Source organism: Scyliorhinus torazame, chromosome 5 (genome assembly GCF_047496885.1).
Source record: "Scyliorhinus torazame isolate Kashiwa2021f chromosome 5, sScyTor2.1, whole genome shotgun sequence".
Taxonomy (NCBI): Eukaryota; Metazoa; Chordata; class Chondrichthyes; order Carcharhiniformes; family Scyliorhinidae; genus Scyliorhinus; species Scyliorhinus torazame.
The window spans coordinates 302,740,564-302,812,652 of NC_092711.1; the positions used below are offsets into that span (position 1 = coordinate 302,740,564).

Consider the following 72,089-nt stretch of genomic DNA (forward strand, 5'->3'; position numbering starts at 1 on the left):
CCGCTGACAGCACAGTTCAGGACCATGTTCATGATGTCCCGGCTGGTGCCGGGCCAGTAGACAGCTTGCCGGGCTCTGCGTCTGCACATCTCGGCGCCCAGGTGTCCCTCATGAATCTGGCGCAGCACCAAGCTCTGGAAGCTGAGCGGAACGACAGTCCTGTACAGCTTGAGGAGGATACCATCAATCACCGTCAGGTTGTCCTTCACATTGTAAAATTGTGGGCACTGCCCTTTCTGCCAGCCATTGGTGAGGTTGTGGATGACGCGCTGCAAGAGGAGGTCTTGGCTGTCTCATCACGGATAAGAACTACCTTCTCATCTGTCGCCAGGAGAGTGCAAGCACCCAGCTGCACCTGTGATCCGATGTGCTGAATGATCTGCAGCGGCTCACTGGGCGAGGTGACGGAGCGAGACAATGCATCAGCGATGATGAGCTCCTTGCCGGGTGTATACACCAAGTTGAAGTCATACCTCTTAAGTTTAAGCAGGATTCTCTGCAACCTGGCGTCATGTCGTTCAGGTCCTTGTGGATGATGTGGACCAGAGGCCTATGATCCGTCTCGACAGTGAATGTCGGCAGGCCGTAGACATCATGAAATTTGAGGATGCCGGTGAGAAGACCCAAGCATTCCTTCTCAATCTGTGCATATCTGGTTTCAGTGGGCGTCATCGCCCTTGATGCGTAGGCTACTGGTGCCCAGGATGATGTGTCATCTCGTTGAAGCAACACCGCACCGATGTCATCCTGACATCTGTGGATATCAGTCTCCCGGTCTGGGTCGAAGAATGCCAGGACTGGTGCAGTGGTGAGCTTGGCTTTCAGCTCTAGCCACTCTGTCTGGTGTGCCACGTTCCACTCAAAGGCAGTTGACTTTTTCACCAGGTTGCGTAGGGCCGTGGTGTGTGTGGCCATGTTTGGAATGAACTTGCCCAGAAAATTGACCATACCCAAGCAGCGCAGCACCGCCTTTTTGTTCTCGGGGACCTTCATCGCCTCGTGGCCTTGATTTTGTCTGTGACCGGGCGCACACCATGCTGTGAGATCTGGCCGCCTAGGAACTTGAGTGTCGATGTGCCAAAACAACATTTGGACCTGTTTAACTTTAGGCCATTGGCATGTACACGGCGGAATACCTTCTGGAGACGGGACACATGTTCTTCAGGGGTCGTGGACCATATGATGATGTCGTCCACATACACACGAACCCCTTCAATGCCTTCCATCATCTGCTCCATGACGCAATGGAATATCTCTGATGCCGAGATGATGCCAAATGGCATGCGATTGTAGCAGTATCTGCCAAAAGGCGTGTTGAAGGTGCAGAGCCTTCTGCTGGACTCTTTCAGCTGGATTTGCCAAAATCCCTGTGGTGCATCCAATTTGGTGATGTGCCATTTCACTCGTGAGTTCCTCCCGCTTCGGGATGGGGTAATGTTCCCGCATGATATTCTTATTGAGATCCTTGGGATCAATGCAGATGCGCAGGTTCCCCGAAGGCTACTTTACGCACACCATCGAGCTGACCCAGTCAGTCGGTTCGGTGACCTTGGATATGATGCCTTTTTGCTGAAGATCCTTGAGCTGTGCCTTCAGGCGCTCTCTCAGTGGAGCAGGGACCCATCATGGTGCGTGGACCACTGGCTTGGCATCAGGTCGTAGCAGAATCTTGTAGCGATACGGCAGCGTGCCCATCCCGTTGAACACATCTGGATACTGGGCGAGGATGTCGTCGATGCCGGCCTGAAGATCCACATGAGTGGATGTTGTGGTGTCAACCCTTTGAATGAGGTTCAGCTGCTTGCAGGCATGCGAACCTAGTAGGGATGCCCTGTCCGGCTTAACAATTTCAAAGCGTAACCGTGCTTGTGTGTGTCGGTTGGATACGTGCAGATGACAGAATCCCAGTACCGTGATGGCATTCCCGTTGTAATCCAGGAGTTTACAGGCAGCTGGAAGGACCGTGGGGGGCTTCTTAATGCGTCTGAAAATGGGGCAGCACGGTAGCATAGTGGATAGCACAATTGCTTCACAGCTCCAGGGTCCCAGGTTCGATTCCTGGCTTGGTTCACTGTCTGTGCGGAGTCTGCACGTCCTCCCCATGTGTGCGTGGGTTTCCTCCGGGTGCTCCGGTTTCCTCCCACAGTCCAAAGATGTGCAGGTTAGGTGGATTGGCCATGTTAAATTGTCCTTAGTGTCCAAAATTGCCCTTAGTGTTGGGTGTGGTTACTGGGTTAAGGGGTTATGGGGATAGGGTGGAGGTGTGGGCTTCGGTAGGGTGCTCTTTCCAAGAGCTGGTGCAGACTCGATGGGCCGAATGGCCTCGTTCTGCACTGTAAATTCTATGAAATTCTATGAAAAAGTCTGCCTGTGAGAGGAGGTTGGCAGAGACACCTGTGTCCAGCTTGAACTGGATGCGGCAGTGGTTGACCTTCATCACTGCTCGCCATTCGTCGTCGGAATCCACAGCTAGGATTGATTGGACTAGCGATGTGTCCGGTGTGGCATATTCACACTGTGATAATGCCCACACGGTAGGCTTTTCCAGGCATTCATCATCTGGATCCGTTGCACTGCTGGGATCAGAATCCTGTAATAATAATAATAATCACTTATCGTCACAAGTAGGCTTCAATGAAGTTACTGTGAAAAGCCCCTAGTCGCCACATTCTGGCGCCTGTTCAGGGAGGCTGGAACGGGAATTGAACCCGCGCTGCTGGCCTTGTTCTGCATTACAAGCCAGCTGTATTAGCCCACTGTGCTAAACCAGCCCTAGTTAGACGTTGTTGCACACTCCAGATGCGCCGTTGTCAGAATTGGGAGCACTGGCTCCTGACTGGTGGTGCAGATCTGCACAGGGCTGCATAGTGGCCTGGCTTCCTGCAGTTTAAACACGTCTACCTCTTGCAGGGCAGTGCCACAGTTCGAACATGTCATGACGTCGGCGTCCCGACGCTCCGTGCGTCGTTGCACATGCGCAGTGCGGTTCTCCGACGTCTGCACCTGCGCAGTGCGGGTTTCGGCCGCTTCATTATCCCGTTTGCATCACGCATGCGGCGGGCCCCGGGAGGAGCGCGCGAAATGGCCACGTTCGTCAATGTTGAGGTGCTGCATCCGGAAGATGGCTTGCACACACTCCGCCTCGTGGGAGGCTAGTTTATCATTTTCTGCCATTTTGTACTGGGAATAGCAATTTTTAGCGTGCTCATGCACTATGCATGTTTCAATCGCGACTGGCAGGGTCATATGCTTGATCTTCAGTAACTGCTCTCTGAGGATCAGAGTGAACTCTAAAAACGATTTGGTCTCTGTTCATGGAGTCAGTGATATCACCGAAGTTGCAGGATTGCGCTAGCAGCCTACGGTTAGTTAAATATGAGTTGAAGGATTTGTCTTTACCTTGCAATCGCTGCTTGAATATGTAGCGCTGAAAGATTTTGTTGGTGTCCACCTCACAGTGGCTGTCAAACCTGTCCAGGATGGTCTGAAACTTTGTCTTGTCCTGGTCTTCGGCGAAGTGAAAGGAGTTGAATATTTCCAAGGCGTGATCACCCGCTGTGGTGGGGAAAAGAGCTATCTTCCGTGCATCAGACGCACCATTGAGGTCTGATGCTTCGATGTAAAGCTGAAATTTCTGCTTGAATGTCCGCCAGTTGGCACTGAGATTGCCGGAGGTCCTGAGCTGGTGAGGAGCCTGAATCTTTTCCATTGTGCCGGTATACATTCGCTGGTCGTCACGGATCTTGCTGAGTTGAACTAACTAGATTGAACAGACTCCTGGTATCATGTTGTGTTATGTAATTTGGAATAACACAAGCTGCCACTTGATGCAGTTTTGAGTAAAAGATGCTCCAGACTTTGAAGTGAGTTCAATGTGTTTTATTGAACTATTAGCACAGTGAGTTTGACTCTCTGCTAATCTAAATGTAGTAACTCAGTCTAACTGAACCAGCCTTGCTCTAAGCCATATGCTGGGGTGTGATGCTGAGGATACACCCTGTCTCACTTTGTAGATGTTGGTCTGTGGAAAGAGGCGGGGTGTGAGTGCCTCATCCCTTTTATAATGAGATACCACCCCTGAGTGTCCTGACTGCTCATTGGCCGTGTCCTATTCTATGTGTTCATTAGCTGCATGTTTGCATATCATGACAAGCTCCTTTGAGAGTATCTTGCAAACCCGTGACCACTACCATCTGGAAGGACAAAGCAGCAAATGCATGGCAACACCACCACCACTTGCAAGTTCCCATCTGAGCCACACACCATCCTGACTTGGAAATATGTTGCAGTTTCTGCATGGTCACTGGGTCAAAGTCCTGGAGCTCCCTCCCTAACAGTACTCTGGGTGTACCTACGCTACATGGACTGCAGTGGGGCAACAAGATGACGCACCACCTTGTTAAGGACAATTAATAATGGACAAATTGCCAGCGATGCTCACATCCCATGAACAGGTCAAAAATATATGGATGGCACAAAACGAAGTCAGTCATTGAAGGTGAATCATTTTAGTCCCAGGATATTGCTGCAGGAGTTCCTTAACACAGTCACCTTCAGCTGTTTAGTTAGTGACCTTCCTGCTATCAAGGTCAGGAACGGAGCTATACATTGTTTTGGGAATATTCAGCTCCATTTACAACCCTCCCAATAATGAAGCAGCTCATGTCAACGCCTCAGTAGGCAGCATGGTGGCGCAGTGGTTAGCACTGCTGCCTCACTGTGCCGAGGTCCCAGGTTCGATCCTGGCTCTGGGTCACTGACCGTGTGGAGTTTGCACATTCTCCCCGTGTTTGCGTGGGTTTTGCCCCCACAACCCAAAGATGTGCAGGGTTAGGTGGATTAGTCACGCTAAATTGCCCCTTAATTGGGGGGAAAAAAATGAATTGGGTACCCTAAATTTAAAAATAAAAAAAATGTCAATGCCTCAGTAGGCCGAGAATAACACGCGTTTAGCCAGACAAGACCCAACAACATGGCTACAAGGATAAAGCAGTTGACTCTGTGACACAATTGGTTAGCGCGTTCGGCTGTTAACCGAAAGCATTGAGATTCTGAAGATGAGCTGCCATCTTAAAACACTGAAGTGCGTATGATGTAGGTACATCCACTGTGCTGTTTGGGGGAGGGGCAGATCCAGGGTCGTGACCCAGTGACAGAAAAAACAGTGATATGATTCTAAGTCAGGACGGTGTGTAGTTTGGAGGGGAACTTGCAGGTGTTCATGTTCACGTGGAGCTGCTGCCCTAGTTCTTCTAGGTGACTGATGTCACAGGTTTAGAAGGTGCTGTTGAAGGAGCCTTTGAGTTTCTAGCGGGTGTTGTAGATAGTACATACTGCGGCTATTGTGTGTCACTGGTCGAGGAAGTGAATATTGAAGGTGGTGCATGGGGTGCTATTCAAGCAGATTGCTTTATTCTGGATGGTGTCGAGCTTCTTGAGTGTTGTTGGAGCTGCACTCAAGCAGGCAAGTAGAGACTATTCCATCACACTCTTGACTTGTGCCTTGTAGATGTTGGACAGACTTTGGGGTGTCAGGAGGTGAATAAGCTGCTGCAGAATTCCAGCCTCTGGTGTGCTACTGTTGCCACAGTATTTATATACAGTTCATTTTCTGGTCAAAGTAACCTCCAAGATGTTGATAGTATGGGATTCGGTGATGGTAGTGCCAATGAATGTCAAGGGGCGATGGTTAGATTTTGTCTTGTTGGAGATGGTTATCACTGGCATTTGTGTGCCACCAATGTTACTTGCTACTTATCAGCCCAAGCCTGAATATGGTCCAGGCCTTGCTGCATATGGACACGGACTGCTTCAGTATTAGACATTGCTGCAACAAAATTTAAGGAAATTGATATCAACATAAGGATCAACTTGATTTGCAACCCAAAAAACAATATTTACACACTGCAGCAACTCTGATTGTTTACTTCAATAGCATAATAAAATGCTGCGGATGCTGGAAATCTGAAATAAAAACAGCAAATGCTGGCTAAACTTAGCAGGTCTGGCAACAACTATGGAGAGAGAAACATTTTGAGTCCATGTTGTTTAACATCCCCAGACTGCAGTACAGGCCTTAGGCCACATCTGTTGTACTGTGTACAGATTTGGTCTCATTTGAAAAACGATACAACTGCATCAGAAGTAGCTCAAGTTAACTCAAATATTCTTGGGATGAAGGTACCATCTTATGGAAAAAGGTCAGTTCATACCTATGAATATAATTAGAAGACGACGGAGAGGTGATCTTATTGAAAAATAACATTCCGAGGGGATTTGGCAGGGTGAAGCTAAGAGGATGTTACCATTTGTGAGTGAGTCTAGAACTAGAGGAGGCATAATTCACCCATACCCACCATCACAGCTTCCGAAGTCAGATTGGCCTTCCTGAAAGTGAACCCTCGGAAGGCGACGGGCCCAGACGGGATCCCTGGTCGTGCACTCAGAGCCTGTGCGGACCAGCTGGCAGAGGTATTCACGGACATCTTTAACCTGTCCCTACTCCACTCCGAGGTCCCACCTGCTTCAAGAAGACCACCATCATACCGGTACCAAAGAAGAACCAGGCAACGTGCCTCAATGACTACCGACCAGTGGCCCTGACTTCAGTCGTAATGAAGTGCTTCGAGAGGTTGATCATGAAGCGCATCACCTCCATACTCCCAGAACGCCTTGATCCACTGCAATTCGCATACTGCTGCAACCGGTCCACATCAGACACCATTTCCCTGGCCCTACACTCATCCCTAGAGCATCTCGAAAACAAGGACTCCTACATTAGACTCCTATTTATTGACTACAGCTCCGCCTTCAACACCATAATCCCAGCCAAGCTCATATCAAAGCTCCAAAACCTAGGACTTGGCTCCCCACTCTGCAACTGGATCCTCGATTTTCTGACCAACAGACCACAATCAGTAAGAATGAACAACAACACCTCCTCCACAATAGTCCTCAACACCGGCGCCCCGCAAGGCTGTGTACTTAGTCCCCTACTCCACTCCCTGTACACACACGACTGCGTGGCAAAACTTGGTTCCAACTCCATCTACAAGTTTGCTGACGATACGACCATAGTGGGCCGGATCTCGAATAACGATGAGTCCAAATACAGGAGGGAGATAGAGAACCTATGGGAGTGGTGTAGCGACAACAATCTCTCCCTCATTGCCTGCAAAACTAAAGAGCTGGTAATTGACTTCAGGAAGCAAAGTACTGTACACACCCCTGTCAGCATCAACGGGGCCGAGGTGGAGATGGTTAGCAGTTTCAAATTCCTAGGGGTGCACATCTCCAAAAGTCTGTCCTGGTCCACCCACGTCGACGCTACCACCAAGAAAACACAACAGCGCCTATACTTCCTCAGGAAACTAAGGAAATTCGGCATGTCCACATTGACACTTACCAACTTTTACAGATGCACCATAGAAAGCATCCTATCAGGCTGCATCACAGCCTGGTATGGCAACTGCTCGGCCCAGGACCGCAAGAAACTTCAGAGAGTCGTGAACACCGCCCAGTCCATCACACAAACCTGCCTCCCATCCATTGACTCCATCTACACCTCCCGCTGCCTGGGGAAAGCGGGCAGTATAATCAAAGATCCCTCCCACCCGGCTTACTCACTCTTCCGACTTCTTCCATCGGGCAGGAGATACAGAAGTCTGAGAACACGCACGAACAGACTCAAAAACAGCTTCTTCCCCACTGTCACCAGACTCCTAAATGACCCTCTTATGGACTGATTTCATTAACCCTACACCCTGTATGCTTCACCTGAAGCCAGTGCTTATGTAGTTACATTGTATATGTTGTGTTGCCCTATTATGTATTTTCTTTATTCCCTTTTCTTCTCATGTACTTAACGATCTGTTGAGCTGCTCGCAGAAAAATACTTTTCACTGCACCTCGGTACACGTGACAATAAACAAATCCAATCCAATGTGAACGGTGGCGTTTTACGACAGAAAGAATGGAATAAAACGGCCACCGATCCTCCATTTGGCTGGAGGCTCGCATCAAGGCAGCGTAGAGCACCCAGCTCTAGCTGCCAATACGGCCCGGAGAATTGCTGGGTCCGTGGCCGCGCCGTGCAACATGGTGCCGGCTGCTCGCGGACCCAGTCTGCAAAATAGCCAGCTCACATTTTGGCCCGGACCACCACCCCAACAGAGCCCCCAGCCCCGGCAATGTCCCCCCCCTTGCCCGCGGATCGTCCCTCCCCCGACTGTGGAGCGCTGGACTGAGTTCCTGCCGCCACCCTGCGTTCCCAAAGGATGAGACCACACGCGAGCGACGCCGTCGGGGCAGATCATCGGGTGGGGGGTCGGGCATCAGGCAATGTCCTGAGGCCATCGGTTCGGTGCGCGGCATACTCGGAGAGTACGCTGCTTTGGAGGGGGTGGAGCATCGTGAACGCGATGCCGCCCTCGATTTGGTCGTTAACGGGGATTCTCTGACCGATCTGCGAAGGCGATTTTGGCATCATGAACCAGAGAATCCTGCCCAGGTTCTCCCTTTTAAGATCAAGATGAGACATTCTTTCTCTCAGAGGGTCTTTAGTCTCTTCCAGGGAGCAATGGAGCCTGGATCATTGAATATACACAAATCTAAGTTAGATAGAGTTGATTAACAAGTGAGTCTCAGGTTTTGGGAGACAGACAGAAAGGTGGTGAGATCAGCCATGATCTTATAAAATGGGGCAGATGCGAGGGGCCGAATTCCAACAGTGCAGAAGGAGGCATTCTGCCCATCGAGTCTGCACCAACCCTCTGAAAGAGCACCCTAAGTAGGCCCATACCCCTGCCCTATCCCCGTAATGCCCACCTAACCTGCACATCTTTGGACTATGGGAGGAAACCAGAGCACCCAGAGGAGACCCACGCAGACAGAGAGAGAAAGAGCAAACTCCACACAGTCGCCCAAAGCTGGAATGGAACCCGTGTCCTTGGTGCTGTGAGCCTGCAGTGCTAGCCACTGTTCCACCTGCTCGCAATTTTTAAGTTGCAAAATAATGGAAGATCCAATCCTACTTCAACACTTTCCAAGGGACCATGATCTACATCTTTGAACTGAAAAGGGAAACACAATTCTCTGATCTATCATTGCCCTTAACTCCAATTTATACTTGTCTACCTTCTGAAATCTAACCTCAATAATGAACTCTGGTTTGGAATTCTCTCCATAGAAATCTCTCCACTTTTCTATACTTGTTTAAAACCATAAGACATAGGAGTGGAAGTAAGGCCATTCAGCCCATCGAGTCCACTCCACCATTCAATCATGGCTGATTTCAACTCCATTTACCCGCTCTCTCTCCATAGCCCTTAATTCCTCGAGAATCAAGAATTTATCAACTTCTGTCTTAAAGACACTCAACGTGCCGGCCTCCACCGCCCTCTGGCAATGAATTCCACAGACCCACCACTCTCTGGCTGAAGAAATTTCTCCTCATCTCTGTTCTAAAGTGACTCCCTTTTATTCTAAGGCTGTGCCCCCGGGTCCTAGTCTCCCCTGCTAATGGAAACAACTTCCCTACGTCCACCCTATCTAAGCCATTCATTATCTTGTAAGTTTCTATTAGATCTCCCCTCAACCTCCTAAACTACAATGAATATAATCCCAGGATCCTCAGACGTTCATCGTATGTTAGGCCTACCATTCCTGGGATCATCCGTGTGAATCTCCGCTGGACCCGCTCCAGTGCCAGTATGTCCTTCCTGAGGTGTGGGGCCCAAAATTGCTCACAGTATTCTAAATGGGGCCTAACTAATGCTTTATAAAGCTTCAGAAGTACATCCCTGTTTTTATATTCCAAGCCTCTTGAGATAAATGACAACATTGCATTTGTTTTCTTAATTACGGACTCAACCTGCAAGTTTACCTTTAGAGAATCCTGGACTAGGACTCCCAAGTCCCTTTGCACTTCAGCATTATGAATTTTGTCACCGTTTAGAAAATAGTCTATGCCTCTATTCTTTTTTCCAAAGTGCAAGACCTCGCACTTGCCCACGTTGAATTTCATCAGCCATTTCTTGGACCACTCTCCTAAACTGTCTAAATCTTTCTGCAGCCTCCCCACCTCCTCCATACTACCTGCCCCTCCACCTATTTTTGTATCATCGGCAAACTTAGCCAGATTGCCCCCAGTCCCGTCATCTAGATCGTTAATATATAAAGAGAACAGCTGTGGCCCCAACACTGAACCCTGCGGGACACCACTCGTCACCGGTTGCCATTCTGAAAAAGAACCTTTTATCCCAACTCTCTGCCTGACAGCCAATCGTCAATCCATGTTAGTGTCTTGCCTCGAATACCATGGGCCCTTATTTTACTCAGCAGTCTCTCGTGAGGCACCTTATCAAAGGCCTTTTGGAAGTCAAGATAGATAACATCCATTGGCTCTCCTTGGTCTAACCTATTTGTTATCTCTTCGAAGAACTCTTAACAGGTTTGTCAGGCATGTCCTCCCCTTACTAAATCCATGCTGACTTGTCCTAATCCGACCCTGCACTTTCAAGAATTTAGAAATCTCATCCTTATCAATGGATTCTAGAATCTTGCCAACAACCGAGGTTAGGCTAATTGGCCTATAATTTTCCATCTTTTTCCTTGTTCCCTCCTTGAACAGGGGGGTTACAACAGTGATTTTCCAATCCTCTGGGACTTTCCCTGACTCTAGTGACTTTTGAAAGATCATAACTAACGCATCCACTATTTCTTCAGCTATCTCCTTTAGAACTCTAGGATGTAGCCCATCTGGGCCCGGAGATTTATCAATTTTTAGACCCCTTAGTTTTTCTAGCACTTTCTCCTTTGTGATGGCTACCATATTCAACTCTGCCCCCGACTCTCCGGAATTGTTGGGATATTACTCATGTCTTCTACTGTGAAGACTGACGCAAAGTACTTATTTAGTTCCTCAGCTATTTCCTTGTCTCCCATCACTAGATTACCAGCGTCATTTTGGAGCGGCCCAATGTCTACTTTTGCCTCCAGTTTGTTTTTAATGTATTTAAAGAAACTTTTACTCTCATTCCTAATGTTACTGGCTAGCCTAACTTCATAATTGATCCTCTCTTTCCTTATTTCTCTTTTTGTTATCTTCTGTTTGTTTTTGTAGCCTTCCCAATCTTCTGACTTCCCACTACTCTTTGCCACATTATAGGCTTTCTCTTTTGCTTTGATGCATTCCCTAACTTCCTTTGTCAGCCATGGCTGCCTAATCCCCCCCTCTGATAACCTTTCTTTTCTTTGGGATGAACCTCTGTACTGTGTCCTCAATTACGCCCAGAAACTCCTGCCACTGCTGTTCTACTGTCTTTCCCACTAGGCTCTGCTCTCAGTCGATTTTTGTCAGTTCCTCCCTCATGCCCCTGTAGTTACCTTTATTTAACTGTAACACCTTTACATCTGATTCTACCTTTCTTTCAAATTGGAGATTGAATTCTACCATATTATGATCACTGCCTCCCTAAGTGTTCCCTTACTTTAAGATCTTTAATCAAGTCTGGCTCATTACATAACACTAAGTCCAGAATGGCCTGTCCCCCCCCACCCACCCCCCACCCCCGTCGTGGGCTGCATCACAAGCTGTTCCAAAAAGCCCTCCTGTAAACTTTCAATGAATTCCCTTTCCTTGGGTCCACTGGCAGCATTATTTACCCAGTCCACCTGCATATTGAAGTCCCCCATGATCACTGTGACCTTGCCTTTCTGGCATGCACTTTCTATTTTGTGGTGCATTTTGTGCCCCTGGTCCTGACCACTGTTAGGAGGCCTGTACATAACTCCCATTATGGTTTTTTTGCCTGTGTGGTTCCTCAACTCTACCCACACAGACTCCACATCATCTGACCCTATGTCGTTTAGTGCTATTGATTTAATTTCATTCCTAATTAACAAGGCAACCCCGCCCCCTCTGCCCACCTCTCTGTCTTTTCGATAGGTTGCGAATCCCTGGATGTTTAAATGCCAGTCCTGAACCCCCTGCAACCACGTCTCTGTGATGCCTACCACATCATACCTGCCAATCTGGGTCACAAGCTCATCTACCTTGTTCCGTACACAGCACGCATTTAAATATAGCACCTTTAATTCTCTATTGACCGTCCCTTTTTTGTTTTCTTAGTGTGGTGGACCTTGGTTTACTAAGCCTTTCCATACACTGTGTCATATTTTGTGGGATGGGGACTATCATAACCTCTCCTGAGTACTGTCTTTTCGTGCTTTTTTGTATTCCTAAGCAGCTACGCTTCCCACTGATTACTTCACCTCTTGGTTCCCTGGGCCCCCCCCCCCCCCCCCCCCCCCCCAATCTCTAGTTTAAAGTCCTATTGACCACCCTATTTACTCTTTTCGCCAGAACACTGGTCCCAGCTCGGTTCAGGTGGAGACCATCCCAACGGTATAGGTCCCCCCTGACCCAAAACTGATGCCAGTGTCCCATGAAAAGGAACCCCTCTTCCCACACCACTCTTTCAGCCACGTGTTAACTTCCCTTATTCTTGCCTCCCTTGCCAATTTGCATGTGGCTCGGGCAGTAATCCGGAGATTATGACCCTTGAGGACCTGTTTTTTAATTTGAATCCTAGCTCTTTATAATCTCTAAACAGGTCCTCTTTTCTAGACTTGCCTACGTTGTTGGTACCGACATGGACCACATCAACTGGATCCTCCCTCTCCAGTATCCTTTCAAGCCGGTCAGAGATGTCCCTCACCCTAGCACCGGACAGGCAACATACCATGCGGGACTCTTTATCCTGCTCACAAAGGATACTATCTATCCCCCTGATAATAGAATCCCCTACAACTACAACTTTCCTATTTACTCCCTCCCCTTGAATGGCCTGCTGAACCATGGTGCCTTGGTCAGCTGACTCATCCTTCCTGCAGCCCTGTTCGCCATCCACACAGGGAGCAAGTGCCTCACACCTGTTGGACAGGGTCAAGGGCTGAGGCTCCTGAGTTCCTGACTGCTGGTTCCCTTTACCTGCCTGACTTGCAGTCACACTCTGCTGTCCCTGGCCACTGGCAGGATTTAAACAACTTACTCTGACAAGTGTGACTGCCTCCTGAAAAACAGTGTCCAGGTAAGTCTCCCCCTCCCGGATGTGCCTCAGTGTTTGAAGCTCAGACTCCAGCTCATCAACTCTGAGCCGGAGCTCTTCGAGCAGCCAACACTTACAGCAGATGTGGTTGCTGCAGCTCGCAATGGGAGCTTCCAGCTCCCACATCAAGCAGCTCAAGCACACCACCTGACCAGCCATCACTAATTAATTAATTAATTAGTTTAATTTAAGTTTACGAGTTTAGCTGTGGTTTTTTTTAAATTTGGGGCAGATTTGCTATCAACCAATCATATCACAGCTTCCCTCTGACGTCACTTTTGGAAGAAAAAAAACTGGAAAATAGGAAGTTACCGTTCGGTTTTTATACTCACACAGAAACTGCTCCTCCTCCTCCGAACGGCTCCCAAAATTAGGCCCGAAGAAAGAGAAAAATAGTCGGGAAAAAGCACCTCCTCCCCCTCTTCACCGAATTACCTCACTGCACCAAATTACCAAATTCTCACTCTGTCTGTGTCTCACTCACTCAGGCTGTGTCTCCTTGACCAGTGCAATGCTTACTAAGTGCGCTTTCTGTCTGTCTTTTATACAGACTTTAGGATGACTCACACTAAAACTTCAAAGAGAAGAATACAATGTGTACCTTTGTGCCCCTTAACAGGCCTCAGGTGACTGCCAGATAACTGCCTCTCAGCAATTAGGGTGGGGGCAGCTTCAGCCAATCAGACACTAATCTACACTGCCCTCTTAACTGAAAAACAGCACAATTAGATTAACCATTTACCTTTCCTGGTTACCTCACTGCACCAAATTACCAAATTCTCATTCTGTCTGTGTCTCACTCACTCAGGCTGTCTCTCCTTGACCAGCGCAATGCTCCTCACTTTTGACTAAGCCTTTGTTCAACTGCCCGAATATCTCGTTGTGTGGATCAATAGCAAATGTTGCTTTGTGCTTTTGTGAAACACCTTGGAGCAGTTCATTATGTTAATAGTTCTTTGTGAATCAAAGTTGGTATTGGGTTTCAATAAAGTATTTAGCGAAATCTATTTCCATTGATCAGTGCATGCATTTAAAATCATAAAAATGTTCTTTAAGCAGATAGTGGGAGAATTCATAATAGCTTATTAAAAGGAAGTGGATAAATGCTTGAGAAACATTGATAAAGGCAGGAGAAAGTAGACAATGGTTAATCCAATTCATCTGGTATTTCAAAAGGCCTTCAATAAAAGTCTTCCACCATAGACAAATGACTAAGCTGAGACAGGGAGGGTTGGCACGGTAGCACAGTGGTTAGCACTGGTGCTTCACAGCGCCAGGGTCCCAGGTTCGATTCCCAGTTTGAGTCACTGTCTGTGCCGGGGCTGCACGTTCTCCCAGTGTCTATGTGGGATTCCTCCGTGTGCTCCACAAGTCCGGAAAGACGTGCTGTTAGGTGAATTGGACATTCTGAATTCTCCCTCTGTGTACCCGAACAAGCGCCGGAGTGTGGCGACTAAGGGATTTTCACAGTTACTTGTGACAATGAAGATTATTATTATTAGATGGTGGCGTAGTAGTAATGTCATTGGGCTAGTAATTCAGAGGCCCAGGTTAATGCTCTGACTAGGGGGCATAGGTTTAAGGTGCGAGGGGCAAGGTTTAGAGTAGATGTACGAGGCAGGTTTTTTACACCGAGGGTAGTGGGTGCCTGGAACTCGCTACCGGAGGAGGTGGTGGAAGCAGGGACGATAGTGACATTTAAGGGGCATCTTGACAAATACATGAATAGGATGGGAATAGAGGGATATGGATCCAGGAAGTGTAGAAGATTGTAGTTTAGTCGGGCAGCATGGTCGGCACGGGCTTGGAGGGCCGAAGGGCCTGTTCCTGTGCTGTACATTTCTTTGTTCTTGTTCTTGAGAAGGGTTCAAATTTCACCATGGCAGCTGGTGGAATTTAAATTCAATTATAACTGGAATATTAAGCTAGTCTTAGTAATAGTGACCATGACAATTATCATTGATTGTTGTTAAAACCCATCTTTAGGGAAGGAAATCTGCTGTCTTTATTCAATCTGACTGACCTACATCTGACACCAGACCGCACAACTAACTGGCGGGCTCTGAAGGCAATTGGGGAAATGGGCAGCAGAAGAAGGCCTTGCCTGTGACACATGGGAAAGAATTTTTTTAAAATTGGGACAAGTGGCAGAATGCATTCCTTTCTGCCTTTAAGACCGAAAGCAAAAAGTAGGAGTAAAGAGTATTTATTCAGAGTAGCAGAAGATGAGAAGCGGCCTTCCGAAAGGATCAGTGCTTGAATCATAGAATTTACAGTGCAGGAGGCCATTTGGCCCATCGAGTCTGCACCGGCCCTTGGCAAAAGCACCTGACTTAAACCTACACCTCCACCCTATCCCCATGACCCAGTAACCCCACCTAACCTTTTGCACACTAAGGGCAATTTAGCATGGCCAATCCACCTAACCTGCACATCTTTGGACTGTGGGAGGAAACCCACAGACACGGGGAGAAAGTGCAAACTCCGCACAGTCACCCAAGGCCCAAATTGAACCTGGGACCCTGGAGCTGAGAGGCAGCAGTGCTAACCACTGTGCCACCGTGCCACTCCAGGCTGGATAGGGAGCAGCTGTTCCCCTTAGTTGAAGGATCAGTCACAAGGGCACACAAGTTCAAGGTGAGGGGCAAGAGGTTTAGGGGGAATTTGAGGGAAAACCTTTTTACCCAGAGGATGGTGATGGAAGGCACTGTCTGGGAGTGTGGTAGAGATGGGTTGCCTCACATCCTTTAAAAAGAACCTGAATAGGCACTTGGCACGTCATAACATTCAAGGCTGTGGACAAAGTGCTGGTAAATAGGCAGGTTGGTTTTTTTCATGTGTCATTGCAGACTTGATGGGCCAAAGTGCCTCTCCTGCACTGAAATTCTGTGAAGTTACAGAAGGACATTAATAAACATGCAGATTGGGCAAATAATTGGCAAATTAAGTTCCAACACCGATAAATATGAAGTGGTACATTTTATCCCCACTAGACTTGCACCTACCAAGCAGTGGAACAAAAGTGAATTTCTTATCTTGCAGTGATATAATGTGCAACTACTGCTCTTTTTTTTTAAAAACAGTTCTGTAATTCCAGTAGAAATATTGAGGATATTATAGTGGTAATGTTGCAAATTTTCACACTTGATGCAAAGCTTCTGAAAGTTAGCATCACACTAGCGAAAATTCCCAACATTTACTCTGTGAAACACATACATACTGGACCAGACAGCTTGCTAACTCATAACTGACTTATGATCTGCCCAATGAGTGAATCCATTTTGTAATAGTGTGACTAAATTGGGGTGACAAGTTTCAATTATAGTAACTTTAAAACAAAAACATTAAATTAGTAACACTCAGGCACCATGTGCAGAGAAACATTCCAACTCAGTGGCCATTAGGTTAACAACGAACGGTTAACTCTGTTTCTCTCTCCACAGATGACGGCAGATGGGAGTTTCCAGCATTTTGTTTTTAGTTCAGATTTCCAGCATCCGCAGTAATTTTGTTTGTGGTGGTGTTGGCTTGTATTAGCAGCCATTTTGTCATCTTGCCAGATCCTGCAGGATTAGGAAACTCAATTGACTCTCCAAAATATTCCTATACAAATGATTCCAGAGCATGGCTGTTCCTGCCTTACATTCTTTTTCTACTTTGACACAAGTGGGTTTATTTTGCTGCCTAAACTCAACTCTTCAGAAGGCAGCAATCCCACACACCAGTATTGCCAAGTGTTCAGGCATTGGGAAAACATTAGAACTATTTGGTCACCGAGCAGGTGAACATGGGACAGATTGATCAGGCTGAACGGACAGTTTGTGTTGCAGATTCGACGCAGTATGCTACTACTGAACCTGTTCAGCTGCAGGAATGATTTATATTCTTTCTGCATCTCAAAACTATTCCTCCATTTTTGAATGTTTTTTTATAACTGGTATGATTGTTCTGGGTTCCAAACAGTATAAACCCCGAGAGACCATCATAAAAAGACCAGAGACTACTCCCAAGCTCACACTGAAAGGACAATGTGTAAGTCCCATTTTAGTGAAGTAGTTGTATACAGCCACGCATGGAACTTGGTAATAACCACAAATACCATTATACAATGAAAGGGGTGATGCATTGTACTTGGGTGAGCCTCCAGCATTAAGGGGGTTGGGGTGAGTGAATAAGAAGATACCGCTCATTACAGGACAGTAACTTCCAATTGGGAAATGTTTTAGCAAATTATACCTTTGCCACTGCCCTATACCAACTTACCCTGCCTAAAGGTGGTATGGTTCCTCTTGTATTTCATGTGTGTGGGTATTTGATTGTGTGTGTGTATTAGCTACATGTTCTCACAAAACACCCACATACGTTTTTGAGCAAAGGCATTGGAGAAAAGCAAGAATTCCAAGGGATTTTTCGCCACGATGCTCCACCCCCCCCCCAAGCCAATATTAGTGCTCACCTTTCTGACACAAGCTAACTCATCCTTACTGTTTTAAGGATTTCCATGACCCTTAAAATCCTGATTACACTGATTATTCCAGAACCTGTTCTAGTCCAAGTCACGAGTATACTCGAGGCGTCTTGTCAGTTTTTATTCCCCAGTGGATATGAAATTTAGTGGCTACATTATCAGAAATTTGGGACTTAATCCTCATATTCAAGTTTGTAATTAGACAAATATAAAACCTTGTTCCCATACCCTTTTCTGCAAATTACAAATGTCTAGTCCAAGGTTAAAATGTCTACAAGTGATAGTCGTTTCCAAACAGCAATGGCAAGCACAAGGGGCTTTGGAGTGCCCTCACAATGTACGGACGTAATTGCCCAAGAAATAATTGACAGACTTATGAACTAAGCACCAATGTAACCACTCGTAAGTACAACTATAAACTACCCACTAGATCTCAAATAAAACAGATTAGACCAAGGTACAGCCTGAAGTGCAATCTCTTAGAGACATTTACACTTCAAGAGAATAACTGATAAGTCTGGCTTCAACACCCCTCAAATCCTTTCATTTATATTTTACAATTGTGTGCTTCAATTATCAAAATGGAAGCTTGCTCAGCTGGTCAGTGAGCCAATGTTTAGTCACACAAGACACAATATTAAGTTTGCAGTTTTATTTACAAGTAGTGAGAAAATGTACAGTTTCTTACATGGGTTACTATAGTGCAAAGTTATACTGTCACTTCAAAAGACTAATGTGCAGAAAAAAAGTACTTTTAGAACATCAGACAATACAAGGTACAGGGTCTCTTCCCATATCCCACATCACTGCATTAGGTATCCGAATATACAAGTTTGGTCTAATGTAACTAACGGGATTGTTGATGGCTGTAATTCTTGACAAAGTGAAAAGCACTTCATTTAATTGGAAAAAAAGTAAAACAAAGCATGCAGCAACAGCTCTCACACACACACATACCTACACTCACAACAGACCTACAGAGAACTCTAAACACAGTCACAAGAGTGACCACCCTGCTAAGCTCCAGTACCCCGGACATTTTATCAAAAAAGTCAAACATTGTTGTTGTTTTTTTATATAGACTAGCACCTTCTAGTAAGAGTTGTGCTGGCTTCAGAGAAGAGGCACACATCTGTTGCATAAACAGAAGTGACATTGACCCACTAGTTAATTTATAGTTAGACTTCTCACTGTAATGGTGGATTTTGGTTGGGGCAGATCAGTGTTCTTCCAACCTCTCAAAACCCATTCACTGGGCTATACATAGAAGCTGCACAAAATATGCAATGCAAATGGCACTGTATGTGTTACAGTGCACCTTTATTTTATGTGCCTGATACTGCCCAGACAGACTATGAAAGACCAGCAGGAAAGGTGGATGACCATAAGATGAAAAAATGAAATTTAAAATTCCTTGGCAAGTGCCCCAGGTACAGTGCATGCACTTCAACATGTGTTTTGACTCAACGTCCAGGGAAAAAGGCTTCAGACGGGTGGCTGTGTTGTAGCAGTTTAGCTTGCAAAATAATGCGATGATGCTAGAACGAGAAGGACTCAAATGCTTCATGATTTTCATGGCCTGACAGTGTTCTTAGGCACTAGGCTGGGTCAACAGTCCCGCCAGCTCTGTTCCACTATTGCAGATACCCGCTTTTCATATTCCCGTTTGTTCTCCTGGTACAGCTGTGCAGCCTGACTGTTGGCTGGACTGTTTGGATTTGGCTCATCCAGTAAAGACTATTAGAAAAAAACAAAAAAACAAACAAACTTAACAGCCAACACATCACATGTAGTTACACAAAAATCTCTCTGCAATTTGCCTTTAAAATGGGAGTAATAAGATTACCTATCTCTGGAAGCAGTTCCACCCACCCCCACCATTCAGTTCTCAATTTATGGATCGACAACGAGCTTGCTGCCCACAAAAGGGGCTGAAGCAGAATGGGCACTTAAGGAAATGAACGTGACGTGAAGGGCTATGGGACCAACAAGGTAGTGGAATGAATTGGATTGCACCATGAGCATGGCATGGACTTGATGGGTCGAATGGCCTCTTTCTCTCTCTCTCTCTCTCTCTTCCCCCCCCCCCCCCCCCCCCATTTTCATAAATTTAGAGTACCTGATTATTTCTATCAAATTAAGGGGCACTTTAGCATAGCCAATTCACCTACCCTGCGCATCTTTTTGGGTCGTGGGGTGAGGCCCACGCAGACACGGGGAATGTAGAAACTCCACACGGACAGTGACCCGGGCCTCAGCGCTGTGAGGCAGCAGTGCTAACCACTGCACCACCATGCCACACTCGAATGGCCTCTTTCTTCGCTGTAAATGACTGAATGCGCAGTCAGCCACAGATAGGGAAACAACACACGAGAAGCTGACACCATATAGAAATGTCGTAGGAAACATTTCAGCATCTTAAATTAAACTCAATAAACATACTTGCACACAGTTTATGTTGTAACCTGATGATTTCCAAACAATACAAGGCTGATTCTACCACCAGAAAATGAAGCACATTAACTAAGCAGACATCTTGCAGCAATAAAAGCCACTGGGGGGGGGGGGGGGGGGGGGAAGGAATGGAAGTTTATAGCACCACTGGGGGCTGGTTTAGCACAGAGCTAAATCACTGGCTTTGAAAGCAGACCAAGGCAGGCCAGCAGCTCGGTTTAATTCCCGTACCAGCCTCCCCGAACAGGCGCCGGAATGTGGCGACTAGGGGGCTTTTCACAGTAACTTCATTGAAGCCGACTTGTGACAATAAGCGATTTTCATTTTTCATTTCACTTACCTTAGATTATGGCTGACCTACATCTCAAGTCCAACTCAATTCCATAACCTCAATACCGGTGCCTAACAAAATCAGTTTGGCAATTTTCAACTGACTTCCGCAGTCTCAAAAGCTTTTGAGGAACTTTCCACCACCTTTCATTGAGGACATCACCCCTGAATGATCCATCTCTAACTTACGGTTATGATCATGGTTCAAATCCACTAAAAGCATTCCTTCCCTTGCAACAGTTTAATTTAATACCATTCATGACACTGGTCATTCACAAACAGACAAAGCCCAACCTTTCCAGTAACCCACATCACTACAAGCTGGGACAGCAGTGTACTGCATTTCAGGGAATTATATGTTATCCTCATGAAAGTACAAACTTCTGCTCAGCATAAATCTTGGTGATCCTTCCCTGCTGCCAACTGAGCTCGAATTGAAAGCAGAATCCTTACATAATTAAGCCGAGTCTTGTGCAAAGCCATGTTGTCAAATAATATTTCAGGCTCTATATTTCCCCAGTGGTTGAGATGATTTGGGCCTGAATGAGCTGAGCCAAACAGACCAAATATTTTCAAGTTCAATCAACTGTTCACATTGAGTTTGCTTCAACATTTCAACTATTCGCCTGGGGGTGGCATATAGTTAGCTAATTTCTTGCTTCTGTCCACTATCCACCTGGAATTGGATTTCAAGAGAAGAGAAAAAAAATACAAAAAGACTAACTAATGTCCTACGTGTCTGTTCAAATGGATGAAGTGAGCATACCACCAGAGGCGGCGACGAAGAAAGCAATGCTTCAAACAAAAAAACACCCATCACATCAGATCACCCATTCATCCCAACAAGTTCCAGATTGATTTAGAGCTTGGGACTTAATTTGTACCAGTTTCCTACCTGAACTGACAGGCTTTCAGTGCTCATAGCCACTGACTATGTGGTGGTTTAATCACCAATGCCAGCAAGAATTGATATCATACAACCTCCAGATGCTCAGTCCGAAATGTAAAACAGTCTAATCACAATTAGTATGGAGTCATTACGTTGGCCTAGGAATTGTTGAGAGTGGCTTATCCCACAGTGAGTACTGTGAATTGGATTTTTCTTCCTCGCCCTCCTTATTTTGTGCTGCAGATTGATTACGACACAACACTGATAGGAGCATCTTCAATGCAGGATCCAATTGCCCATCCTTGGAATCAATTTTTGGGTAGAAAAAGAAACGCCATAAGACAGAAAAATAGGTCAGGTTAGAGAGGAGAGTCAGGGAGATAGTTCAGATTAGGAGGGGAATAAAAGACTTCTAGAAAAGTTTGGCTTTTGTTTTGCAGGTACCACTGCTTCAGTGAGAACTAACACGACATTGGGGCTAGCTACTGGCTGGGAGCTGGGTAACAGTGGATTAGCCACTGGCCTTTCACCTCTTGGGCCTGGGTTCACCCAAGGCTGATGGGATAAAATAATCTCTATTTACAAAGGATCCATTAGAAGATAATTTGAGCAATCTCTTGTGTTATGATCAATTGGGGAGTATGGAGTGAGGCACTGCGTAGGATAAACAAGACCTCCTCCTATGCAAGGATGAGCCTGGTACAGTTTAAGGTGGTGCACAGGGTGCATATGACTCGGGCGAGAATGAGTGGGTTCTCTCAGGGGGTAGCAGATGAGTGAGAGGTGTGGGCGGGGGTCAGCGAATCACACTCACATGTTTTGGGGTTGCGATAAATTGGGAAGATTCTGGGTGGGAGTGTTCACGGTCTTTGCCAGGATAGTGGAGGACCCGGACCCTTTGATGGCGATATTTGGGGTTTCAGAGAAGCCGGAGCTCATGGAGAGGAGGAAGGCCGATGTTGTGGTTTTCGCCTCTGATTGCACGGCGGCAAATTTTACTGGAGTGGCGAATGGCACTGCCAGCGGGTATAGTGGCTTGGTTGGGTGACCGTTACAACTTCCTGCAGTTGGAGAGATACGAGTGAAGGGGCTCTGCAGAGGGGTTTGAGAAAAGGTGGGGGATGTTTGTGACCATGTTTGAGGAGCTGTTCGTCGCGGGAGGGGGGGGAGAGAAAGAGAGAGAAGGGGGGAAAAATATGTACAGACTGCATAGTTGATTGCTGGGAAGTATGTTTCCCGGGATATTTATATGTGTTGTAACTTGTTTTGATACATGTTGGTAATAAAATATATATATTTTTTAAATCTTGTGTTACTGGCACGTATGCATTGCAATATGATAAGCTGCCCTTAATCCAGTACCAACTGGCAATCTACTGGAGGCCAGACTTACTGATGACAAGAAGTGAAAGTGTCACACTTGTGAGGCTGGGGGTTTGAGATAGACTTGGGCAGAGCAGAAAGAACTTCACTGGTGACTGGTTATGCTATACCTGACTGGAGATAAGAGTTGGCTGGAATGGAAAAAGGTTTATTCCCACCATAAACATCACTCAGCTCAAGAGAAAAAAGTCTTGTGTATTAGAAACTGCACAGCATGTTATTCAACCCATCATGCTTTCACTAGCTTTACACTGGAGGGAATCCGCAATTATATCTAACTGCCCTTGCACAAATGACAGTAGCACAGATTCAATCATTGTCGTAGGATCAGAAAGCTTTCTGATCAAATCTCAAGTCAGGCAGGGTCGTCCTTTCTCCATCTTATTCACGTGCTGCAAACCTTTTACCAAGTCCATCAGGAAGGAGACAGATATAAGGGGTGACAATCCCATGCAGCGGAGACACTCAGGTCAACGCCTTCCTCTGCATGGATGATGTTTGCAGTCTTCTGCTCATATCCACTGTCAGATCGCAGACTGATGAGCATCTGCAACCAGTTTGGACTGGCCTCAGGAACCAAAATAAATCACGCCAAGAGCGAGACAGTGTTCTTTATGAACTGGATTGACTGATCCTTTTTCCTCTTCATCATGTCAGACTGCCTGAATCTGCTAGTGATATGGTTCATGGAAGCTGCAGTAGGAGCTGAAACAAACTGAGCATGTGTAGGTGATGCACCCTCCACTGCAAGAAAGAAACTGGTCATCAGGTTCAAGGCACTCTTGGTGTTGCTTTACGCAGCACAGGTTTAACCCACACGCTACGAATGAGTCGTGGCAGTCTCCTGAACCAGTTTCAGCATTGTCTGGAGATCACAAATGGATTGCATCCACAGCAATGGCTGCATCAAGCTGTGCATAGACCCGCGGTTCACAAACACAATGTCACTACTTGCTGAGATTTTATCAATCCCTTGTGTTCTGAAGGATAGGACTGGTCACATTGCTGCAGAGCACACCAGTCACTTGGGAGTGAGTCATACCACCTGTGCCCTGGATAAACCTGACCATCGACAATGCTCCACGCATAACATCCTTGTGGCCCTCAGAGAAAAGGATAGTGGATCGTGTCAGATGGATCCCCGAGGAGATTCTTGGGGGGATTCTTCATCGCTAGAATTTTCAATCAAGTACCAAGGTAGTGGTGAGAAGTGCTCTCATCAGGTCCTTTAAGCATGGTCGTAGTCTCAGACCCTCTGCTGCCCTTAAAATGGCTGCAGTGGGGAGGGGGCAGAAAAAGACTGTCACCTCCCCCTTCTGAAATATACCTTTGCAAAGCAGATCTGGAAAAATGCACAGCAGTTTTGAGGTTCATCTGGACAGTTCAGTAATGCAAGTCTCTATGATCTACAGTTCCTGGGATGCATACCAAGATAAACAGCAACTGTTGCTGGAAGGCCCTCAACTTGGTGAAAGGTGCTTTGTGGTCTACCCAACATTTGCTGGTCTTCCAGTGCAAAAAGTGGCCAATGACTAAGGTGTTGCAGACCAGCGTACTCCAAGGTACGTGCCGAGGGACGCTGGACAAAAACTCAATAGGGAACGGCCACCAAGGCCCTCCCCCACAACAGTACACCATGTAAAATGCTTCAGGCTATATGTTTAACGTGAAATGAATAGTGCAATTCTAAACTTTAATTGTAAGTGTAGTGAGGCACCTCAGAGAGCCATATAACATATTGAACCAATTTATTTTGAACTTTATGGAATGTCAACTTTGAACTATTATACAAATTTTATGAATAAATTACATTTTTGGAATGTAAAATGGCCACTTGGTTGGGATGCCCAAAGGTTGCCAATGGCTGTAGCGCCGCGTATTGTTGAGTTCAGCATAGCAGAAATAAATAATTTTTCTTGTAAAATTAAACAAGCATTGGGTCACTAATTTTAGGCATGTTGTCCCAGAGAGTGTTACAACATGCATTTGTCTCTGCAGTTTCATCCATACACATACACTAAGTTCTAGTCTCTATCGGGACACTGTGTGCCTGCACACAGAGGCAGATACAACCGAACAAGGCAAAAAACTGTGTGGGTGGGGGATGGAATAGAGAATCTTGTGCATTGCAAAGTGGTGAGCTACAGATTAAAGTGGTGAGCACTGTTGCTTCACAGCACCAGGGTCCCAGGTTTGATTCCCAGCTTGGGTCACTGTCTGCAGAGTCTGCACGTTCTCCCAGTGTCTGAGTGGGTTTCCTCCGGGGGCTCCGGTTTCCTCCCACTGTCCAAAGATGTGCAGGTTAGGTGGATTGGTCAGGCTAAATTGCCCTTGGTGACCAAAAAAAGGTTAGGTGGGGTTACTGGGATAGGGTGGAGCTGTGGGCTTAAGTAAGGAGCCCTTCCCAAGGGCCGGTGCCAACTCGATGGGCCGAATGACCTCCTTCTGCACTGTAAAATCTATGATCCATGAATTCTCCCTCGAACATGTGTACCCGAACATGCGCCGGAGTGTGGCGACTCGGGGATTTTCACAGTAACTTCATTGCAATGTTAATGTAAGCCTACTTGTGACAATAATAAAGATTATTATTAATGAGAAAAGTCTTGGCTTCCATGACAGTGTACGAAAACCAGTTAGGGTAAAGGTGCAAAGTAAACATGGTATAATTACCTGTATAGATGTTAAGATTGAAGACACATCATAAGTTGGACTCCAGCGATTCTGCAGTATATCCAGACATATACTGCCATCTGCATAGACTACAGAAAATACAACACGTTATCCCGATGCTAATTGATTCACGTCTCCACCCTTCCGTTAAACTATGGCAACCATAAATGTCGTTGTGAGTGCTTCATAAATTCAAAATCAGGGGCTTGTGAAATTAAAACACCTGTATTTAATAATTCAGCAACATTTACTGCCAACATGAGATCTAATTCCCAGACTGGAGTCTGAACGACAACATCCCTTTTAACTACATATTAAAATGCGAAAGTCTATTTTGACAACAGAGCTGAAGACATCAAAACCCATCCGTCTTCCGAAGCAGCTTTTCCACGTACATTAGAATTGCCCACGTTGAAAGGTTTGGATCATTGTTCAAAACACCACTCTATTTATGCTTTTGGACGTGACCAAGTCAAAGTCAAGCAACACTTCCAAGGATCTGGGTGCAAGTGAAATTATAAATATCAGGAAACAATAGGGATGAAACGCAATTACTGCACTTTCCAATTTAGGAAAACCCAAAGGTGTTCGGATCACCCATCATTACAAATATGCAAAAAGGGTCACTTTAAAAATTTCCTTTAAAAGCATATGTTTTAAGATACGTCAAACATTTTTGGTTACATTCTTATTCCGTTTAAGTAATTCTTATTCCGTTTAAGTACCTCTAACAGAGAATATTTAGTACTGGTGGACCATGTCAATGAGTTGACCATTAGCTCAATTACAACAGCCGAGGTCATTGCTCCAAATGGTTTATTATGAGAACTTATTCTATTCGTTTTTTTAGTAACTTGGGACTGGATTTTATCCTCCAGCTCGTCAGCTCAAGACAATACTTTATTTCTCAGATCTCCCAGCATATAGCTCAGGTGTGTTACTTCATATTGCCATTTCTATCCACCTTCTGAACCTGAAGAGATGGGCTGCAAAAAACATGTCTGCTCAAGATCAGGCTCGTTAGTAAAAGTGCTGGGAGGACACAGGTTTAAACCTTACAACTCTAGTCTACACCCAAAGGACAAAATATCTCCTCTGTCTACTCTTGATGGGACATAGTTAGCCAGTCTCAATCTACCCACTGGGCACAGGCCCATGGCACAAAGTCATTCCGCATCCCACAGGATGGCCAGTGAGGAAAACCATACAATTACTACAATACTGAAGGAGGCCATTCGAGTCTGCACCGATCCTCTGAAGGAACCCGACCTAGGCACACTCCCCCACCCCATCACCACAACCCCACCTAACCTTGGGGCAATTTAGCGTGGCCCATCGGGAGGAAGCCCACACAGACACAGGGAGGAAGTGCAAACTCCAGTCACACAAGGCCGGAATTGAACCCGGGACCCTGGCACTGTGAGGCAGCAGTGCTAACGACTGTGCACTATGTCACCCCTGAAATGGTCTGGGAAGAAAATCTCACTGGAGCAATATGAAGGTGCACCAACCACTCCATATGATTTATTCTACATTTAACGCAGAAAAACTTAACATAGACATTCTGTGCTTGAAAATAGATATTCCATTCTCCGCATGATCATCCTTCATCCTGAGTGGTCACAAAATGCAAGTTTTAAAAAGTGTCTATTTTTTCCACAAAATATGTTTGTTTCCTCTAAAAAGCAAAGTACTGGAATGTGTTCACAGCACCAGCACGGAGGGCAAGATCATCAAAGCTCAGTTTAACTGGGCTGGACGTGTTAGAATAAATTATGTGCATTCAAACAGGTCTTTATGGAGAACTGGTGACTGGCAGAAGAAAACAGGAGACAAGTGGCACTTCAAGGACACAGTAAAGATGCACAGATATGATATCTGGAGACTCTGGCTAAAAAGGAGGGGAGAGAAGGGCTTTCTTTGTGCTACCATGTCAGTGTGGAGACAAAACCCAAGATGCAAAAGGCAGCAGCAGAGGAATTGACAGAATTCCTACCACCCACAGCCACCTCCCAAAGAACATGGCTGTAATAGATAATATTGCAGCCTGCATTTGTCTACCATACTTCCTTCATTGTTTTTTTTAAAAATGTTTTTATTCTCCATTTTCACATTTTCCTTCAAAGTTTACACCCCACCAACAGGCAACAAACGGTAACAAATACAAAGTCAATACCCTTAACATCAACAACGATCCCATCCTCCCACCACCCCACCCAACTGTATATGCCTCAAATAAAACAAACCCTCCCACGGTGGGAGAAAAAAAAACAAAAGCGAAAAAGAAAAAGGAGTCCGGAATCGCCCATGGCCACCATTAACCGATAGAGTCGCCCTCCCCCCACCCCGCGACAACACTCAATACCATCCAACCTCCAAAAGAGTATCGTAAATGACGCCCAAGAGTTGTAAACCCCCCCTCCCCAACTCCTCACCCTCCACTTCCTCTTGTAAAACTCCTCCCCCCAACCTCTGTTCCTTCCCCCCAACTTCCACCCCGGCTAGACCACTCGGACCCTGTTCTGCCAGGCTCCGATGGCCGCAGCCCCTCCCCCCCCACCTCACTCCAGTTCACTGGCCGGCTTAAACCGGCCAGCGTGGAGGCCCCCCCCGGGTCCCTTTCCCCCTTGCCCGGCCCCAGGAAAAACCCAGAAGTCCCCTTTTAGCACACAAACCCCGCATATCCATCCATACCCCAAATAGCCCTCATTCCAACTGAAAGTCCCATTTCTTCCCTTGTCCAAATATACACAACGTTGGCTCCTATAGCCCATACACCAGCACGCAGTGAAACAAAAAAGAAAAAAAACAGTCATGAGGCTACATTGCTACATGACCGTTTCTCAATTCTGCCACAGTCCTTCTGCCTTCGCAAACTCCTCCGCTGCTTCTGGCGTCCCGAAATAAAAGTCCTTGAACTTGTAGGTCACCCTCAGCTCCGCTGGATATACAATGCCGCACTGCACCCTGCTAACGTACAGTGCCCTCTTCACCCGGTTGAAGGCAGCCCGCCTCCCCGCCAGCTCCACCGGAAGCACAGAGTCACTACTCTTGGCGGCTCACTCGCCTTTGGTACAGGCCTCCACGACTGATGTGCCCGATCCAGCTCATATCGGGAGGGATCCTCCCCCAATAGTTTTGCCAACATCGTGGCAAAATACTCAGTCGGCCTCGGTCCTTCAACTCCTTCGGGCAGCCCCACAATCCTCAAATTCTGTCGCCTGGATCTGTTTTACAGGTCTATCATTTTGCCTTGCAGATCCTTGTTGACCTCCATCACCTTCTGCATCTCCTTCCCCATCGAGGTAAGTTGACCACTGTGCTGCAGTACTGTCTCTTCCACTTCCTTCAGCGCCACCCCTTGCTCCCGCATCTCCGCCACTGCGCTTGCCACCACCGTCCTCACCGGGGTAATCGCCTCCTCCACCAGCACTTTCAAAATCGCCCCCATCTCCTTCCTCATTGCCTCCATATGTTTCGTAAACTGCCTTTCGAATTCCACGGCCATCACCCTAGTTATTACTTCAGCCGTAAGCAATGCGGCCTCCCCTAGCGCTCCAGCCTCCATTTTCTTTACTGACCCCACGGTGACCTTTTCACTCCCCGACGGACTTTCAGCTGTTTTTTTCACGGCCGTTTTTTTGCCGGTCTTCGACATTTCCCTTCTTTGTGCTGTCTCCCGACTTTCACTGTCTTCGCTGGCCCTGAGACCGGGCGTTAACCCCCGACAATGTCGTTCCCGAACGGGAGCCATCCAACGCACAGCTGCCTCCCGCCCGCCGTCACCGGAAGTCCCACAGACAGGGAATCCTTTTGGCAGTGTTCGCTTCACCAATCTGCCCCCAAAGGTCTGTGGAAACTCCTGAAAAAGGTCTAAGTGTCCGTTCCAGACGGGAGCTGCCGAATGCGCGACCTACTCCTCCATGGCCGCCACCGGAAGCCTCGTCCCCGCTTCTTCAATGGCCTTGGTGAGATCTTTTCACAGTTATTCCCTCTGCTGCTAGAATTCACCTTTAATAAAGGCCCTCAAGTCAGCTTGAAGCCTTTAAGCTTTTGTCTTTCCTGCAGCTCCAGTCAAATCTTTTACGGTTTCTGCCAGGTCTGGTAACCAAGAGACATACCATTCCTGGGGGGAAAGTACCCCTCCAACATTCACCTACGTCTTTTCATCAAAATTCCACCCCGTATTGATTAAAAAAAGAGCTCTTTTCTGTAACCTTGGGCAGGAGCTGCCTTGTGTGTGACCACTTACTCCATGGTCCACACCGGAAGTGACTTCCTTCATTCTTGACGTCACTTTGAAGTACAAGGTACACACACTAATTTTCTCTACCACCAGATAATTGACCACAGTGCATCTGAAGTAAATTAATTCCAATAAACGCCACATTTCATTCACTTACCATTTGGGTGAAACATTTTTGAAACAAATCTAACTGTGGGTGGCTTGTTTGGGTATTCTTCTGTGAATTCTATTGTGAGCTTAAAGGTACCTGGAATGAGAAACAAAAAGGGGGTTGAAAGAGAAACAGGATCTATTACTGGTGTTACATTGAATGAAAGTGGTTATCAGCTGTACACAACTTTTTCCTATTTAAAATAAAAATCCTGTAGTTTTGTTGAATTGCAAAGGCACAGGTTTCCTGATCTCAAGACATGCCAAACATATCCCTACAGGAAGAAAAATGGTTCATCGTGATTTTCATAGTAACTTCATTGCAGTGTTAATGTAAGCCTACTTGTGACACTAATAAAGATTATTACACACTATTTAAGAAAAATTTAAACAAAACCAGAAACAGCTCACCAAGCAATAACCCCCAGCCATGGCCCTGCAATGCAAGTCCTCTATTGGGAGTCCCAAGCTTTACTGAGTTTGCTGAAGCTGATATCACTCTGATTTGGAACTATATTGCCATTCCTTCACTGTTACAGGAACCTTGGAACTCCCTCCCTAACAGCACTGAAGATGTGACTGTATCCGATGGACAGCTGTGGTTCAAGGTGGCAGCTCATCACCACCTTCTCAAGGGCAATCAAGAACGGTCAACAAATTGGGCAGCACGGTAGCACAGTTGCATCACAGCTCCAGGGTCCCAGGTTCGATTCCCGGCTTGGGTCACTGTCTGCGGAGTCTGCACGTTCTCCCAGTGTGTGCGTGGGTTTCCTCCGGGTGCTCCGGTTTCTTCCCACAGTGCAAAGATGCGCAGGTTAGGTGGATTGGCCATGATAAATTGCCCTTAGCATCCAAAAAGGTTAGGCGGGGTTACGGGGATAGGGTAGGGACATGGGCTTAAGTAGGGTGCTCTCTCCAAGGGCTGGTGTAGACTCGATGGCTGAATGTCCTCCTTCTGCACTGTAAATTCTATGAAATGCTGGCCATGTCAATGACACCCCCATTCACAAGAATTAATATTTTTTTATAAAAATCATCAGGACAGCAATCAAATGGCTTCTGACATCTTGGCCAAAATGCCGTGCATCTCTTCCTGCCCTATTGGTTCAGTTTCCAGGTTGAAAAATAACTCTCTGCTTATTGGATGTTGTTTGGAATCTGACTCAATAATAGTGCCGCCTTATTAAAGTGGCTGGCCTACATTCACCATTTTGGAGCATATACAGAAAGGAATGATTCTGCCTAAGTATCAACATTTGCTCCCTAATAAGAATCTAACTTCAGGAACAGGCCAAAAATAATTCCTGCCTCCCACCTACTGACACTCAAATCTTTCAGCCCAGAAGGCAGCCACTCAATCCATCATGCCTATGTGCCAGCTCTTGGAAAGAACGGCTTACAATTTGCATTGCAGAGCAATGCACAACTCACTAAAAAGTAGTGACGCAGGTGAAAAAGATACAAAAAAAAAAGAGCAAGCCAAGCACCGTGGTTCATTTCTAGGAGGAAAGGAATTGAAAAGCAGAGGAGTTATGCCAAAGTTGCTTACAACCTTTGCTGGTCCACAACTGGGAGTACCGGGTATATTCCTGGTCTCCACGTTATAAAAGGATATTGACAAATTGGATCAAGTGAAAAAAGGTTCACAGAATGTCAGGAAAGTCTAAATAGGCTGGGCCTCCTCTAGAAAACAGAAAGCGGGGGTGGGCCTGATAAAACATTTTAACGATCTACGAGGGATAGATGCGGAGGGAAGGTTTCCACAAATTTGAGTTAGAAATACAAGATAGTCACTATTAAATTAAGTTTTTGCTCAGGAGCAGAACTCTCAACCACAATGAGTAGCTGGGGTAAAAAGCATAGATGCAATGAAGGGGAAGCTAGACAAGCACTAGGGAAAAAGGAATAGGGGGTATTCCGATGTGGTAGGTGAAGACAGGAGAGTGGTGGTCGGTTTATACTATATGTCAGTTGGGCCCAATGGCCAATTTTGTTGTCCATAGTCACGCACATTTTTCCCTTTCACATGTACACCATGATACAGCTACCCTTTGAACCCTATTCCCAGCTCTCTGCTGGGATGGTTCATTGTCCACCTGGCTGCATAATGCTGAACAAAGCAAATGCAGTTCAACCTTTATTTTCTTCTTCACCAACAAAAGAAAGCATGCAAATGCCAAAATGAAGCATCAAGTTCCACAGAGCATGTGAAGAAAGCCACAAAGGAGAAAACAAAAGTCTGTTCCATCGTTTCGCTCACATCCCTCTGGCAGGGATCTACAGTGGTGCAAGTGAAACCTGGAGCTCATTATGCTGTGAGCTGCAAGATTAAACCGAACTTCCATCAATCAGTGGCACAGTGTATCACAACACTTGGGTGACTCTTGACAAAAAGTCAAAACAGTTAACACTATTCTAATCAAATGTTGACTCAAACTTTAGACGTATTTTGTTTTGATTTATCCAATGGAATGATCAATTCAGATGTATTTACACCTGAAACTCAGCCAGAAAATTAATGCCCAATTTTTTGGGTCAAAGAGATTTTGTTCCAGTTCCTCACTTCCATCAGCTGGCTCCAAATTGAAGAAAAAAAACATTTACACTGACAAATTCTTACCTGAATTTCAATTGGTGAATATTCAGTTGCTGTTCAATCATTTTGTTACACACACTGTAGCACGGCAACAAACAGTATTGCCAAATGTACTGCGTTCTGCATCACAGCACATATCCCGATATCAAATTACAATATTTACAGAGTGTTACAGAAAAAACACAGGATTATGCTTCACTAACTTCAGTTCACAGATTATCGCTCTTTTCAGGGGCAACATTAGCTGCATATTTGAATGACAATCCTCAAAAAATAACACTTCTACATTTTTCCTTAAATGCCACACATCTCTAATCTCTATTGTTCTGTGCTCCAGGCCTTGGCTTCTGTTAATTTACAAGGATGTAAGAGCGGCATTATGTGCCACAAACTACATCCCAATTTCTAAATAGCAAGAAAGTAAAAGCTCACACCTAAAAGTGTTACCCAAGTGGAGAATCACAGCTACAGGCCAAGGCTTCCATACTCAGTAATGTGCTCCAAGTAGGGTAGTTTGCAACAACAAAAACAGTTGTACTTACAAGGAAACTATTTTCTCCCTGCCTCCACCTTAACCAGGAAGCTGCTTCCTACAACCCTAAAGTCAGTGTTCAGAACTGGTTTTGTTTGGAAACAAGGGAGTGAACGGCATTGGATTTGAGGCAAATAACAAGTGTCACCATTTATATAAACAGGAAATGTAGCTGCTTCTAAAAGAAAATCTACAAATTGTCAGTGTCTGAACTTCTAATCTTTTAATAATAATAATAATTTTGCTTATTGTCACAAGTAGGCTTCAAATTAAGTTACTGTGAAAAGCGAAGCATTTTGGTCACCATCTTTAGTGTCAGATCACAATCAAAATTCTGTCCATCCTTTCAAATAGATGGACTGAAAAGGGAGGCATTTTACCAGACTTCCACCAAGACATCATATTCCACAAGTTTATTTCTTCTGGATGCTGACTTACCATCTTCAAAAGGCGTTCCCTCCGGCCTGTACAGGGAATAAAGGGGGGGGGGAAATAATTAATGGTGACAAATATACAGTGATCCCTACATCATTACTTAAAATAGGTCGAAGCAATGTGCCTGGATGGACTAATCTAACAGGTAGGGCACTTCAAACAGATTGGCGTTTACTCATCACATCCTGAATCCGCCCCCCTCCCCTCTCCCCTCCCCCAGTTTGAAGCGTGTATCCCAGACTGGGGAAACTCCACCCCAGCAGCTTGGCTCTAGCACAGAGGGGAGGGGGTAGTTAGGGGATTTCTGCTGGGGCAGGGGACATGTGGAAAAGACAAACCCCCCCCCCCCCCTCCCTCCCCCCGGGGCCTCAGAGAGACACGGTCCTCCCACTCACCCGAATATCACTGCATTCCACACCATGATGTTGTTTTCCGAGGGCGCTCCACTCACACCGGCTGGAGGATCCTCCTGCAACCTAGAAATCCGGGAGGGGGAAGAGAGGGAGGGGGGTGAGACACACACAGTGAATACACTGAAGATAGTGAACACAGTGATCACACTGAAGATAGTGAACACAGTGATCAGAGCCGGCCCGCCCGCTGGCCTTTCCATATTTAAAAGTCAAAGCAGCGCCATGTTAAATGGGGGGGGTGCCTGCCCAGCCCCCCTCCTACCGTTTAAAGTCCCTCATTAGGCGCCTCCGTGCTGGGGTGGACATCTCTGCCGCGGTTTGCGGGTTAATAAAGGGACATAAAGAGCGGAAGGAACGCAGAAGCTTTTGCAACACTCGCCCCGACACGTATCAAAGAATATTGTTACTGAACGTTCGATCCGGCTGGCCGAGCGTTTCAGGGGCAGTCCACTGCGGGCGGGAGGGGGGGGGGGTGTGAGGGGGGCCCTGACTAACCTGAACCCGCCTCAAACACAATCCTGACAACACAGCCTAAATATCCCCCGCTATATCTTATTGTTTCTTCAAGTCGCTCGGGAAAAAGAAGTCGTCGCCGCTTTCATTATTGCCAGCTCGTTGTCATCAACAGCCACCCCCCCCCTGTCCACCAGCCACAATGGTACCTGCCATTGGGCTAAGTATTGACGGTCACGTGAGCGAAGGCTGAAACTTGACAAATAGATTCGTCATCTTACCTGCTGCAGGCCCTTTCCCACTCACTGCTGTTCCTGGGTTTCAACACAGACATGCAAAAAAAAAAACACAGCCCACACTAAAGCTTCTTTTAATCTGGCTGCAATGTTGCCCAAATCTCTTACTTTCGTCCAGCAGCAGGATTTGCAAAAAAAACAGAGAGAGAGAAAAGGAGGCCATTAATTCTGTTCATTGCTTTGAAAGCAGCTCCTGCTGTTTCCTATGCTTGGACAGAAACCACCCCATGTTTATCGTTGGAAATCTATACAAACCTGTTCCTCTTGAAAACTCTACACAGGCCCTCCTAATAAAATAAACTCAAATCCATAGAATCCCGACAGAGCAGAATTAGGCCACGCGTACTATCAAGTCTGCACCAACCCTCCAAAACATCACTCTGCCCAGGCCCACTCGCCCACCCTCGCCACGTAACTGCATTGATAATGGCCAATCCACACCAGCACCACTTTGGACTTGGGAGGAAACTGGAACACCTGGAGGAAACTCGCGCCAGACACGGGGAGAATGTGTATTTCACAGGTCGGCGCAACACTGAGAGCCGAAGGGCCTGTACTGCGCTGTAATGTTCTATGTTCCACACCGTCACACAAGGCCGGAATCAAACTCAGGTCCCTGGTGCTGAGGCAGCAGTGCTAACCACTGTGCCCCCCCCCCCCCCCCATAAATAGGAATGTGCAGATGACCATTGTTATACATGAACAATGAGACAGGAAACAGGTCAATTAACATCTAGAAAAAATGTGCATCTTAACCAAAAAATGTGAATACACAGCTCATTAGCCATATTCTTAAATTGATTTATGAAATGTTTAGCTAACCTCCTCTTAAAATTACTGGTATCAGCCTCAGGCCTCCTATCTCCCTGGACTGTCCATAGCACAGTGTCCCAGGGTCCCTGTGACTGCGTGGGTTTCCTCCGGGTGCTCCGAAGTCCCGAAAGACGTGCTGTTAGGCAGTTTGGACATTCTGAATTCTCCGAGAGGTGCTAAATGAATATTTTTCGTCAGTATTCACACAGAAAAAAGACAATGTTGTCGAGGAGAATACTGAGATACAGGCTACTAGACTAGAAGGGCTTGAGATTCATAAGGAGGAGGTGTTAACAATTCTGGAAAGTGTGAAAATAGATAAGTCCCTTGGGCCGGATGGGATTTATCCTAGGATTTTCTGGGAAGCTAGGGAGGAGATTGCTGAGCTTTTGGCTTTGATCTTTATGTCATCATTGTCTACAGGAATAATGACAGAAGACTGGAGGATAGAAAATGTTGTCCCCTTGTTCAAGAAGGGGAGTAGAGGCAACCCTGGTAACTATAAACCAGTGAGCCTTACTTCTGTTGTGGGCAAAGTCTTGGAAAGGTTTATACGAGATAGGATTTATAATCATCTAGAAAAGAATAATTTGATTAGGGACAGTCAACACAGTTTTGTGAAGGGTAGGTCGTGCCTCACAAACCTTATTGAGTTCTTTGAGAAGGTGAGCAAACAGGTGGACGAGGGTAAAGCAGTTGATGTGGTGTATATGGATTTCAATAAAGCATTTGATAAGGTTCCCCACAGTAGGCAATTGCAGAAAATATTTTCAAATACGGAGGCATGGGATTCAGAGTGATTTAGCAGTTTGGATCAGAAATTGGCTAGCTGGAAGAAGACAGAGGGTGGTGGTTGCTTGGAAATGTTCAGCCTGGAGTTCAGTTACTAGTGGTGTACCACAAGGATCTGTTTTGGGGCCACTGCTGTTTGTCATTTTTATAAATGACCTGGAGGAGGGCGTAGAAGGATGGGTGAGTAAATTTACAGATGACACTAAAGTCGGTGGAGTTGTGGACAGTGCGGAAGGATGTTGCAAGGTACAGAGGGACATAGATAAGCTGCAGAGCTGGGCTGAGAGGTGGCAAATGGAGTTTAATGCAGAAAAGTGTGAGGTGATTCATTTTGGAAGGAGTAACAGGAATACAGAGTACTGGGCTAATGGTAAGATTCTTGGTAGTGTGGATGAGCAGGGAGATCTCGGTGTCCATGTACATAGATCCCTGAAAGTTGCCACCCAGGTTGATAGGGTTGTTAAGAAGGCGTACGGTGTGTTAGCGATTATTGGTAGAGGGATTGAGTTTCGGAGCCATGAGGTCATGTTGCAGCTGTACAAAACTCTGGTGCGGCCGCATTTGGAGTATTGCGTGCAGTTCTGGTCGCCGCACTATAGGAAGGATGTGGAAGCATTGGAAAGGGTGCAGAGGAGATTTACCAGAATGTTGCCTGGTATGGAAGGAAGATCTTATGAGGAAGGGCTGAGGGACTTAAGGCTGTTTTCGTTAGAGAGAAGGTTAAGAGGTGACTTAATTGAGGCATACAAGATGATCAGAGGATTAGATAGGGTGGACAGTGAGAGCCTTTTTCCTCAGATGGTGATGGCTAGCACAAGGGGACATAGCTTTAAATTGAGGGGAGATAGATATAGGACAGATGTCAGAGGTAGGTTCTTTACTCAGAGAGTAGTAAGGGCATGGAATGCCCTGCCTGCACCAGTAGTGGACTCGCCAACATTAAAGGAATTTAAATGGTCATTGGTTAAACATATGGATGATAAGGGAAAAGTGTAGATGGGCTTTAGGTCGGCGCAACATCGAGGGCCGAAGGGCCTGTACTGCGCTGTAATGTTCTATGTTCTATGAAACTGGGGACATGAGAAATACTCAAGTGGTAGAGGCAAAGGTGATCTGATGGGAGATAATAAGGAGAGTGTACCTCAGATTAAAGAAGGAATCTAGGAGGGTGGAAGAGACATGAAAAGTTTAAAATGTTTTCACTGTAATAAACTAGGCCATGTAAAGTCACAGTGTTGGTGGTGGAAGAAAAGCACTGGGAAGGCTGATTTGGTAAAGCAGGATAAGACAGTCAGGTTTGTTAAAGGGGTAAATGAAAGCCCAAGTGAAGCAAAGGAGGTGCAAAAGGTTGTACAGCCTGATCAAGAGTTTTAAAAAAAAAAATATTTATTCAAATTTTCAACGATTTTCAACAAAACACTCCATCCAGAAAAAAAAAGAGTAAAGCACAAAACAAGCAAAAATTATACATGAGATTTCCAACAAAATACAATAACCCCCATTTAACAAATAAACATGCCAGTAATGAAAAAACACCCCACTCTAACCTAAACAAAACAGAAAAACCAAACGACCCCCCCTCCCCCCCGGGTTGCTGCTGCAGTTGACCCCCACCTAACGTTCCGCGAAAAAGTCTAGGAATGGTTGCCACCGCCTGGAGAACCCCTGCACAGACCCTCGCAAGGCAAACTTAATCCTTTCCAGCTTGATGAACCCTGCCATATCGTTAATCCAAGCTGCCACGCTTGGGGGCTTTGCATCCCTCCACATTAGTAGGATCCTCCGCCGGGCTACCAGGGACGCAAAGGCCAGAACACCGGCATCTTTCGGCTCCTGCACTCCCGGCTCGTCCGATACCCCAAATAAAGCTAACCCCCAGCTCGGCTTGACCTGGGTGTTCGCCACTTTGGACATTGTCCTCGCAAAGCCCCTCGAAGACCTCCAGTGCCGGGCATGTCCAGAACATGTGGGCGTGATTTGCTGGGCTCCCCGAGCACTTCACACACCTGTCCTCCACCCCAAAAAAACTACTCATCCTCACCCCTGTCATATGTCCCCTATGGACAACTTTGAACTGTATTAGGCTGAGCCTGGCACAAGAGGAGGAAGAATTAATCCTACTCAGGGCATCAGCCCACAGATCTTCATCCAGCTCCTCCCCCAGCTCCTCCTCCCACTTACCCTTTAACTCCTCCACGGAGGCCTCCTCCGCCTCCTGCAGTTCCTGATAAATTGCCGAGACCTTGCCTTCTCCAACCCATACACCCAAAATCACCCTGTCCTGAATCATTCGTGCTGGGAGCAGCGGAAATTCCCTCACCTGCCGTCTCACAAACGCCCTCACTTGCATGTACCTAAAAGCATTCCCGTGAGGTAACCTAAATTTCATCTCTAGCACCCCTAGGCTCGCAAATGTCCCATCGATGAATAGGTCCCCCATTCTTTTAATCCCTGCCCGATGCCAGCTCAGAAACCCCCGATCCATCCTACCCGGAACAAACCTGTGGTTCTCTCGTATCGGGGACCAGACCTTGCCCCTATGTCGTCTCCACTGCCCCAAGATCTTCAGAGTCGCCGCCACCACCGGACTCGTGGTGTACCTTGTCGGCAGAAACGGCAATGGTGCCGTCACCAACGCCCCCAGACTCGTACCCAAATAAAACGCCACCTCTAGCCTCTTCCATGCCGCCCCCTCTCCCTCCACTACCCACTTACGGATCATCGCCACATTAGCTGCCCAATAATAGCCACATAGATTCGGCAACGCCAGCCCCCCCGCTGCCCCTGCTACGCTCCCAAAACACCCTCTTCACCCTCAGGATCTTATTCGCCCATACAAATCCCATAATCCTCCTGCTTACCCGTTTAAAAAGAGCCTTGGGGATTAGGAGGGGCAGGCACCGGAACATAAACAGAAACCTCGGGAGGACCATCATCTTGACCGGCTGCACCCTACCCGCCAGGGAGAGTGGCAGCATATACCTTCTCTTGAAGTCCTCCTCCATCTGCTCCACCAACCATGTCAAATTGAGCTTGTGCAGGGCCCCCCAGCTCCTAGCCACCTGGGTTGGCCACTTCCCAACTTTAAAATGGAGATCCGCTAAGAATGCAGGGAAATTCAGACAAACGCAGGAAAAACAAGCAGGTGGAAAGTTTCTTGTGTATTAGAACTTGCAGGAACACAGACAGCACTGAAACTAACAACCATCTACATACTAATCCCCGGGAGCGATCCCCGGGAACAATTGGAAACAGTTAAGGTAAACAAGGCCAAGCCAGACTCCTCGGCGCCAGCAGGAGCCAAGACAAAGGAAGGCCAACGGACACTTAGGAACCGCCCAGCGATCAGGGAACAGCTCCAGTATTGGAGAAATCGATCCAAGTGGTCAGAACTTAGTCCAATCACTTGGAACCAGGTACGGGGTCCGCCCAAAAGGGCGCGAAGACCCTGGGGACTATAAAATAGAGTCCCCAAGTTCCATTTGTCCCTCTTGTCAGGACCTCTCAGCAGCTCGAAACAACCCTTGACCGTAACCTGCCTAGTAGCTGCATCAACCAAGTAAGTCTCCAGTCAACGCACGCTATGAGATAGGCGCTCCTAGCTACCAGTCTATACCAGCTTTGAAGCCTGCAGACTCAGAATCGAACGAAAGGCCATTTGTTCCCCTGACCTGGTGGGCCAGTTCCAAAGCTAAGTATAGGCCTTTTAGTGTTAGAGATAGTCTAGTAAGTAGAGTTTTACGCATGAGTAGTGATTGACTGTGTATAATAAATGTGTTTTGATTTGAAATGTACTAACTGGTGTATTGATTATAGATCATAGAATTTACAGTGCAGAAGGAGGCCATTCAGCCCGTCGAGTCTGCACCGGCTCTTGGAAAGAGCACCCTACCCAAGGTCAACACCCCCACCCTATCCCCATAACCCAGTAACCTCACCCAACACTAAGGGCAATTTTGGACACTAAGAGCAATTTATCATGGCCAATCCACCTAACCTGCACATCTTTGGACTGTGGGAGGAAACCGGAGCACCTGGAGGAAACCCACGCACACACGGGGAGGATGTGCAGACTCCTCACAGACAGTGACCCAAGCCGGAATCGAACCTGGGACCCTGGAGCTGTGAAGCAATTGTGCTAGCCACAATGCTACCGTGCTATTGAGTTATTGATCAGCACTTGAATTTGAACCTCGTGGTGGTATCATAAAGATACCTGGCGACTCTAGAGCAAAGGTTATAAAAGAGAGCAAATTAAGTGAAGACACAACGAGGAACATTTAAGAGCCAACCAAAAGTCAGCAACACCCCCTTCCCTGGTCCCCCGTATGCACCACAAAGAGCTCACTCTTCCTCACGTTGAGCTTATAGCCCGAGAAGTCCCCAAACTCCATAAGGATCCGCATAACCTTTGCCATCCCCTCCACTGGGTCTGCAACGTATAACAACAGGTCATCAGCATATAACCCGGTGTTCCTCCCCCCCCCCCCCCCCCCCCCAGACCAATCCCCTCCAGTTCCTAGACTCCCTCAGTGCCATGATCAGCGGCTCAATTGCCAGTGAAAACATCAAGGGGGCTAAGGGACACCCCTGCCTCATCCCGCGGTACAACCTAAAGTACTCCGACCTCCGCCGGTTCATAGCCACACTCGCCACTGGGGCCCTATATAACAGCCTGACCCATCCTATGAACCCTTCCCCGAACCCAAACCTCCCAAGCACTTCCCAGAGATACTCCCACTCCACCCGATCAAAGGCCTTCTTCGCGTCCATAGCCGCCACTATCTCCACTTCCCCTTCCACCGAGGGCATCATGATCACATCTAAGAGCCTCCGCACATTTGTGTTTAACTGCCTGCTCCTCACAAACCCCATCTGGCCCTCATGGATCACCCCCGGGGCACAGTCTTCAATCCTCGTAGCCAGCACCTTTGCCAACAAATTAGCGTCTACATTGAGGAGCGAAATCGGTCTATACGATCCACATTGCAATGGATCCTTAATCCCGCAGGGTCCCCACCTCCCTCGCCTCATTGAAAGTTCTCACCAGCAACGGGCCGAGCAGGTCCACATACTTTCTGTAAAATTCAACTGGGAACCCGTCTGGTCCCGGGGCCTTCCCCGCCTGCATGCTCCCCAATCCTTTAACCCCCTCCTCCGGCCCAATCGGTGCCCCCAAACCAGCCACCTGCTCCTCCTCCACCCTCGGAAACCTCAGTTGGTCCAAGAATCGCCGCATCCCCTCCCCTCCCCCCCTCCAGGGGCTCAGACCTATACAGATCCCCATAGAAGTCCCTAAATACCTTGTTTATTCCCACCTCTATCTCTAATTCCACCAATCTCCCTCGCTGCCCCTCCCTCTTACGAAGCTGATGTGCCAGCATCCGGCTCGCCTTCTCCCCATACTCATATACCGCCCCCTGCATTTTCCTCCACTGCGCCTCTGCTTTTCCCGTGGTCAATAGATCAAATTCCATTTGGAGGTTTCGTCGTTCCCTAAGCAGCCCCTCCTCGGGGGCCTCTGCATAGCTCCTGTCCACCCTTAATATCTCCCCCACCAATTTCTCCCCCTCCCTCCTCTCTCTCTTCTCCCTATGGGCCCTAATGGAAATTAGCTCTCCCCTAACAACCGCCCTCAGAGCCTCCCAGACTATCCCGACCTGCACCTCCCCATTGTCGTTGGCCTCCATGTATCTTTGAATACACCCCCGGATCCGCCCGCACATCCTCCTCGTCTGCCAACAGTCCCACATCGAGGTGCCACAACGGGCGCTGGTCCCTCTCCTCCCCCAACTCCAGCTCCACCCAATGCGGGCGTGATCCGAGATGGCTATAGCCGAATATTCCGTTCCCCCCACTTTCGGGATTAGTGCCCTACTCATTATAAAGAAATCTATCCGGGGATAGGCTTTATGGACGTGGGAAAAGAAGGAAAATTCCCTGGCCACCAGCCTGGCAAACCTCCATGGATCCACTTCCCCCATCTGGTCCATAAACCCCCTGAGCACCTTGGCCGCAGCTGGCCTCTTACCCGTCCTGGGCCTAGAATGGTCCAGTGCTGGATCCAGCACTGTGTTGAAGTCCCCCCCCATTATCAAGCTCCCTGCCTCCATATCCGGGATCCGACCCAACATATGTTTCATAAATCCGGCATCATCCCAATTCGGGGCATATACGTTCACCAGTACCACCCGCGTCCCTTGCAACCTACTACTCACCATCACATATCAACCTCCATTATCCGCCACAATATTCATTGCCTCAAACGACACCCGCTTCCCCACCAGTATCGCAACCCCTTTATTCTTCGCACCCAGCCCCGAGTGAAAGACCTGCCCTCCCCATCCCTTTCTCAGCCTAACCTGATCTGCCACCTTCAAGTGTGTCTCCTGGAGCATAACCACGTCTGCCTTCAGTCCCTTTAAGTGCCCGAACACCCGGGCCCTCTTGACCGGCCCATTCAGGCCCCTCACATTCCATGTTATCAGCCGGATCAGGGGGCTACTCGTCTCTCTGCCCCCCCCCCCCCCCAGCCGACTGGCCAACCCCTTTTTTAGGCCAGCCACGTGCCTGCGTCTCCCGCACCCTCCAGTCTCCCAGGCGGCGGACCCCCGCCCCGACTCCCTCGTCTACCTCCAGCTCCCCTTTGGGCAATACAGCAGCAACCCAGTCCCCCCCCCCCCCACCAGCCAGATCACCGTCCAGCCATTTTGCTCCCCCCATTACACTCCCGTAAGTCAGCTGACTCCTGCTGACCCCGGCCACTCCCCCATTCCAAAGACCCCCCAGTGTGGGAATCCCCCACCTCCCCCTGTCGATCAATGTGCGCTCTCCCCCAGCACCACCCTTCCCCCAGGCCCCGCCCCTCCCTTCCTTAGCGCGGGAAAAAGCCCGCGCTTTCCATCCAAGCCGGCCCCGCCTACTAGGGCGCAGCTCCTTTTTCTGCGACCTCGCCCCAGCTCCCCATCCCTGGGCTTCCAACCCCTCCTTCATCAGCAGGTACCTGCCCCTACAGTACCGGCGCCCACACTCTCACACAGCCCCCACATCATATCCACTCACCCCTTCCCATTTCCCCTCTTCCCAACGTGAAACCAGAAGAAGAACGCTCCCAAAATACAGAACCCCCCCCCCCACAACAAACCCTCAGTTCGACTCCAGCTTTTCAGTCTGAATAAAGGTCCACGCCTCATCTGGCATCTCAAAATAGTGGTGACGGTCCTGAAACGTGACCCACAATCGCGCTGGCTGCAGCATTCCAAACTTCACCCCCATCCGATGGAGAACCGCCTTGGGCCGATTAAAACCAGCCCTCTTCTTGGCCACCTCCGCACTCCAATCCTGGTAGACACGGATCTCCGTGTTCTCCCACCTGCTGCTCCGTTCTTTCTTCGCCCATCTCAGCACGCACTCTCTGTGCATAAAGTGGTGGAACTTCACCACTACAGCCCTTGGCGGCTCGTTGGCTTTAGGCCTCCTTGCCAGAACTCGATGTGCCCCATCCAGCTCCAGGGGCCTCGGGAAAGCTCCCGCGCCCATCAGTGTGTTGAGCATTGTAATTACATATGCCCCAGCGTCGGACCCCTCCACTCCTTCAGGGAGACCCAGAATCCGAAGGTTCTTCCTCCCCGACCTGCTCTCCAGGTCCTCAAACTTCTCCTTCCACTTGTTGTGTAGCGCCTCGTGCGCCTCCACCTTCACCGCCAGGCCCAAAATCTCGTCCTTGTTCTCTGAGGCCTTCTGCTGCAACTCTCAAATCGCCGCCCCTTGGGCCTTCTGGGTCTCCACCAGCCTTTCGACCGACGCCTTCATTGGCACCAGCATTTCTGCTCTCAGCTCTGCAAAGCAGTTTTTAAGGAACTCTTGCTGCACCCGCGACCACTGCGCCCACGCTGCTTGATCTTCACCCGCCGCCATCTTGCTTTTCCTCCCCCGCTCTCTTCGCTGCTCCAAAACCACTTTTTTTATCACTCCACTCCTGGTCCACTCCAGACAGTGCTGGGGGAACCTTACCATCACCTTCTCACACTGGGAACCATCGTACAAGTGCCGCTGGGCCTCCTCAAAAGGGCCCAAAAGTCCATTCTTGGCAGGAGCTGCCAAACGTGAGACCTACCTAGGCATAGCCGCAACCGGAAGTCCAGCCTGATCAAGAGTTGCTAAGAAGGTGCCAGATCTCTTTAAAGAATTTACTTGTGTGGGTAAAGTTTACTCATGTGTATCAGGAGGAGCAGGTAAAGTCACAATTTTAAGAAATACGAGAGCTAGTCAATCTTTAATGTTATGAGATGAGGAGTTATGTAGTTTGGGAAGAATATTGCCAGAAAAGATGGTAATATGTGGAATTCAGGGTGAGAGGAGCAGTGTTCCATTATATAAGGTAAAGTTGGAAAGTCCAGTGAAGAGTGGTGAAGTGGTAGTAGGAGTAATAGAGAAACTATCTTGTCCAGGAATACAGTTTATCTTGGGTAATGATATAGCTGCATTGCAGGTGGGAGTGATGCCTACTGTGGTTGATTCGCCAGTGCAAAATCAGACAACTGAAGTGTTGAAGGACGAGTATCCTGGGATCTTTCCGGATTGTATGGTAACAAGGTCGCAAGGTCACAGGTTAAGACAAGAGGAGAAATCAAAGAGTGAAGATGAAGTTGAAGTGCAATTATCAGAACCGATTTTTGACCAGATGTTTGAAAATGAACAAGAACAGGTAGAGGATGAGGTGGATACTTTTAGTTCAGGAAAATTGGCGGAGTTACAACAGAAAGATGTAGAAATAAACTGGATGTATCAGAAAGCATACATGGAAGAGGAATCTGAGTGTATACCAGAGTGTTATTATCGTAAAATGATGTCTTGATGAGAAAATGGAGACCTTTACATATGCAGACGGATGAAAAGTGGGCAGAAGTTCATCAAGTAGTATTGCCAGTTGGGTATAGAAAGGAAGTGTTGCGAGTTGCACATGAGGTACCAGTGGGAGGTCATTTGGGAGTAAGAAAAACTCAAGCTAAAATACAAAAACGTTTTTATTGGCCTGGTCTACACAAAGATGTAGTTAAATTTTGTTGATCATGTCACATGTGATAGGGAACCTCAAGCAGTGATAAAACCAGCGCCCTTAATACCCAGTCCAGCATTTGAGGAACCTTTTACAAGGGTCTTAAATGATTGCGTAGGACCGCTCCTTAAACAAAAAGTGGGATTCAATATCTTTTGACTATAATAGATGTGTCTACTAGGTTTCCAGAGGCCACTCCAGTACACAATATTACAGCTAAAAAGATTGTGGTAGAGTTATTTAAATTCTTTACAAGATATGCACTACCCACAGAAATATAATCAGATCAAGGATCAAATTTTACATCAAGGTTATTCAAAGAAGTTATGGATAGCTTAGGAATAAAACAATTTAAATCAACTGCGTACCATCCAGAATCGCAGGGAGCATTAGAAAGGTGGCATCAGACATTCAAGACAATGTTGAGGGCTTATTGTCACGATCATCGAGAGGATTGGGATAAAGGAATTCCATTCGTACTGTTTGCAATTAGGGATGCACCTAATGAGTCAACCAAATTCAGTCCTTTTGAACTAATGTTTGGTCATGAGGTAAGAGGACCACTTAAATTGATTAAGGAAAAATTGGTGAGTGAGGATTCAGAACTTACATTATTGGATTACGTGTAAATTTTAGGGAACGATTAAAGAGAGCAGGGGAATTGGCTAGACAACATTTAAAAGTTGCACAACATGTGATGAAACGGGTAGCGGACAAGAAATCCAAAGTTCGTAGTTTTGCATGTGGAGATAAAGTTTTAGTATTGTTACCAGCGGTAGGTGTACCTTTAAAAGCAAGGTTTAGTGGACTTTATCAGATTGAAAGGAAATTAAGTGAGGTGAATTATGTGGTAAGAACGCCAGATAGAAGGAAAACTCACCGAGTGTGTCATGTGAATATGCTTAAAAGGTATTTTGAAAGGGAAGGAGAGAAAAAGGAGGTTTTAATGATTCTAACTCAAAGTGACGAAGCAAATCCAGATGACTGTGAATTTGACATACCTCAAATTAAATTGGAAACGAGGATGTCCTTAAAAATTGGGATAAATTTGGGCAGCACGGTGGCCTAGTAGTTAGCACAGCTGCCTCACGGCGCTGAGGTCCCAGGTTCGATCCCGGCTCTGGGTCACTGTCCGTGTGGAGTTTGCACATTCTCCCCGTGTCTGCATGGGGTTCGCCCCCACAACCCAAAAATGTGCAGAGTAGGTGGATTGGCCATGCTAAATACCCCTTAATTGGAAAAAATAATTGGGTAATGTAAATTTATAAAAATAAATAAATTTTAAAAATTGGGATAAATCTTCCAGAGGAAAAACGGACTGACCTGAAAGAGTTATTGATATCACATGGGCAAGTTTGTGGAGATAAGTTGGGAAGCACTAAAATGGCTGTACATGATATAGATGTGGGAAATGCTGTTCCAATCAAACAACATCCATATTGACTTAACCCTTTCAAATGATGTGGAGATGCCGGCGTTGGACTGGGGTGAGCACAGTAAGAAGGGGCTGGTTTAGCACAGTGGGCTAAATAGCTGGTTTGCAGTGCAGAACAAGGCCAGCAGCGCGGGTTCAATTGCTGTATTGGCCTCCCCGAATAGGCGCCTGAATGTGGTGACTAGGGGCTTTTCACAGTAACTTCATTGACGCCTACTTGTGACAATAAGCTATTATTATTATTATTATTATTATTATTATTAAGGGACTTCCGGTGGCGTCTATGAAGGAGTAAGTTGCACATTTGGTGGCTCCCACTCTGATCGGACTTTTGGACCTTCTCCCCTGATTTTTTAACGGACTTGAATTGTAGAACGGATGTTAGTGGCAATTCTCTACTGAATTCCCACTTTGGTGCATGGAGAAAGGACGAAAAGTGTTCGTAAGGGCAGAAACAAGAAGACAGAGGAGACTTGGGCTGTAGTTGCAACAGGGGACAGCATGGCGGAGGGGCGAATCTCTGGCTTGTCGACCCAGCAGTCTATGGAGCAGCTGATGCAAGTCATCCAGGAGGGCTTTGCTACGCAGAAACGGGACTGCTTGGAACCAATAAAAGCATTGATTGAGCGGTTGGAGCTCAGGTTGGACGCCCAGGATCGGGCGATCCAGAAGGTGGAGAAGGCGCTGGCTGAGCAGGAGGAACATCAGGCTGCGGTGGAGCTGGAGGTGGGGATGCTGAGGGACCAGCAAAAGAAGCTTCTGGAGAAGGTGGAGGACCTAGCGAATAGGTCCCACCGGGAGAACCGAAGAATTGTCAGGCTCCCGGAAGGGTCCGAAGGAACGGACGCTGGGGCATACCTCGCAGGCATGTTTGAGAAGCTGCTGGGGGATGGGGCATTCTCCCGGCCCTTGCAGGTAGATAGGGCTCACAGACCACCTGCGAAGACGCCGCGAATGGGAGACCCCCCCCCAAGAGCTATGGTAGTGAGATTCCACAGGTTCTCCGATAAGGAGCGTATTCTGCAGTGGGCCAAGCAGACACGGAGCTGTAAGTGGGACAATAGCATCCTGCGGGTTTACCAAGACCTGACTATGGAGGTGGCCAGGAGGAGAGCAGGCTTCAATCAAATCAGGGTGATCCTTTTCAAGAAAAAGGTGGTGTGGACTGTTATACCCAGCCCGTCTCTGGGTCATGCATGAGGATACGCACTTTTACTTTGAGTCGCCTGAGGACGCGTTGGACTTTTCAAGAAAGAAAGGGCTGACGAAGGACTGAGAACTTTTGAATTTGGCTGCAATGTTCGTGTTTCTGTTTTCTCTGTTTTGTTTCTCTGTTTTTGTAAAAAGTTTCTTGATTTGCTTGGAACCAGCAGAAGAGCTGAGTGAGTTTAGGTTTTCATTTGCACTGTTGGGGGATGGAGGTGTGTTCGTTTTGATCTTGGTGTTTTTCGGTTGGGCAATTGTGTGGGGATTGTTTGATGTTGGAGTTTGTTTGCATGAGCGGGGGGGGGGAACGGGGGGGGACGGGGGTGGGGGACGGACAATAGGTGGGAGACTATTTGGCGCCGGGGATGGGGGCCACCAAGCTAGCTGGGTGAGCTAGCTCTCGGAAGCGAAGTGGGGGGGGGGGTGCATATGTTTGATTGAGGAAAGGGATTGGGTTACAGGGTGTTGTTGCTGAGGCGGAGGGGGATGAATGTTCTGCTGGTGAGGGAGGGACTTGGGCTGAGAGACAGAGAGGAGGTCGGGGGCGGGGGGCTGCCTGGGGATGGACAGGTGGAGGCGCGGATCACGGGCTGGTGGCGGGCCTAAAAAAAGGGGATGACTGAAACGCGGGGGGGGGGGGGGGGCGGCAATGAGCCCCCCCCTCTAGGCTGATCATCTGGAATGTTCGAGGGTTAAATGGGCCGTTCAAAACGTGTGTTCGCGCATCTTAGGGGATTGAAGGCGGACGTGGTAATGTTGCAGGAGACGCACCTTAAGGTAACGGCCCAGGTTAGACTGAGGAAAGGCTGGGTCTGTCAGGTGTTTCATTCGGGATTAGATTCAAAGACTAGAGCGATCCTGATCAATAAGCGAGTGGTGTTTGAGGCAGGTAGAATAGTCTCGGACGTGGGAGGTCGGTATATTATGGGCAGTGGGAAACTGGAGGGGGTGCAGGTGGTATTAGTGAATGTATATGCGCCAAATTGGGATGATGTGGAGTTCATAAAGAGGATGCTGGGGAAGATACCGGACCTGGACTCGCACAGGTTGGTCATGGGAGGGGACTTCAATACAGTTATGGACCCTGGCTTAGACCGGTCAAGCTCGAAAATGGGCAGGGTGCCAGCAATGGCAAAGGAACTAAGAGGGTTCATGGAGCTGATGGAGGGGGGGGGGGGGGTGGATCCATGGAGGTTCGGGCAGCCGGGGGCGAAGGAGTTCTCCTTCTACTCACACGTCCATAAAGTGTACTCCCGGATTGATTTCTTTATTTTGAGCAGGGTCTTTCTGGCTGGGGTAGTGGGCACTGGGTATTCGCCGATCACAATCTCAGACCATGCTCCGCACTGGGTTGACCTGCAGGTTAGTAAAGACAGTAACCAGCGCCCTCACTGGAGGTTAGATGAGGGACTTTTGGCAGATGAAGGGGTGGGCGAGCGGCTGATGAAATGCATTCAGAGCTCCCTGCAGGTCAATGACACGGGGGAACCTTCGGCAGCGGTGGTCTGGGAAGCACTGAATGCGGTGGTAAGGGAGGAGCTGCTCGCGATCCGGGCTCACAGGGAGAAGGTTGACAGGGCAGAGACGGACAAACTGGGAAAGGAGCTATTACAGATCGATAGGAGGTATGCGGAGACCCCAGAGGCAGGGCTATTAAGGGAACGGCGGAGGCTGCAGGCGGAATTTTGCTTGCTGACCACAGGGAGGGCGGTGGAGCAGCTGAGAAAGGTGAGGGGGGCGATTTATGAACATGGGGAGAAGGCCAGCAGAATGCTTGCACAGCAGCTGAGGAAGAGGGAGGCAGCTATGGAGATAGGGAAAGTAAAAGACGGTGAGGGGAACCTGGTTGGTGATTCGGTCGGGGTGAATAAGGCGTTTAGAGATTTTTACAGCAGGCTGTACAGGTTGGAACCCCCTATGGGGCCGGAGGGGGTGAGGCGATTCTTGGAGGGGCTGAACTTCCCAACGGTGGACGGAGAGCGGGTAGAAGGGCTGGGGGCCCCAATTGGGCTGGAAGAGATAGTGGAGGGCTTGAAGGCCCCGGGTCCAGACGGGTATCCAGTGGAGTTTTATGAAAAGTTCTCGGGGATATTGGGGACGTTGTTGTTGAGGATGTTCAATGAGGCAAGGGAAAGAGGGGTCCTACCACTGACGATGTCACAGGCAATGATTTCGCTGATTCTTAAGCGGGACAAGAACCCAGAGCTGTGTGGGTCCTACAGGCCGATCTCCGTGCTGAATGTGGATGCCAAGTTGCTGGCCAAAATCTTGTCCTCCAGGATTAAGGTATGTGTTCCAGATGTTAATGGGAAGGACCAGACGTGGTTTGTTAAGGGTAGGCAGTTGGTGGCCAATGTAAGAAGGCTGTAAAATGTGATCATGATGCCCCGGAAGGTAGGGAGTTTGAGGTAGTGGTCGTAATGGTAGTGGTCGCAGAAAAGGCTTTCGATCGGGTAGAATGGGATTATCTGTGGGAGGTACTGGAACGGTTTGGTTTTGGGCGGGGCTTTATTCACTGGGTCAGTTTACTGTATCAGGCTCCTGTGGCAAGTATACGGATGAACAAGACAACTACGGACTATTTTAGACTGCACCGGGGGACGAGACAGGGATGCCTCCTCTCCCCACTGTTGTTTGCGCTGGCTGTAGAGCCGTTGCCAATTGCTCTGAGAGCTTCAAGGGGCAGGAGGGAACCGGTCCGGGGGGGGGGGGGGGGGGGGGGGGGTGGAGCACAGGGTTTCGCTCTATGCGGATGCTCTGCTTCTGTACATTTCGGGCCCAGTAGAGGGGATGGAGGAAATCATGAAGATTTTCGGGGAATTCGGCCGATTTTCGGGGTATAAGCTAAACATGGATAAGAGTGAGATGTTTGTGGTTTAGGCGAGGGGACAGGACTGGGGGTGTTGCCGTTTAGGTCAGTAGGGGGTAGTTTTAGGTACTTGGGCATCCAAGTGGCCTGGGTATGGACCCAGCTGCATAAATTGAATCTGGCCCAGCTGGTGGACCAAATGAAGGACTATTTCCGGAGATGGAACGCGCTCCTGTTGTCGCTGGCCGGGAGGGTACAGACAGTGAAAATGACGGTCCTCCCGAAGTTCCTATTTGTATTTCAATGTCTCCCCATTTTTATTCCGTGGTCCTTTTTTAAGCGGGTCAATAGGTGATCACGGGCTTCGTCTGGGCGGGCAAGACCCCGCGAGTAAGGAAGGTAATGCTTGAGCGGAACCGGGGAGATTGTGGGCTGGTGCTGCCAAATTTTAGCAACTATTACTTGGCGGCTAACATAGCCATGATCAGGAATTGAGTGATGGGGGAGGGGTCAGCGTGGGTGCGTATGGAGGCGGCTTCTTGTAAGGGCACCAGTCTGGGGGCGTTGGTAACTGCACCTCTGCTGCTTCCGCCGGCATGGTATTCCACCAGCCCCGTGGTGTTGGCGGCCCTGAGAGTTTGGGGCCAGTGGAGGTGGCATGTGGGAGCAGTGGGAGCATCAGTCTGGGCCCCAATTTGTGATACCACCAGTTTCCTCCGGGGAGTATGGATGGTGGATTCCGGGTATGGCGGAGAGCGGGGATTGAGAGGATGGGGGTTGTGTTCATAGAGGGGAGCTTGGCGAGGGGAAACAAATTCAGATATCTGCAGGTGTGGGACTTCCTTCGTAAACAGGTGGCAAACTTCCTGCTCCTACCGCTGAGGGGGATTCAGGATAGAATAATTTCAAAGGGTGGGTGGGGGAGTGGAGCGTCTCGGACATCTGTAAGGAGCTTATGGGGTCGGAGGAGACGCAGACCGAGCAGCTGAAGCATAAGTGGGAGGAGGAGCTGGGAGGTGAGATAGAGGATGGTTTATGGGCAGACGCATTGAGTAGAGTCAACCCGTCCGCAACATGTGCCAGGGTCAGCCTGATACAATTTGAGGTTGTGCACAGGGCTCATATGACAGTTGCCCGGAAGAGCAGATTCTTTGGGGTGGAAGGCAGGTGCACAAAATGCGCAGGAGGACCAGCGAACCATGTCCACATGTTTTGGACATGTCCAAAGCTTCGGAGATTTGGGCAGGGTTTGCGGACGTCATGTCCAAGGTTTTAAAAACAAGGGTGGCGCTGGGGCCAGAGGTGGCGAATTTTGGGGTGTCGGAAGATCCGGGAATCCAGGAGGAGAAAGAGGCAGACGTTCTGGCCTTTGGATACTGTTAGCATGGAGGGACCCAAAGCCCCCAAAGCCGGAGACCTGGCTATCGGACCTGGCTAGCTTTGTCTGTGTGGAGAAAATTAAGTTCGCCTTGAGAGGTTCACTGTTAGGGTTCACCCGGTGGTGGCAACCGTTCGTCGACTTCCTTGCAGAAAATTAATCGTCAGCAGATGGGGGGGGGAATAGTTTAGGTTAGAGTAGGGGGTAATCAGGGTGGGACCTGTACAAAAGGTAAACGTTTTTTGCACTATGTTTATGGTTTCATGTATGTTGTCTATTTTGTTGTTGTTCCTATACCAACAATACCTCAATAAAATGTTTATTAAAAAAAAAAATTATTATTATTAAGAAGTCTTACAACACCAGGTTAAAGTCCAATAGGTTTGTTTCAATCACTAGCTTTCGGAGCACTGCTCCTTCCTGAGCACTGCTCCATTTCACCTGAGGAAGGAGCAGCGCTCCGAAAGCTAGTGTTTGAAACAAACCTGTTGGACTTTAACCTGGTGTTGTAAGGCTACTACTCTTTAAAACTGGCACAGGTTAACAAAGTGATTGAAAGTATGCTTAAAAATGGCATAATTGAAGTGGGTTGCAGCCAATGGAGCTCACCCATCGTGATGGTACCAAAAGCGGATGGTACCCTACGGTTGTGTGTGGACTATAGAAAGGTTAATGCAGTTACAAGAACGGACTCGTATCCTATCCCACGTTTGGAGGATTGCATTGAGAAAGTGGGACAATCAGCTTATATTTCCCAATTGGATTTACTCAAAGGTTACTGGCAGGTACCTTTATGTGACAGCGCAAGGAGATTTCAACTTTTGTGACTTCAGATGGTATATACCAATTCAAAGATATGCCATTTGGCATGAAAAACGCCCCAGCCACATTTCAACGGTTAACTAACAAAGTTGTTTCAGGATTACCCAATTGTGCTGTATACATCGCAATTTGGTAATTTTTAGCCAGACATGGAAAGAACATTTAAAGCATCTGATGGAGTTATTCGATCGACTTCAGGAGGCGGGTTTGGTGATAAACCTAGCCAAAAGTCAATTTGGAAAAGCCCAAGTCACTTTCCTTGGCCATACAATCAGACAGGGTCGATTGGTCCCACGGGATGTGAAAACAAAAGTTATTGGGGAATTTCCGATGCCCTCGACACGACGGGAAATAATGCGATTTCTGGGTATGAGTGGATTTTACCGGAAATTTGTCCCGAATTTTAGCAGTGTGGTTGCTCCACTGACGGACTTGCTGAAGAAGCGTAACTAATTCCAGTGGACATCGGAGTGTCAACAGGCATTTGACGGCCTGAAGGCTGTGTTAACAACTGCTCCTGTGTTCGCCATCCCAAATTACGCAAAACCATTCAAAGTGGCTGTTGATGCGAGTGATGTGGGTGTAGGTGCGGTGCTTCTACAAGATGATGACGAAGGGCTAGAGCGGCCTATTTGTTATTTTTCAAAAATATTGAATTCTCACCAGGAGTATTCCACGATTGAGAAGGAGACTTTGAGCTTGGTGCTGGCTTTGCAACATTTTCAAATATATGTGACCAGCAATTCGTCTGACACAATTATCTGTGCTGATCATAATCCACTGACGGTTTTGCCGCAATTCCTGAATAACAATGCCAGACTGTTTTGATGGAGTTTGTTATTGTTATAGCCATTTCATTTAAAAATAATATGCGGCAGGGTGAGAAAACGTGATAGCCGATGCTTTGTCAAGAATGTGATGAGTTACAGGAAGAAGAACTGAAATGGACTATGTTATTGTGCCTGTATGCGTGTGTTGTTTTTTAAACAAAAAACTATATTTACTGTCTGCATTTCTTAAAGGAAAGTGAAAAGGTGAAAAATGAAACCATCTTGAAGTTGATTGTTTATTTTTTTGGGGGGGGGGAGGTGTCATGGGAATGTCACTTTAAGAAATCTTTGTCTGCTCAAGTGGCTGCAGTGATGTCAGAGTGTGGGTGGAGCTGAGCTCTGGCTCTGCTTTTTAGTTTCTCTTTGAGGAATGGCTTGGGTGTGTCTGTGTTTTACGGTTTTGTTTTAGTGTTGGAGCTGAAGCCAGCCAAAGGTGTAATTTCGATCTCTCTGCCATCTAAAGACTATCTCTAGATCATTTGGTGAATTCAGAGATAACCGCTCTCAGTAGAGAATTTAAACCTGATGTGCTTCTGTAAAAAGAATCTTTGTCTTATGGATGTTAAAAGGAAAGTTTAAGGATTCTTTTGGGGGGCGGCGTATTTGAATTGATGGTTGCTAAGTTGTTCACTGTATGTTTTAAAAAGCTTAACTGAGTTCATAGAATAAACATTGTTTTGCTTTAAAAATTACTTGAAAATTTCTGCTGCACCATACCTATAGAGTGGGCCGTGTGCTCCCCATACCACAATCTCGTAAAAGTCGTGGGTCAGGTGAACTCCATGATACACTTTGGGGTTCTCTAAACCCTGGCCCATAACAAGTTAATGTTGCAGGATGGGGTTGCCTCGGTAGAATGCTCTTCCAGAGGGTCGGTGCAGACTCCATAGGCTGAAAGGCCTCCTTCCGCCCTGGAGGTGTTCTATGGATTACGGCACCAGTTGGCTCGACTCTCCCACTGGCACAGTAGGAGGACAGTAAGAAATCTTACATCACCAGGTTAAAGGGGCACCTGAGGAAGGAGCAGTGCCCTGAAAGCTAGTGATTCTAAACAAAGCTGTTGAACTTTAACCTGGTGTTGTAAGACTTCTTACTGTACTCCCCCCAGTCCAATGCCGTCATCTCCACATCAGTATTGGAGGAGACAGCTCCCTGTGGTTCACTCTTGTTCCAGCTCCTATGATCCTTGTCAATAAAGGCGGCCACGTTACCCGCAGCGGCCGCCATCTTTGTGAGGGGCAAAGATCAAAAGGAAGTTTCACAACAATCAATCACCGTCCATTCAGAAACAAAGAAATATAATCCGTAGCTGTAAGACATGAATCATGTTTTACGCGGTTGTATGGTTTCCCGGGCGTGACATTTTTCCGTCTACAATTGCCGGCCCAATGATGATAAATATGGTTGCGCGCTCTGCGCTGCGGACCCACTCCCGCACTGACGCCTGCGCATCGCTCTCCCCGGATCCACACTCTGAACCTCCCTGCCCCCACCACGGCAACAGGGATTCCCGCTCCGCGCATGCGGACCCGCTCCCGCACTGACGCCTGCGCATCGCTCTCCCCGGATCCACACTCTGAACCTCCCTGCCCCCACCACGGCAACAGGGATTCCCGCTCCGCGCATGCGGACCCGCTCCCGCACTGACGCCTGCGCATCGCTCTCCCCGGATCCCCACACTGATCTCCCCCGCACCCCCCCACCACCACCTCCACCAACCCCGGCCACTGGGAATCCCGCTCTGCGCATGCGGCACTTTCTGCCCAGCGCGGCAGTTTAGAACGTGAGGAGTGAGGAATGTGGAGGGTAAGTTGCGAAGAAGGAAAGTGGAAAGAGCATCGGGAGAGGGAATGGGGAGGGATAATTCGAAGGGGGCAATTGGGATAAGGTAAAATGGAAGTTTGATTGGGAAGGGGAAATTGGGAAGCGGTAATGAGGTGGAGTAATTGGGATGGGGTAATGGAGGAGTAATTGGGGAGGGGGAATTGGGGAGGGGTAATGAGGAGGTGTAATTGGGGAGGGGTAATGAGGAGGTAATGGGGAGGGGTAATGAGGAGGTAATAGGGGAGGGGTAATGAGGAGGTGTAATAGGGGAGGGGTAATGAGGAGGTGTAATAGGGGAGGGGTAATGAGGAGGGGTAATTGGGGAGGTAATGAGGAGGTGTAATAGGGGAGGGGTAATGAGGAGGTGTAATAGGGGAGGGGTAATGAGGAGGTGTAATAGGGGAGGGGTAATGAGGAGGTGTAATAGGGGAGGGGTAATGAGGAGGTGTAATAGGGGAGGGGTAATGAGGAGGTGTAATGGGGAGGGGTAATGAGGAGGTGTAATAGGGGAGGGGTAATGAGGAGGGGTAATAGGGGAGGGGTAATGAGGAGGTGTAATGGGGAGGGGTAATGAGGAGGTATAATAGGGGAGGGAATGAGGAGGGATAACAGAGGTGTAATGAGGAGGGGTAATTGGGGAGGGATAATTAGGGGTAATTGGGGAGGGGTAATTTGGAGTAATTGGGGAGGGGTAATGAGGGGTATTGGAAAGAGGTAATGAGGTATAATTGATGAGGGGGTAATGAGGAGAGATAGTTGGGAAGAGGAATGGGGTGGAATAATTGGGAAGGGGAATGGGAGGATGAATTGGGAGAGCGAATAGGGGTGGTAATTGAGGAGAGGAATAGGGAATGGTAATTGAGGAATGCAGAGGGGAGATTGGGGAAGGGAATGGGGAAGGTGTAATGGTGGAAAGTAATTGGAAAGAAGAATGAGGGAATTAGGCGATTGAGTGGGGAAAGGAAGTACAGCAGGGTACAAGGAGGGGTTATGGGGAAGGGTAATTCGGACAGGGGTCTGTGCATTTGGAGAGGATGGGAAATTGGGATGGATAATTTTTGATAATGAATTTTACAATTTGGAGGTTGCAATGGGGAGAGATAATTGGGGGAAAGAAATGGGAAGGGTAATTTTCAGAGGAAATAGGGATGGGGTAATCCAGACAAAGAAAGGTAATTGGAAGCTGAAGGGGGAATAGACAGTTGTAATTGTGAGGAGGTGAAAGGGTATGGTAATGGAGAGGAGAATAGGGAGGTGTAATGGGGAATCCTTAAGGGGATGGGAGGGAGACCTGTGAGGGGTTAATGAGAGAAAGTGGAAACAGGGGTGTGAGGGAATGATAGGCGAAATAAAGTAGCAGGGAGTTAATCAAGAGGGATAGTGTGTGTGGTGATATGCCTGTGGATAGTGCTATAGGCCAGGGCTTACAAGCTCGAAAGTGTATTCTCAAGTTCACCTGACCTACAACCTTTATGTTGAATTTGGCCAGCATGAGCACAAAAACCTTCGCTGCAAGTGTGATTCATCAGACACCCCAGACATTTTAATCAAACAAGGTTTATCCTAAGAATGCAGTTAACACATATATATCTATAAACACAGCAATAGTTTTTATCAATTCAAACATAAGGACACCACACAGCTACAGTAATCTATGCAATAACATTAACAAATACCCCCTTAACTGTTCCTATTCAATAACAGAATTCAATAAACCAAACCCCTTTTCAAGGGCATGGTCCAGAACAATGCATTCTCACTTGAATGACTGGTCCTTTCCCTGAGATTCTAATCCAGTCTCAACCAGCAGATTCAAACTCTTTCCAGAGAGTAAACTATATCTTTAAACTTACCAAGGCAGTTAGCTACAACCACATGTTCTTTTTACTGGAACAGTTTTTAAAATGAAAATGTAGAAAGACAGGGAAAAAACACTAATTTCTCCTTCTGTTGTACAAAACAGTAAAACTGAATCAGAAACCCAAAACACCTCACAGCCACAGCCCACCTCCACCCACAAAATGACATCACTGAAGCCATGTGATAAGACAAAAACATTTCTTAAAGAGATACACATGACAATAGCATTGCACATAGCAGATGGCATCAGACATTGGTCATGGGACGTGCAACACTCGCCAGTTGGTAGTAAGGCCTACAACAGGGCAGTCGTATCTAGGGTAGTTCCAGGAGAGTTTATAGAATTCAAATAATAACCTAGTCTGCATAGTATTCTATTCATCAATCATCCACATGTTCATCAATCATACATCATTCTAGTAAAGTCACCAGGTGTTCCATGTACATCATTGCAACGGCAAGGTCACAGAACACAACATGGTACTACGAATGTTGAATATTTAAAGGTAACAGCAGAAAAGATGAGCTGCAATCGGCCGGAGAACGACAAAGAGAAGATTCTTCCACCGACCTGGCGAACTACGGCCATTGGCGACTCAACGCATCGAAACAACGGTGAAGTTCGAGATGGAAGGTCTGAAGGCACCCCACCAGTTTTAAGTCTCAGGTAACATAGACGAAAACTGGCGTGTTTGGAAACAGCAGTTTAAACTCTATGCTTCAGCCCTTGGTCTGCAGGCACAGAGGGGCGTTGCATTGCTGCTCATGGTGGCAGGTCGAGAAGCAATCAAAATCTACAATACTTTCTCTTTCGATCGCGAAGAGGAGAGCAAGAGCAACAATGAGGTGATCAAGTACTTCGACTGGCATTGCTCTCCGAAAAAAAATGAAACATTTGAAAGATACATTGCGTACCCAGGAACCATGCAAATCTATTGACAGCTTTGTAATCGACTTGAGGCTGAAGGCCCAGTCCTGCAATTTCAGTCATCTAAAATCATCGATGATCCGCGAGCAAATAGTGTTTTGCATATTGAATGATATGATTGTTACGATAAGCGGACCTGAAATTGGGAAATGCGATTAAGATTTGCCATGCGAGTGAGTTGGCTGTACAGCAGATCAGGAACTCAGTTTGAAACATCTTGGCACCAACATGGAAGCCCCACCAGCGCTGTGACTCAGTTCAATAAAAAAACGTGGTCTCAGTGGGTGCAGCCATTTTTAGCGGCCGACCTGAGCCACCATCTTATACAAGCAATGTGGCAATCGACATGGCCCACGGCGATGTCCAGCATACGGTAAAGTATGCTCCAGGTGTGGCCATACAGATTATTTTGCAAAACAATGTTTTTTGCAACCTATTACGGACCTAATCAGATCAGTCAATGCAGTTGATGAGATGCCCCTGGAAGAACAGTTCTTCATTGATCCCATTTCAACCAAGGACCAGATGAGTCCAACCATAAAAAGTGAAGAAGTCTTCCTGAGCAGTCATCGAATTTACAGTGCAGAAGGAGGCCATTTGGTCCGTCGAGTCTGCACTAGCCCTTTGAAAGAGCACTCCACTTAAGCCCACACTTCCAACCTATCTCCGTTACCCAGTAACACCGTCCAACCTTTTTGGACACTAAGGGCAATTTAGCATAGCCAATCTACCTAACCTACACATCTTTGATGTGGAGATGCCGGCGTTGGACTGGGGTGAGCACAGTAAGAAGTCTTACAACACCAGATGCAAGAAAGCAGACAGCCGGCATCTCCACATCAAGGTTAAAGTCCAACAGGTTTGTTTCAAACACTAGCTTTCGGAGCGCTGCTCCTTCCTCAGGGGAATGAAGAGGTATGTTCCAGAAACATATATATAGACAAATTCAAAGATGCCAGACAATGCTTAGAATGCGAGCATTTGCAGGTAATTAAGTCTTTACAGATGCAGAGATAGGGGTAACCCCAGGTTAAAGAGGTGTGAATTGTCTCAAGCCAGGACAGTTGGTAGGATTTTGCAAGCCCAGGCCAGATGGTGGGGGATGAATGTAATGCGACATGAATCCCAGGTCCCGGTTGAGGCCGCACTTATGTGTGCGGAACTTGGCTATAAGTTTCTGCTCGGCTATTCTGCGTTGTCGCGCGCCCTGAAGGCCGCCTTGGAGAACGCTTACCCGGAGATCAGAGGCTGAATGCCCTTGACTGCTGAAGTGTTCCCCGACTGGAAGGGAACATTCCTGCCTGGTGATTGTCGCGCGATGTCCGTTCATTCTTTGTCGCAGTGCCTGCATGGTCTCGCCAATGTACCACGCTTCGGGACATCCTTTCCTGCAGCATATGAAGTAGGCAACGTTGGCCGAGTCGCACGAGTATGTACCGTGTACCTGGGTGGTGTTCTCACGTGTAATGGTGGTATCCATGTCGATGATCTGGCACGTCTTGCTGAGATTGCCATGGCAGGGTTGTGTGGTGTCGTGGTCGCTGTTCTGAAGGCTGGGTAGTTTGCTGCGCAGTTGTTTGAAGGAAAGTGGTGGGGAGGTGGGGATGACTTTGGAAAGATGTTCATCTTCACCGATGACGTGTTGAAGGCTGCAAAAAAGATGTCGTAGTTTCTCCGATCCGGGAAAGTACTGGACGACGAAGGGTACTCTGTCGGTTGTGTCCCGTGTTTGTCTTCTGAGGAGGTTTGTGCGTTTTTTTGCTGTGGCGCGTTGGAACTGTCGATCGATGAGTCGAGCGCCATATCCCATTCGTACAAGGGCATCTTTCAGCGTCTGTAGATGTCTGTTACGCTCCTCCTCGTCTGAGCAGATCCTGTGTGTATGGAGGGCTTGTCCAGAGGGGATGGCTTCTTTAATGTGTTTAGGGTGGAAGCTGGAGAAGTGGAGCAACGTGTGGTTATCCGTGGGCTTGCGGTAAAGCGAAGTGCTGATGCGACCGTCCTTGATGGAGATGAGGGTGTCCAAGAATGCAACTGATTTTGGAGAGTAGTCCATGGTGAGTCTGATGGTGGGATGGAACTTATTGATGTCATCGTGTAGTCTTTTTAGTGATTCTTCGCCGTGGGTCCAAAGGGAAAAAATGTTAACGATGTATCTGGTGTATAACGTCGGTTGAAGGTCCTGTGCGGTGAGGAGGTCTTGTTCAAATTTGTGCATCAAGATGTTGGCATATTGAGGTGCGAATTTGGTCCCCATTGCTGTTCCATGCGGCTGGATGAAGAACTTGTTGTCGAAGGTGAAGACGTTGTGATCCATAATGAAGCGGATGAGTTGCAGAATTGCATCTGGAGATTGGCAGTTGTTGGTGTTGTTGCTAACTTTTGGTTGGTTCAATTGCTCTGTTTTATAACCTTTGCTCTAGAGTCGCCAGGTATCTTTATGATACCGCCACGAGGTTCAAGTTCAAGTAACGATCAATAACTCAGTACACCAATTAGTAAGATTCAAATCAAAGCACATTTATTTACACACAGTCAAATCTACTCATGCATAAACTCTACTTTCTAAGCTATTTCTATCACTAACAGGCCTATACTTAGCTTTGGACTGGCCCACCAGGTCAGGGGAACAAATGGCCTTTCGTTCGGGTTCTGAACTGCGGGATTCAAAGCTGGTATGGACTGGTAGCTAGGAGCGCCTATCTTGTATCGAGCGTTGACTTGAGACTTACGTTCTTTGGCGGCAGCTGGACAGGTCACTGTCAAGGGTTGGTTCGCATTGCTGAGTGACCCTGTCAAGAAGGACGATTTGAACTTGGGGGCTTTACTTTATAGTCCCCAGGGGCTTCCCACCTTTCGGGGCGGACCCCGTACCTGGTTTCAAGTGATTGGACTTTGTTCCAATCGCTTGGTTTGATTTCTCCAATACTGGAGCGGTTCCCTGATCGATGGGCGGCCTTTAGGTGTCCGTTAACCTCTTTTGTGTTGGCTCCTGCTGGCACCGGGGAGTCTGGCTTGGCCTTGTTTATCGCAAATGTTTCGATTGTTCCCGGGGATCGCTCATGAGTATGTAGATGGCCGTTACATTGTTATGCAGGTGGCTGCTTGTATCGATGCTGTTTGGGCTTTTGCAGAGTTTAATACACAGTAAACTGCACCTGTTAGTTTCTGCCTGTGTTGGCTGAATTTCCCTTCAGCCTTTGTTGTTCTCCATTTTACGTCGGGAATTGGTCAACCCAGGTGGCTACACACCCTCCTTGTGATCCTAACGCGAAGCGTGAAGTATCACATAACTGCGTTGTTCTTCATTCCCTGACCCGGCGAGTACTCTTTTATGGCCTCTACACTGACCATAACTATGCAAGATATTTTTAACTGACAATTCTAAGTGGCGCTATGTCAAAACAGGGACATGCATTACAAAATAAGAAAAACAGTACCTCTAACTGTCCTTAATAAACTACACTCACTCAAACATTCAATCATATTAACTTCCTAAACAATACAACCAAAATCATAGCAGCATTATTCACATTTTCTGGCTTGACAGTCAAGCTCAGGATTGTACAATCGCTCATGAAACATTTCTTTATTCACAAAAAGGAACGCAAACGAATGTTCTTTATTATAGATCGCGGAGGTCGGGGGTCTGGTCATAATGGAAAATAGGGGATCTTATCCTATATACCGGGGTGCGAGCGCAGTAGGCTCTCCTGCTCCATTTCCAAAGACTAATAGTCTGCACGATGCAGCAGAGTATCGCCAATACTAATAGGGATTCTATCAAGTAGGACAGGGAGAACATGGTTGTAAACCTGTCACACCAAGATGGTGTGGTGTCGCTGGTGACTGGGCTCTGGGTACTGTGGGGAAGTGAATCATTAACGGCTGGGGGGGGGTTGAGGTCAGGGGGTTTGTGCGCAACCAAATGTCCATTATGGTGATGAACAACACGGAGGATGTCCTCATGGTTCTTCTTCTCTCTTTTCTCTTCTCTTCTCTTCTCTGGAGCTTCTGGAGTTCTGTGGGATCAAGCATAGTGTCTGTTACTATCTTGTTTTAATATCTCGTATGATAGCATGTCTGTCCTTTAGTGCCAATTACTCCCTTTATAATTGGTCACTATGTGTGACTCCCTCATTTTTCTTTTGTTTAAACCGAATATTCGGACAAGACACACTTAAAAATACTGAAACATAGCATAGGGGTGGCAACCTAAGGGTCGCCTGAAAACAAAACAAAACTTTTTGAACCAAAAGTGCCGAAATGAGGTGCGTATGGGCTGCGACGGGTAAGATTTGGATGGAATCCCCGGGTAGGACGGCGACCAATGCCGTGTGTGCCCTACCCGAGCGTAGCTGACCAGAGGGGGGTCCTCAGGCAGGGCGGGTCCCAATGCCGTTTCTCCACTGCCTGAGCAACTGACAAGAACGGGCAAGAAATGTAGTCATCGTGGAGGGTTGCCGGATTGGTTCTTCCTTCGAACCAGAAGGGCAGTTACGAACGGGGGTCTGGCAAGCTCTCAGCGGTTTCTGCTGATGAGCGTGCGGGCAAGTTCTCAGAGGTTTCGGCCGAAAAATAAGGTGTGGGGCCGTGGAAAAAATTTCCGGTTTCACAAATAACATTTAACAATAACACTAACAAACCACATTAAACATGCTGTAGGTTCCATCAGAAAGGACACCGTTTCTCCCAAGTGGTTCCTTTATAAAACATCATCTGGACACCTCAGTTATCGGTTGCGAACAGGGTCGCAAAGGGGTTCTTGTTTTGGGAGTCAGACTCAAGGTCGTCATCTTCTCCCGGATCCCAAACTCACGAGTGTATCAGGGCGGATAGGGCTGCATGGTGTGATTTGGGATCCCTCTCGTCATTCCGGACGAGACTGTATGAATTATCTCGGTGCCAAAAGGTGATGTCTAGTTCTGTGGGGACGGAATCGGGATTGTCATTGTAGGTCGGTTGTCGGTGGTGGGGTTTGTTTCGGAAAGTGATCATGAAGGGATCACTCGATTTGTGGTCAGATTCGCTGGGTGTGGGTCCTGTTGCATGGGGATAGTAGGGAGTCGTGCTGTGGCTATCGTCCGAGTCACAGTCGCTGTCGCTGCTGCTGCAGTCTGTGGGCGTTCCGGGGCGGAGTCTAGAGTTCGGGGGTGGAGTCGGGGTTGAGTCCGTGGCTGGGCTGGACGTGTTGGGGGATGGTAGGGTTACGTTGGCTGTGGGCGGGGTGTGGTCTGCTGCGTCGAGCATGACGTGGTGTGCGAGGTTAGACTGTGTTCCATATGCCTTCAGCTGGTTGATGTGGAACCACGCAGTCTTTCCATTGGGGTACTTTATTTTGTAGACGGAAGGGCTTACTTTGTCCGCAATGGAGTACGGACCCGAGTATTTAGGTGACAGGAACGTGCTGGGGTTGTATATGGAGAGCATGACTTGCTGTCCTACACTGAACTCAGTCGCATGCACTGTCTTATCGAAACAGGCCTTGCTCTGTATCTTTCTTGTGCCCAATTTCACTGCGGCTGCCACCTGAGCCGTTTTTACATTTTCCACTAATTGTTCTACTGCTTTCTCGTGTGTGAGGGCCGTCACTTCGGGGCTGGTCAAATCTAATCCTAATAAAAATTCTGTGCCTTTCATGGGGCGTCCGGTCATGAGGGTGTGTGGGGTGTAACCTGTGGAAGTTGAAACTGTATTTCGCAAAAACATAAGCGCAAAAGGGAGGACTGAATCCCAAGTGGTGTTGTTTTGCTGGACCATTTTTCTGAGTGTTGATTTTATGGTCCGATTCATGCTCTCCATGATACCACTTGACTGGGGGTGGTATGCGATGTGGAATTTTTGGGTCATACCAAATATCGTGAGGATGTTCTTCATGACACGTTCCGTAAAATGGGAACCTTGGTCGGATTCAATGCTGCGGGGGAGTCCCCATCTCGTAAAGGTGTGGTGGGTGAGGATCTTGGCTGTGGTCTTTGCCGTGTTCGTTCTGGATGGGAATGCTTCCACCCATTTTGTAAACGTGTCTATCACCACGAGTACATATTTATATCCATTCCTGCGAGGGGGCAATGGTCCTCTAAAATCAATCTGGAGGTTAGTCCAGGGGCCATTAACGGGTCGGGTGTGACTAAGTTGAGCCTTTTTGGCATATCTGTCCGGATTGTTCTGGGCACAGATAAGGCAATTCTCAACGTAGTGATTTACATCGTCTTTTAAACTCGGCCACCAACAGAGCTGCCTGAGGTGGGCTGTTGTGGGATCGATTCCCTGATGTCCATGACTGTCATGGAACAAACAAATGAGTTGATTCTTGTCCTGTTCAGGAACCACATAAAGGGTGTCTTTTAACACCACACCGTCATGTGTGGTCAGAGCATTTTAAAATCTATCATAAGGTGCCGTAAATTTTCCCTTTAAAATCTCCCTGAGATTGCTATCCTGCTTCTGGGCCTGCACTAAATCCTCGATATTAGTCTGCGAGACCTGAACTGCATTCACTGTTGCGCTTTCGGGGGGTGTCCAAAAATATCCGTGCCTGGAACCTGCTTTAGCCAGTGTGTCGGCTTTTACATTTCCAGGAGGGGAGGAACGATGGTGACTACGAAATTTAACTATTCCAAAGGTCCGGTTCTGTGCTCACTCTAAAATGTGACGGAGCAATGGGGGTGAAGGGAGGGGTTTTCCATCTGGGGAAACAAATCCTCTTGCTTTCCACAGGGGTAAGAATTCCGTAAGGCTGTTGCAGACATAGAGGCTGTCCGAATATATGTCTGCTGGGCTGGGAAAGGAATCTGGGTGTTCCACTATGTATGCGATGGCTGCAAGTTCTGGGGGCTCTGGGTTGGATTACCTATCTTTCTGGGGGGTGTTTTAGCAATAAAGGGGCCTGTGTTGTGGTGCGGTGAGATAATGTCACATTCATGGGGGGTTCCGGGATACTGTAGGTTATCGGCTAAAAAAGTGTGGGTCTTTGTCCTTTTAACAGTGATGTCCCGTCCCTGCAAAAGAAGGGTCCATCTAGCTGCCCTAATCTGACTGACTGTACCGTCCTTGAGTCGTCCGTCCAGTAAAAGTTGGGTGGGGGGGTGTTCTGTGAGGATTGTGATGGGGTTGAGTCCGGTAATGTAGGAAAAATACTGTACTGCCCAAAAGACTGCGAGCAGGTGCCTCTCTCAGGCTGAAAATCCCTGCTCCACAGCATCTAAAACTCTGGAGGCGAAAGCCACGGGCCTGACCTGTTCGTGCCGTTCCTGGAGGAGCACGGCCGAAAGGGTGCGGTCTGTGGTCGCTACCTCTATAGCGTAAGGGGAAAGCGGGTCTGAAACTTGTAGTGCGGGGGCTGCTATGAGTGCTTGTTTCAAAGAGTCCACAGCATCCGTATGCTGCGGAAGCCACTCCCAGGGGGCTCCTTTCTTTAGGAGGTCTGAGAGGGGCGCTGCCTTGCTGGCGAAACCGTCAATGTGGTTTCGGCAGTAGCCAACCAGTCCTAAAAAGGACCGGAGGGCTGAAACGTTCTGGGGAAGGGGCAATTTGGCAATCGAGTCAATCCTTTTATGCTCGATCTCGCGTTTACTATGTGTGATAATTGTACCCAAATATATCACCTTGTTTTCCAAAATCTGGGCCTTTTTGGGGTTAACTTTACATCCAATTTTCTGTAGGAGCTCCAGGAGTTCGGACAGAAGCTCGATGTGCTCTTTCTTGGTGTCTGTCTGCAGTAATAGGCCGTCCACATACTGGACCAGACATTTGGGGCGAGAAAATTTTGATAATCCATTTGCCAGCTGTCGGTGGAAAATGGAGGGGGAGTTGTGGAATTCTTGTGGAAGGCATGTCCACGTGTACTGTTGATTTTTAAAGGCAAAGGCAAATTTGTACTGACACGCCTTTGCCAATGGAATGGACCAGAATCCATTACTGATGTCCAAAACCGTAAAGTATCGGGAATTGAGTCCCTGTTTGAGCATGGTCTCGGGACTTGTGGCTACCGTGGGGGCTGCTGCGGGGGTGATTTTGTTGAGTTCCCGGTAATCGATAGTCAGTCGCCATGATCCATCGGGCTTTCTCACTGGCCAAACCGGGGCATTATTAGTGGAGGCTACTGATCTAAGTACGCCCTGTTCTAATAAGCTGTCGATAACATTTGCGATTTCTCCCTCTGCCTCTTGGGGAAATCCATATTGCTTTTGGGGTCTAGGGTCAGGTCCTGTGATTTGAACGGAACCAGTCATCCGGCCACAGTCGTGTTTGTGGGTCGCGAATGCTGTCCTGTGCTTCTGTAAAACCGCCCTAACCTGCTTGTCCGTGCTAATCGTGGTCGGGTCAAACCAAAATTCGCCTACTGCGCTAATTTTGTTTGCATATTCTCCTTTGGTGAGCGTTGCAGGGGCTCTTGCGGATTTTGCCATTCTCCAGACACACTGGTTGACTGGATCAAAGGATGGGTTGTGGGAATTCATAAAATCTATGCCTAAAATGTGCTCTGCTGTGTGGGGTAGATTGACTAAAACTATGGGGTGCTTGGCGGTGATGTTGCCGATTTGAATGGGTACAGGGGCTGTGATGTGTCCCTGCTGTGAGTGGCCTGTAAAGCCGCTGAGGGTGATAGTGGCTGTAGTGGGCCACGTGTCCTTTTGAAACATGGTGGAGGAATTTATTGTGGTGCGGGACCCTCCTGTGTCCCAGAGAAACTCGATGGGCTGTCCCCGTATCTTTGGTGCAACGACTGGTCGGCCGGACCTATCCCAAAGGGTGTCGCAGACCCAACTGGGGGAGCCCAAACATCGTCAGTCCATTCCGTTCAGGTCCGTCTGATCCGAATGGGTGCTAACGCTATGTATTGGCTGTGTCCTGTTCTTATTTAGAGTGCCTTTCTGCTGGGCTCTCTGTGGCTTTCGTGGGGCATTGCATTCTCGTGCAAAGTGTCCCAACTGTCCACAGTTGTAACACTCCTGTGGCTTCTGTGGGGGGCTGTTCCTGCCTTCATTTACCCATGCGGGGTTCTGGTGTGTTTTAACTGCGTGTATAGAATTTAATAGAATTTACAGTGCAGAAGTATGTCTGCTTCTGCCTGCTGTTCTTCGGGATTTTTATTCGTGGGTTTGTTTTGAACAGATTGCTCCCAGGAGCGGGACAATCTTTTTACAACCCATTTCTCATTATGAGCCTCCTCTGAGGGATCATAATTGGCACAAGCTTTTTGTCCTGTTTCTGTGGCATGGGAGATAAGGGTGCGGGTCCATTTGGCCATGTTGTCTGGGTCCATGTTGACTAAGTGTTCGAAAACTGCTGCGAAATGGATCCACAGGCGTCCAGCAAACATGTGGGGTGCTCTGTTTTCTTTTGTCTGCATTTATTGAGGCCATCTATGGGGTCACCCCGGTTATACCCGATCGCATCCAGGATCGCGGTATGCATTTCTGCAAGGGTGCCTCCTCCTACATTCTGTGGGTCGGGAAAGGCTGCTACGACCGAAGGGTCTAAACTCAAAACTGTGAGCTTTACATGCTCTCGCTCATCCAGGCCATACATGGTAGCCTGCTGTTTTACTCTGGCAAAGAAGTGGTGGGGGTCTGAGGTGGGGAGGAACGGTTTGATTTTATCGCACGCGTCCTGTAATTGGGTCACTGTTAAGTGGGTGGTGTACAGAAATTCCGTGTTGTCCGATGTGGCTGTGCGGTGGGTGGTGACTGGGTTCATTGGAGCCTGAACTATCTGCTCTGTGGGGGGTTGGGGCGCTTTTCTCTTCTGGGGCTTTCCCTGCGCACATGTTCCCTGAACATATCTCTGCGCCGTCTCACTCAATTCTTCCCAATCAGGGCCGTCTTCCTCGTCTAGCTGTGATCCAAAGGTTTCCTGGAATCCTTTTTGAACTGAAAGCAGAGATTGCTGTTCTGCAATCTGCTTCCGGCACTTTGCATGGTCTAATGAGCTTTGTCTTTGCTCTGTGGCGGCAGCATGGAGTGCTCTTAATGCTGCCTTCAGGTCACTGCACTGCCTCTGCAATGCCTCTACCTGCTTCTCGGTTTCTTCTCGTACCAGGACTGCATGTTGCGTGTCCTGATAGGCCTTTTCGTACTGGGATTGGAAGCTGCTTAAGTGCGCCAGACAAGACTGGTGTGCCTGTGGTAATACCAGGTATTGCAGTGCCTGAGAGAGGAATGACCATTGGCTAGACCGCGGGGTCTACCATTGGGTAATATACATAGCCCCGCCCTGAGAGGCGGGGGATAAGAACCAATGCCGTCCCAGCAGCCTCCACTTCTGTAACATCGCTGCTGGGTACAGTTCTATCTGATTAAAGCTGAATCGATATGACTCATCGTGGTCTCAAGAGTATTGATTGTGCATCAGTGCCCGCTTGGCATCATCCACCTCTCCGTCTTTTGCTGCCAACTTCCTCCTTAATTCTACATTCTCTTTCTCTACCTCACTGACATCGACCTTGCTCATTCGATGTATGCCTTCTATCTCTTTCCGGAGCGTTCTAACGACCTCCTCTGTGCCTCGCAATTGTGCCAAACAGGACACGATTGCCATCGGCTTGCGAGCTTTTCCTAAGCTCTTCTTGTGAATCTCGCTCAGGTTCTCCCACCATGTATGTCCTAAACTCCCGGGACCTGTTTCCTCATTGTTACAGAATTCGCTCCAAAGGGGCCATCCTTTCCCTTTGAGGTACTTTCTGATTTCCTCTTCCCAAACGGGACACTGTCCTACTCTACTGCTGCTGGTCGCTGCGACCACAAATTCTTCGGGGTTCATGAGGCGTTGCATTGCCTGCATTGCCATCTTTCTATCTGAATGCTTTCTTAAATTTGGAACAAGGCGGTGCTGTAATTACGGGTATGGCATTCGCTATTTTCCGAAATACAAACACCCGACAGTTTTGTCGCAACAAAAATCTATCAGTATTACCTTATCGCCCTGTTAGTTACGCATGCATTTAACACACTTCCGAATTATGAGGATTGATCAGAACTGCTTGAACACTTGTGGTTTTCCTGTTCCCAATTGGATTTCTAATTCAAATTTTGGGTTCTCCCGGAGTGGTTAAGCCACTTCTAGATCGGGTCCCGTCAGGATGTCGCCAGTAATATGCTGCTAACTTTTGGTTGGTTCAATTGGCTCTGTTTTATAACCTTTGCTCTAGAATCGCCAGGTATCTTTATGATACCGCCACGAGGTTCAAGTTCAAGTAATGATCAATAACTCAGTACACCAATTAGGGTGTGTGTCAGTGTTTACCTGGGGCTTCAGGGAGTGTGTCAGTGTTTACCTGGGGCTTCAGGGAGTGTGTCAGCGTTTATCTGGAGGCTCAGGGAGTGTGTCAGTGTTTACCTGGGGGCTCAGGGAGTGTGTCAGTGTTTGTGCAGAGGTTCAGGGTGTCAGTGTTTGCAGTTGTGGGGGGTGGGGAGTTCAGGGAGTACTTCAGTATTTACAGGGGGCTCGAGGAGTGTGTCAGTGTTTACAGGGGCAGTTCAGGGAGTGTGATTGTTTGTAATTTGGAAATTTATCGTCAATGAACAAACCTAACTGAATAGTCAAGTTTATCCAACTTTGATGAACTTGCACTCAATTTTAGTTAGGTCGCTGCCAAGCTATGAAACATGGCAAAGTGTGAGAAAACATCCAGTATTTTTGCTAAGACAGCGCACAAACACCAAGCTAGTATATCGTCAATTAATCTCAAGTAATGTCCAATGTTTGATTAACAAGTTATCCACAAAGTAACAGGCAATCATTTGAACAAACCGGGAGGTCCCAGATAAGAATTAGAAGCCAATGATGCAAGTGAGGGGTTAAACCAGAGATGAGAACTCCCTTAAAAATAGGACCTCGTGGTCGAGGTTCTTTGTTCTCGAATTCTTGAATCTTCTGTTGTGTTTCGTGATTTCTTTTGTGCTTATGCTTTTCCCATGTGCTGGACTTTTTTCTAAGCTTTCTTCAGTCCTGCAGTGTGGAGTGTGTCAGGAGGGTTCAGTTCATGTGTCAGAGTTTACAGCAGGTTCAGGGAGTGTATAAGTGTTTTACAAGGGGCATTCAGGGAGTGTAAGTATTTACGGGGGCATTCAAGTAGAGTGCCAATGTTTACGGGGGCTCAGCAAGTGTGTGTTTATAATTTAGAAGTTTATAGTCAATGAACAAACCTAAGTTTATCCAACTTTGAAATACCTGTGTTCATTACTGAACGTGGTTTTATTTAAAAATTGGACAGTTTTGTTTCTATGTTAATAGAACCTTATTTAGCATTTACCCAAGTTTAATCATCAATATTAAATGGCCTAAAACCATCACAGGATTGCCATTAAATGAAAGACGTGGCACATTAATAATAATAATAATAATAATCTTTATTAGTATTACAAGTCGGTTTGAAGTTACAGAAAATCCCATAGTCGCCACACCAGTGTCTGTTCGGGTACCCATGATGTGGAGATGCTGGCGTTGGACTGGGGTGAGTACAGTAAGAAGTCTTACAACACCAGGTTAAAGTCCAACAGGTTTGTTTCGATGTGACTAGCTTTTGGAGCGCTGCTCCTTGCGCTGCACTTGAGGAAGGAGCAGCGCTCTGAAAGCTAGTGACATCGAAACAAACCTGTTGGACTTTAACCTGGTGTTGTAAGACTTCTTACTGTGTTCGGGTACAGTGAAGGAGAATTCAGGATGTCCAATTCGTCTTTCAAGACTTTCAAGTCGATCAGCTGCGTCTTGAGTGACTCCCCCAGGGTCGATCATCTGGGTCTCGGTTATCCCAGAGTCCATCAGCTGGGCCTGAGTGACTTACCCAGGGTCGATCATCTGGGTCTAGGTTATCCCAGAGTCGATCAGCTGTGCCTGAGTGACTCTCCCAGGGTCAATCAGCTGGGTCTCAGTTATCCCAGAGTCGATCAGCTGGGCCTGAGTGACTCCCCCAGGGTCGATCATCTGGGTCTCGGTTATCCCAGAGTCGATCAGCTGGGCCTGAGTGATTCCCCCAGGGTCGATCATCTGGGTCTCGGTTATCCCAGAGTCGATCAGCTGTGCCTGAGTGACTCTCCCAGGGTCAATCAGCTGGGTCTCAGTTATCCCAGAGTCGATCAGCTGCGCCTGAGTGACTCCCCCAGGGTCGATCATCTGGGTCTCGGTTATCCCAGAGTCGATCAGCTGCGCCTGAGTGACTCCCCCAGGGTCGATCATCTGGGTCTCGGTTATCCCAGAGTCCATCAGCTGGGCCTGAGTGACTCCCCCAGGGTCGATCATCTGGGTCTCGGTTATCCCAGAGTCGATCAGCTGCGCCTGAGTGATTCCCCCAGGGTCGATCATCTGGGTCTCGGTTATCCCAGAGTCGATCAGCTGCGCCTGAGTGACTCCCCCAGGGTCGATCATCTGGGTCTCGGTTATCCCAGAGTCGATCAGCTGCGCCTGAGTGACTCCCCCAGGGTCGATCATCTGGGTCTCGGTTATCCCAGAGTCGATCAGCTGCGCCTGAGTGACTCCCCCAGGGTCGATCATCTGGGTCTCGGTTATCCCAGAGTCCATCAGCTGGGCCTGAGTGACTCCCCCAGGGTCGATCATCTGGGTCTCGGTTACCCCAGAGTCGATCAGCTGCGCCTGAGTGACTTACCCAGGGTCGATCATCTGGGTCTCGGTTATCCCAGAGTCGATCAGCTGGGCCTGAGTGACTCCCCCAGGGTCGATCATCTGGGTCTCGGTTATCCCAGAGTCTATCAGCTGACTCCCCCAGGGTCGATCATCTGGGTCTCGGTTATCCCAGAGTCGATCAGCTGCGCCTGAGTGACTTACCCAGGGTCGATCATCTGGGTCTCGGTTATCCCAGAGTCGATCAGCTGCGCCTGAGTGACTCCCCCAGGGTCGATCATCTGGGTCTCGGTTATCCCAGAGTCCATCAGCTGCACCTGAGTGAC

General features: G+C 47.8%; 1 protein-coding gene across 1 annotated transcript; it reads right to left on the reverse strand.

The window, feature by feature from the left end:
- Positions 1-18,859: 18,859 nt before the first annotated feature.
- On the reverse strand, positions 18,860-34,116 carry ube2a (ubiquitin-conjugating enzyme E2A (RAD6 homolog)). Its single transcript, XM_072505849.1, has 6 exons — positions 33,941-34,116; positions 33,661-33,741; positions 33,269-33,294; positions 29,710-29,799; positions 25,307-25,395; positions 18,860-19,314 (listed from the first exon to the last, which is right to left on the reverse strand). The coding sequence occupies exons 1-6, from the start codon at positions 33,982-33,984 to the stop codon at positions 19,186-19,188; spliced, it is 459 nt and encodes a 152-aa protein (XP_072361950.1). The 5' UTR covers positions 33,985-34,116; the 3' UTR covers positions 18,860-19,185.
- Positions 34,117-72,089: the final 37,973 nt, after the last annotated feature.

What these genes read in the sequence shown, in the direction of transcription:
- ube2a (XM_072505849.1), bottom strand. Translation starts at nt 33,984, where the DNA reads ATGTCCACCCCAGCACGGAGGCGCCTAATGAGGGACTTTAAACG. An exon ending in TGGAATGCAGTGATATTCGG is followed by an intron (nt 33,295 to 33,660) that starts GTGAGTGGGAGG and finishes TTCCCTGTACAG; the next exon opens with GCCGGAGGGAACGCCTTTTG. An exon ending in CAATCTTAACATCTATACAG is followed by an intron (nt 19,315 to 25,306) that starts GTAATTATACCA and finishes TTTTTCTAATAG; the next exon opens with TCTTTACTGGATGAGCCAAA.